Below are 71,098 nucleotides of genomic sequence, written 5' to 3'. Positions count from 1 at the left end.
GGCTGCCTCATGCTCGACTTGCCGGCTCAAAACAGCTCTAAATGCTAAAACAGAATGAGGTCTATCTTGGCTGGAGCCAGGTGATGCCAAAGAGACTTTACAACATATTTAAGCTTCATCCTAATTTGCCTGTGATAAGTCTTTCAAATAAACTAGAAAATCCCAGAATTAGCTTTCCTCTGGCCCTCAAGCACCAGCGTTTACAGTAGCTATCTGCTTGGATTCTCATAACAATTTCTCAGTGTGCCTATCAGTCCCCTACCCATGCCTGGTAGCATCATTTTTTTTAAGTACATAGCAATGTAATATATAAATTGAAAAAAGGACAGCATAAGAGAGCTGGTCACCTTGGGGGACTTTCTTTAGCTGCCTGCTAAGGTTAGGGGAAGATGAATTTTTCAATGTGTTAACGGTGACTTTTTTCCCCCCGTGATTCAATACAGATTTTTTTTCTTTTTAATGTAAGCCTTATCTTCAGAAGAAAAAAAAATCCATCCAAAGCTTTCAAAACACTGAGAAATCACGCATTAGGTTATCGGATATAACAAAAAAAAAGTGCCATATATTCTATAAAAATTATTCCCAGGATTTGCCTTCTAAAACGTGCTGTGTGCCAAGCAAAGTTAACATCTCTGCTTTTCCAGTTAACGAAATGATGGGCTCTAATGCTCAGCCTAGTATTAGCGTCTTCAACATGCTCCAAGACAGTTTTCGGAATGCTTAATTTACTATGTGAGACTAAGGAGCGGGGTTTATTTAGTTTCAGAATGCTCCCTTGCGGCATACGACTCATAAAAGTGCGGTGAAAGTGCGGTGAAGTCAAGCTAAAGACTGTGGCCTGGCCAAGGAAGAGAGAGCAGAACGGAAGCATGCACTTTAAAGCTCAGAGGTCCATTCTTCATGTCAAATAAAACTTTCAATAATCCCTCTCAAGTTTCCTAAACAGTGTGAAATCTATATAATAAAAATAACTGGAGGGGCTGGAAAGATGGCTCAGCCGTTAGGAGCACAGCCTGCTGCTCTTCCAGAGGACCCCTGATCTATTTCTGGCAGCCATGACTGGTGGCTCAGTTCCAGGGGATCCTGTGCCTCCACACGCACTTAGATGAGCCTGCACAATGATCGAGACACATGCTTACCTACAGGTCATTTAAATACCTCTTTTTCGAACAACGACGCTGTATAAACTGCATAACGCTAGATGCTTTCAAAGACAAAACCGAAAATCTCAGTAGGTAATCACAATGTTTATTATTTGTTTTAAGTTCAGAGAGAGAGCGACCGGGCCATTCAGAGGCCAGGATGGTGACAGGTTTGTCATCTTCAGCTCCTGGCATTTAAAGTCACCTTCAGCCAGAAACTGGAGTTGGAGGGAGAGTGTTCTGTCAGCTTTCTGGCTCCGAGGAGGCCGGTGTAATGTGTACTATCATCTCCACAGATGAGGCATTGTCTGGAACTTAGCCCCATAGTGGTATGCAGATAAAGGGGAAGCGGGAAAATATAAGCGGAAACAGGAACTGTCTTGGCCAAACTGCAACAGCACTCTTGGACTTCCGGTTGAGAAACCGGGAACCGTCTTGGCCAAACTGTAAGGGAACTCTTGAACTTCCGGGAGGTTCGGAGGGTATACGCACTTGCTGAGCAAGCTGAACCACCTGAGTATGAGTCCCAGGGCTCACACAAAGGAGGAAGAAGAGACCCCTTCAGGAGCAAGCGAGACATATTTGAAGCCCATTCAACCAGGAAGGAAAGGGAGGGGGAGAGGAAAGACAAAGGGAAGAAAGACAAGTAAAGGAAAGACAAGTAAAGGAAAGACAAAAGTAAAGACAAGTAAAGGAAAGACAAAGGGAAGAAAGCCAGTAAAGATAGGAGGGGAAGAGAGGGAGGGATGAAGGGAGGGAGGGAGGGAGGGAGGGAGGGAGGGAGGGAGGGAGGGAGGGAGGGAGGGAGGGAGGAAGGAAGGAAGGAAAGGATGTTCTCTTCTGCTGACAGAATAATTTAGTCTGACTTTTCCAGAAGCTTCCAAGTCTTTCAAGTCCCAGCTCTTGCTCTTGCTCATATGGAACTCAGTTTAAATAAGTAAATAAGTAAATAAATAAATAATCATAAAATATGGAAATAAAGGATGAAGCAGACAAGTTGTGCGATTTAGTGCTTGGAAGTTTGGGGGCCAGCTCGATTTGCTAATCTGCATCCCGAGCTCCTGAAGCAGAGAGGAGAAAAGGGGAGTGCACAATCCACAAACCAATCTGCATTGTTTCTGCAACACTGCAAAAGTGCCACTCATGAATATGCTAATGAAATTGCACTGAGAGTTTTGGCACTATCTCATCACCTCAGCTAGATTAGGACAGAGTCACACCGCGGGCTTACACACCTTCAGAAACTGCTGTGGTAGGAGGAAAAAATGGATATGTGGTATTTATAATACAACAAAAATTACAACCATGCCACAATAAAATAATTATTATTTCATACATCAGTGAGAGTTTGCACCACACACATACACACACACACACACACACACACACACACACACACACACACACACACACTTTGCTGTTCCACTCTTTCACCATTTCCCACGTATCTGTTTACTGGAGCAGAAGGAAGTATGTATTTGTGAAAGGACTCACCTCTGTGCCCACTACAAAGACAGAAAACTAATTTTTTTATGGAAATGGAAATATTCAGGCAAAGCAGTAATCGTTACTTTTTGGATTCAGAAAACAGAACTGGGGGGGGGGGGCGGTGTTTACTTTCATCCCAGTTACGATTGTGATGGCCAAAATGTCCCAGTGCTCTAAGCCTGTCCAGTGGGTTAAAGGCAGTGGAAAAGTTTACGACTGCATTGTTTCAAGGAAGGAGCTGTCCGACAGGTAAACCGCTGTTCAGAGAACAAAGGGTGGGAGACTTCTGTCCTTCCAAGGCGTGAGTAAGTAGGCCCAGCCACAGAGAAGAGACTGCAATGTCTCTTCAAATGAGACCCAGCAGCACGCCTACCTAGGTATACTAACTATCCTTTTCAGCTGAGCCTACGGAGAGTCCTATAATCAGAACTAGGCTCCCCCTCCAACTGCCAAGGGGAGGCTCTCATTTGGAGTTACAAGAAGTGAAGGCAAAAGAGAATACGAACCCATAGGTTCAATAAAATTTAGAATCTCTGCTTCCCAAGGAGGGGATGATACTGCTTCCGTGCACTAGGAAGAGGATGCTGGCTCCATGCATTGGGAGGACTCAACTGGTTTCCTCACTATGTTCATGGCACAGTACAAGGAAAGACACTGTGGATTATTTTAATTTGTTTAATCAAAAGAAAATTATCTTTCCAATTAGTAATTACCCCCCCATGGTTATTAAGAGATATGTAAATAATAAAATTTTCCACGTGTTATCTCAAATAATGCCATCTATTTACTGGAACCAGGCTGGACGCCCATTCATTTAAGAGGAGGATATCTCCAGATGGTGAAATCGTCAAGTAAGAGGCAGGGGAGGAAAGAGAGGGTATAAAGAGAAAGAAAGGCCATCTATTCCTGCGCATTGTCCAGTAAGTTTACGGTTTTAACAAAACAAAAACTGCTTTTTACCATGTCTAGTTAAAATCTAATTCCCATGGTGTGACCGACCCAAAACGTCCTCATTTTGAGAATAATTTGGTAATATAAAATCAAGAGGATTTTACTTACTTTGAAAAAAAAAGTTGTTTGCAGGACTGGAGAGATAACCCAGGGGTTAAAGGCACTGTGTTCAATTTCCAGCACCCACAACCACCTGGACTTCCAGCTCCAGGGGATCAAGTGCTCTCTTCAGGCCTCTAAAGGAACCAGATATGCACATGGTATGCAGACATCCTTGCAGGTAAAACATCCATACACATAAAATAGTAATTTAAAAAATAAGTCGGTTAATTCTAAGAAAAGAAAATAATTCATTCCAACTACGTCAAGCAGAACTTTATGTAATTTAGTTTCTATATTCTCATTTATAGACTAGTGTCTGGGTAGGTACATGTATGTGGGTACATGGTGTGGTTGAAATCGGGTTGCTGGAGGAGAGGTAAATAAATGGAGGCTTAGACAGGGTTCCTATGGCTGCAACAAAACACATGACCAAAAAGAAAGTTAAGGAAGAAAGGCTTTCCTTGGCTTGCATGTCCACACTGCTGCTCATCATCAAAAGAATTGAGGACAGGGACTCAAACAGGGTGGGAACCTGGAGGCAGGAGCTGAGAGAGGCCATGGAGGATGCTGCTTACTGGATTGCTCCTCATAGCTTGTTCAGCCCGCTTTCTTGTAGAACCCAGGACCACCAGGGATGAAATTACCCACAACGGGCTGAGCCTTTCCCTCCATCAATAACTAATTAAGAAGATGCCTTACAGCAGGATCTCAGGGAGGCATTGTCTCAATTAAGGCTCCCTCCCTTCAAATAGCTAGTTTATGTGTCAAGTTGACAGAAGACTAGCTGTGAAGATGATGACGGATAATGGGCAGATAATAGGTAGACAGTTGAAAGATAGATAGATAGATAGATAGATAGATAGATAGATAGATAGATAGATAGATGATAGATAAGTGGATAGATAATAGGTGATAGATAGATAGATAGATAGATAGATAGATAGATAGATAGATAGATGATAGATAAGTGGATAGATAATAGGTGATAGATAGATAGATAGATAGATAGATAGATAGATAGATAGATGATAGCTAGGTAACAGAGAAATCAACCACCCAAATTGAACATTGTCCTGAATGTTGTGTGTTCTATGCTTATTTTTATCACAAATACTCACCCAGTGGCCTTGAGAGACACTGTGTCATAAGTAAGGTGACATCTCAGAGACTTGAGTCCTAGCTCAACACTCTCTCTTTTAGCTCGGCAAAGTGCTGCAGCAAAGTCAAAGGTCCTGCCCAGCTCTAAATTCTCTGGTGACCCCGCTATGCTGCTGCAGACCCAAAACGAACAGAGCTGCTAACCTGCCCTGCAAGCCATACAGAGGCAGGTGAATCTCTAGGTTTGACGCCAGTCTGATCTACAGAGCAAGCTCCAGGACAGCCAGGACTACTCAGAGAAACCCCGTCTGGAGAAAGGAACATGACTAGGATTTAGCCCATGGGCAGAGCACTCAGACGGCTTTGGAGCAGGGCCGGAAGAAGGCTCAGCAATAAAGAGTGCTTGCGCTGTAACAGCATCTGAGTTCAGTACCTGTCCCCCACATGTGGATGGCCCATAACCACACATAGCTCCAGTTCCAGGGGATCTAATGCACACGAGCGTACATACACACGAGTGAATATAAATAAATCAATTGTGAAAAGTCTCCCAAGGGTGCAAGACTGATCTGAGGAGGAAAGGGATGTAACTGCTGGGCTCATACCTGAAGGACTCTAGGTCTGATAGATGCTTGCACCTCTGTGTTTACGGCCGCACTGTTTGCAGAGGCCAAGACAGGAACCAGCCTAGGTGCCCATCAACGGATGAACAAAATAAGAGATGTGGTGCGTGTATCCCCCAGGGGATTCACCCTAAGGAAGACTGACACTATGTCATCTGCAGGGAAATACCTAGCCCTGGGGGCCATCCAATTAAACAAAGTTACTCCAAGAAAGAAACATGCATTTGCTTTATAGTCATAATCCAGATTTAAGTGTGTGGGGGGGGGAGGGAGGGAGAGAGAGGAAGAGAGAGGGAGAGAGAGGGTAACGGAGAGGGAGAGGGAGAGGGAGAGAGAGAGAGAGAGGGAAAGTGTGTTTTCTTTCTTAGGCTGAATTCAGACAACCGGTCTTTACGTGTGTGTGTGTGTGTGTGTGTGTGTGTGTGTGTGTGTGTGTGTGTGTGTGGTGTAAACACAGAAAACCAGGGTGATGTTTGTGGGGAGGCAGCAGGGCACTGAGGGGAGAAAGAAGAACAGAGAGTAGAGGAGGAGAGATGAGCAAGGTACAGCATGGATGTGTTTTATGCACTAAAAAATACCTTAATGCTAAAAAAGAAAAATTCGATGTATAAAACATATACAATGGAAGCACAAAGACTGTCAAAACTTACTGTTTGAATCAAATCATAAATGAGGTGTTTTATCCTAATAAAGTACTACCTTGCGTAAAATGGGCATACCTGCTATGTGCATACCTGCTATGGGCATACCTGCTATGTGCATACCTGCTATGTGCATACCTGCTATGTTATGGGCATACCTGCTATGAGCATACCTGCTATGTGCATACCTGCTATGTGCATACCTGCTATGTGCATACCTGCTGTGTGTCTGACATGGCCAGTTCTGGACTAGTACATGTTTGGTGCAGCATTTCTTAGGCTCTTTCAGCAGTGAACGCCTTTGAGAATCTATTGAGTGCTAGGAACTCTCTCCAGAAAAACACATACATACGATTTTGCACATAAATCCAAGACCCTACAAGGTGGTTGGCCAACAACTAATAACTCCTGATTTACAATGCTACCGCCCTGTTTATAAAGTACCAAGGTTCTTGGATCAGAAGAGTTTGAATTTGTGGGGGCTATTTGCATAAATTTGCATACTCTATTCAATCTGCTCTACCTCTATGTTTATAAATAAATTATTTAGTCTACCCTAGTACAATAGTTTTCGAATTCAATATAAGTCAGATGATATATATATATATATAATTCTTCAGCAAATTTTAAGCCAATCAACTTAATCACATCTCACAACCAAGATACAGCAAAGAAAACCTAACCAGAATGAGGACCATTGCATCATGGGCTTTCAAACATATCGAAGCAAGCTGTACCCTGTTTTGCCTTGAGCACACACACGTGCACACATGCACGCACACACACATACACACAAACAGCCACACACACACATGCACGCACACACAAGCCCTCCCTCTGTCCCCTGTACCTGATTACAGCCATAGACTGTGATGAGACTGGCTTTGGCAGTTTATTTACTAACCATCAAAGCTATTCTTTCATTACCTTCAGAATGCGATAGTTGTTTTATGAAGGCTCATTAAATTTAATGAGATACAGCCATGTTTATTGCTACCCTATAAAATAAATGTGTACATTGTCGGGGCAGAGGGGGAGGTTAGGGGATTAGCAACCCATCTTCAAACTGATTCTCGTGTCTGTGGAGTACCAAAATTAAGTGGCCAGCCCCTCCACTGTCCTTGGAGTAAGACACATCAGAATTCAAAGTCCTTCCCGGGATGAAACTCTACTGAATCATCATTTCCGTTGCCTTTGCCACCATTAAAACACCACATTATTGCCAACCATGGAAAAGCCCCAGGACCACTGATCAGCGCGCAAGTTACTGTTTGCCAGGCATTAAGGTGGGCATGGCGATCCAGTTGTGCCATAAACCGTAAGGACCAAGGGTGCTCCATTTTCACACGATGTAGAGCTTGGTAGCAGTCAATATAGTGCTTCATTAGAGCCCACGCAAATACCAAGGGAGGGGTCCTAGACCCTCGATCCAGACCCAGCATAAAATCCAGGAGGGAATCCCTTTAGCAGCCACTTGTAATCCTCAGTCAGGACACTGGGAGCTCACCCCCACCAGGCTGTCAAAGTCGGCCACGTGTCCTGGAGCTGAAAGGCAATGGGCAAAGAACCAGCTTAGACAGTCTAAACGCATGGACCTTAGAAAAGAAACTGCTGCCTCGCTACGCTCTTGCATTCCCAGAAGGGGGAGGAGGCTGTGCATTCTGCACGGGAGCCCTACAGTGGGCTTTAGGAGTTTGTCCTAGCTGATGACTGAGAACCAAGCTGTATGTTGGAAACCATGACAGTCCAAGAATATGAGATTCATTCTATTAATTTTGTGTTTTCAAAAGAGGAAGTGATCCATGGGTAGAGTGCCTGCTACTGTGAGTAAGGCCCCAGGCTCCATCCCAAACAGCCCCAGGCCCTGACTTTGTTGCTCCTGAGTGACCCTGCCTGTTTCCTCTTCAGTGTTCCTTGTAGCCCTGTCCCAGATAGTGTCCAGCACTGAAGTTATTTGGAAGGGAGGAGAAAGAACTTCCCACGTTTATTTCACTGAAAAGTATCCTGTAATATCTGATGGATACTTGGCATCCTGAACATAGAAAAATGAATCTATGAGGATTGCTCTTGGAGTCTCTGACCTGCAAGGATTCCAAAAAAAAAAAATTACATTTCAGAAGCAAACTGAAAATACGAAGGTAAATATCTCTCTCTCTCTCTCTCTCTCTCTCTCTCTCTCTCTCTCTCTCTCACGCACACACACACACACACACACACACACACAAAGGAAGAAAGGAAAGAGGGAAGGAATAAAGAAAGAAAAAAGGAAGAAAGCAAGAAGGCGCAAGTTAGAGCATAACACAAGTACACGGCTTGTCTACCGTTCTTCAAACCTTGTGCCCCTTCCAAAGCACATAAGCTGGTGTGCGGTAGTGTTGGGCATGCACACACATGTACGCAGAAAGAGGAGAGAGAGAAACAGAGATACAGAAACAGAGATGACAGAGAGAGAAACAGAGACAGACAGAATATTCGCTCAGCCTATGCAGGGAAAAGACGTGCCGTGTATATGCAGAGAGATGCAAACATAAAACAGTACACCACTGAGGCAAGAAACCTGTATAATGAACTCTCCGAGTCCCAGGAAAAATAACTCTACCGCAGGATACTTAGCTGAAAATTTCTGGTTCCAAAGCCATATGAGGAGTTTATGCTACCAAAGGGACATCTTGAATCCACCCATGAGAGCTGATCAGCTATCCTCGGTGGCCATCAGACCCTTTAGCAAGGAGGGGGATTCCTTCTAGAGATGGCAGTGCGTGGTGAGAAACCATCCCTCGAAGAGTCCAAATGTTATGTTCAGGAGCCCCTCGGGATTATTTACTAAATGTCTTCTCTGGGTGCTAAGAGACATCCAGGGATCAATTCTCAGGCTCCCCGGTTGCTAAAAGGAATCTCTTGATTTAGCCATGGAGACTGGTTACTGTGTTTGCTACCACACACAGCACAGGACAGTTGTCCTTAATGGGGCTCCGTACTTAAGTCTAGAATCAGGTGACTGCAGCCTTCATTGTTTTTAGGACTGAAATCGCAGCAATATCTCCCCGGCCTCCTCTTTCTGTCATACTAAACGGTGGGAGGCCTGGACGTATAGTTTAATGGGAAAATGTTTATCTAGCGTGCACTAGGTCCCTCCCACACAAATAACAACGCCACGCCAAATATCTGTGGAGAACAACAGCTCAGAAACGAAGATAGAAGGGAGGCTATGATTGTTAGCACCATGTGTGCTGTTTCAAGAAGGCAGCCCAATGCAACAGCCTGTGCTTGAGCTAAAGTTTGGAACTGGATTTGCATCTAGATCGATGCCTCTGTTGACCTTGGTTACTTTCTGAGTCTCTGTAGCCTCTGTGTGTGGGATCATGATTACCTCGTAGTGCTGCTGAGAAGTCCCTTGAGGTGACGTGGTGTGCTGCACAGCACGGAAGACGTAAGTGACCGATAGATGACACCTAATACTGAAATAGAGGAGAGAAACTGGAAGTTTATACAGGCAAGGCTTCGGGTTTTGAAGACATGGAGTCAAGTGAGAAAGCTCAGAAAGTTTGTCTCTGCTTATTTAGAAGAACAGAGCAAAAAAAAAAATCTCTTCCTGTTTCAACGCAGTGAACTAATTAACCTCTTGCCAGTATTAAGGTGACCTTGAATTGGTCTTGTGACCTCAGATGCTTAATGATGTTGACTTTAAATGGGCTTTTTGGGATGGTCAAGAAACAGCATCTGGAGAAATGGACAAAAGGTCAAATTCATTTACTTTGTAATAAATAGCCAACCCATTTGGCATTGGCTGCTCATAAGTAGGAATAAACGCATATAATTCATTTGCCAAAACAAGAAGGTAAGAGACTACACAAATGTAATAAAAATTTCTGAACAACAAAACGAAACCCAACAACAACAAAACAAAACAGGATCTCACATTGATCTCTGGTCTCCCACCACACTCAAATTATAATTGGAAGAGATTTAATTACTCGCCTTTATAAACTAAAGAAATACATTTCCAGCTCATGTGAAAATGAAGTAAAAGACGGATCTAATTAAAGAACCCTGATTTGTCATCATGCACATCCCCGTCCCAGGCAGAGACTCACTGAACCAGGGGAATGAGAAGATGGATGCAGTGCATAGAAATGTCAGTGCTGAGCGACTGTCTGATTTCTAAAACTCTGTCTCGTTTTACAAATGTTCCCACTTCAAAAACCAAAACCCTAGGGACAATCTTTCATGTTGTTCAAACTTTAGGATGAATGGCCAAGCCTATTTTATCAACAGAACCACGTTTGGGAGATTAGTTTCGAAACAGAGTCACGGCCGTAAAGAACACTGCATCACTTTCACACACAGCCCGTCTGATTTCTGGGCCTCACACGGAAGTCTTGGCAGATGGTGGGCTGGTTGGTTTGTTCTGTGATTATTGCTGTAAGACTTGCTTTCTGTACACCGAACTCTGTTCTGTACCTCACTGGCATGCTAGGATCTAACTGTTCCCGGTACAGACGTAGCCATACGTTTTTGTTTACAAGTTGCACTCATCAGCCCAATGTTTATTCCTGGTTGGAAGGCACATGGGAAGGAGGGCACCAATGTGTTCAACTGCACTGTTCGTATCTGTGCAGGCTGAAGTCTTCCCTTGCAAGGAAGTCAGGCTCGAATGCTTGCCTGTCTGGTATTAGTAAGAGATGTGCGAGGCATCTCTTTCCTGGAGGTGTCTGCAGCTCTCCCCCTGCCCTGTGATAATCGCTAAGCTACTTACTGAATCAATAGCCAGCTTTTGTGCCTGTGTGGAGAACACCGGTACTCGTGTACTTCCTCTCCACCTCATGTTTCCCCAAGTACAAAGGTTTGTCTCCACTGCCAACTCATGCCGTTAGCATTTATAACACTGACTGCTTACAGGCTGAGGGCACCGGCCACTCTGTTAGTAATTCCTGATCACCCTGGACCATGACCCATTCTTCCACCTCTGTCTCAGATCCTCGGCCACTTCCTCCAGTAGAAATGAAGACGCCTAGAGGCCGGTGATTTGGAGCGTCTGGCCGTTTGTAACGTCCTAATTCTACATAATCAATAACATCAAGGGCTTTTTTTCTTTCCCTTTCTTGGAGACATTTGGTTTATTTACATTTTATTCCGCCCATGTCAGTTTCCATCAAGAGCAAAACCGATTTTCCTGGCTTATGTCTGCTCTCGGGGACAACCTTAATTCACCACAAATGTATGTGTGTTTGCTCCCTAGTGAGGCCCAGTGGGTGCTGTTGATATCATCCCGGGGCCACGCGTGTCTCGCTCTGCAATAACAAGGCTTTAGTGTAACTCAGAAGGCTACCCAGATGGAGAGCAAGAGACTGCAGATGGGGGCTCCGTCTCATTGTTGTTTCTTTTGCAGAGGCCTCTGTTTATGATGTGATACATTTGGGCCTAAGCACATTAGCTGCGTTATTCATTGGGTACATTTGTCAGAACATGCATGTGTATAAAGAACTAATGATCCATATTAAATTAATGGCACTATAAAGAAGAAAAATCCTCCACGCACACAGCTAAGTCAGGAAGTACAGACTCCGATAAGCCACAGAAGGGGCCTAATTGGAGAAAGCATTGGGCTGCTCCATCTCCAAAATTACATTTCTAGAAATGCGCTTGTACACAATGTTGGTTTTATTAAAACAAATTAATTCAGTCATTAAGGAATCATAAGGCAAGTGTCTCATAAGTCAGGACCTCCAGTGTAACAAATTGATTAAATGACTGTGTAATAGTCTCTTTAAACAAATCTAGTGTAACAAGTTAATAGAGGCGCTCAATTACCATGCTGGGGTGAGGAGGGTGTGGGCGACGCTCATTAAATCTGGGAGATTGTTCTTCCGAGTTTCTCCCACTCTCCCTCTGTGTATTTTCCGGGTGTGCTCTGTTTTGAATTTGAGGGGTACTTGGGGATGGCGGGCTCTGAAACGTGATTGCTGTAATCACAATTTAAATTTTTAAAACTGAAACTTGTAGTGGATCTCTTCCTCTCCCTCCGCCTCCCTCTCCCTCTTCTGCCCCGCCTCACCTCTCCCTCACAGTCTTCCTCCCCCCCCCCTCCCATCCTTGCAGCAGGCTAAAACAGGCTGAACGCTATGGCCGCCTTTCCTCTGACCTTAGTACATTAAAGAAGCTGGACCAGGTGTTTTCTCTGTGCTGTTCGAAAATTCTGAACAAGGTAAAAGGCAGCCTTATTTTTTTTTCAGCTCTGGTTGATTCCCGTGGGACCCCCACCCCCACCCCTTCAACACTGGAGAGGGAAATTTACGTGCCCAGAGCCACTCTTAGCCTCAATTTGCCCTTGACGCAGGTGGGCAGGTGGGGAGAGGGATCCCAAAGCAACCTGCTCCGTGAGGTTGGCCTTAGAGGAGTGCCCTTGAAGAGGACTGAGGGATGCTTAGAGAGCAAAGGTGCCCACTGCAGAGTGGACAACAAAATCTGGAGGTTCGGTTTTTTGTTTGTTTGGTTGGTTTTTGCTTTAAGAAACAAAGTATTTAAGTATTCTCTGGTGGGTGCTGAACTCTCCGGCAGAAAAGAAAGTGATGACAGAGAGACTCTGGGAGTTAATGCTCTCCTCTCTCGCTCACCCACAAGATTCTGATTCCTGACAGGCTCTAGGATCCGAACAGGAAAAGAAAAAAGAAAGACTTGAAGTCTGCGTTTTCAGAGGTGTCTGCGCCCAAGACACCCTCTCACCGAAGGCCCTGGAGGAAACAAAATCTATTACCTATTGTCATTTTGTTAAGTGTTTGCTCTGCAGTGTGACCCTGCCACTTTATCTGTTGCCTTTTTATTTTCTGAGTGCATGTTGCCCATATGTTACTCTAATAGTTGCTATAATTCTTGAGCAATGGGGCTCGTATTTTACGGGGCTGAATTAAAAAGAATGCACTTTAATAAAATCCTGAGCAATACACTAATGGCCTGACATTGATGTATTTGCATAGAGATGAATTATACGGGCCTGCCCGACAGACTTTTAATAAATGATAGAGGTTATTATAGGGATGCACTTGGGTGCGTGTCAACAGGTTATTTTAGTGCATCCAAGGCTAAAACCCGGAGCGATTCAGTCCGGCACACGATCATAAGGTACTTTTTTGTCTTGCATATTATGACATTTATTGGGACCACGCTGGACCCACATTACGATCGCAAACCACGTTTTATTAACCATTAGCAACGTTAACTGTAAGTGGAATGGAGAATTGAGAAAGAAAAATGAGCCCGGACTCTATCCCTCACCCTCATTAAATTTGACATCCGGCATCCTCTCCTTGGAACTCACAAACCCCTGAGCTGGCTACAGGCGCCTTGAAGTGGACAAGGCCACCTCTCCCCAGAGGAACCGCGTGCCAAACTGCTGAGCGATGATGGTGAGAAGCCACCAATTTAGACTTTGTCGCTGAATGCGATGACTTTGGGCTCCATCCGCTGTGTATACCCAGCCCCGAAGGTGAGACTCTAGGTAGAGCCCCTGCCTGCTTGGTGTGTGCATCCTATTCTCGCTACCTAAAATAAACAAAAATAAACGACATTTAATTGATTAAAAATTGAAGGCCGCCCAGACTCCTCCGGCTCTCGGACTGAGCTCGTGGGTTTCCCAGGTGGGGACGCAGACTGTCACTGCTCGGTGCCCTTCCTCCCGCGCCAGCCTGCTGCGTCCGCTACAGCCACAGGGGCAAATGGTCACCTCGCTTGCGGAAAACGAGACTGGAGAGCCAAGTCCTCCTCCTGAATCCAGAAGAAAGGGTGAGGCTGAGGACCGAAGGTCGGTACTGCGGGGCTTGCTGCTGGCAACTGCGACCCTGGCGCCCAAGGTGTGGCGCTGGAGTCCCAGCCCCTCAGAGCAGATGTTTTTGTCCCTTGTGGAGATTTGTAACTTATGTTCGCGACAGCTGGTGGACGGCGCCCGCGACACGCATCTGTTCTAGAACAAACCTGGTGGGAGCTGCGGAGGAGAGGAAAGGACCCGGCAGGGGACGAATTAACACGTGTGCTGTGTGTACACACTCCTGTGACTGTGTCGCGTACGGCGTGAGAAACCGTGGGACGCAGTTTAGCTAAGCTCGCCTGCACTGCTCAGCATAGAACCAGGCGCGCCAGAGAAAAGGCTAGAAACTCCTCGAGGAAAGGGCCGCGGTCACGTGCGTGTCTTGTGTCGCAGCAGCTCAGAGAACACCGGCTGGGGTCTGCGTACGGGAAGATCCGCAGCCGGGGGTCGCCAAGCCACAGCTGCGCGACCTTGAGAAGCTCCAGGACACTAAACCTTCCCGGAGACGGGCAGCGGGGATGGCATGGGCACTGACCGTGTCGTGGGTGCGAAATAGCCCTAGGTTTAGAGGAAACAGCACGGACACCCGCGGCCTCGGTGTGCACAGCAGGGACTGGAGGGCTGCAGATCCAGGTGACTGCGCTGTCCTCCAGGCCTGCAGGGGGCGCACTCCAAATCCGAAATGAGCGTGCGCGGCGCTGATGGTGGGGGGGATTGGGGTGGTAAGGCTAAACCAGGGAAGGTAATTTACTGTACCCAGCTCTACTCTGGCCATCCCAATCCCCTCTTCTCTGTGAAGCCATGCAGCCAGATAGATGAGGCTCTGTATTGAGCAACACTTAGGATAGATAGGGCCAAGACTGGGGGTGGCGGGCGGGAGCAGTCGCTTCTTGAGCCTTCTTCGTTGTCCTGGGGCAGGAAGCCCAGATTGGGTGTGGCCTATTGGCAACAGTCCATGCAGCGGACTTCAGACAACCCTGTCATCACACTGACCAACGGTCTGGGATAGAGGACACCCTAGGCACCAGGGAACTAGTTCCAGGAGTGGCCACCAACGCCCTGAATCCCAGACTTGGTTGGGTCAGGCTCAATAGAGGATGTGCCAAAAAGTGTACTGGGGCCAGAGAAGGAAACATGAGTTGACACCCACCACTTGGGGACTGAAAACCGTCTCTGGGAGGTAGGGACTGCTAACAACAGTATAGTGATAGCAGAAAACGGCCTTGACCCAGGGAGGGTCAGTTCAAATGAGAGGCTATCCAAAGAAAGTACTACTAGTAAGAGACCAGGGAAGGCAGACGCCATTGCTGAGTTTTCTGGCCCATTCTCTGCAAGACCTGTAACTCTGATAGCTTCTCCTGCTTCCTCTGCTAGCAGGTGCTGCCTTCCTCTAGGTAAGGGCACCGCCCTAAATGAGGTGTCCTGAAGGTACTTACCATCCTGTGGATCCCACCTACTCAGTCCACGGATCCCTTAGAGGGAGTCCAGCTACCAAACCCACCCTACACAGGAGTGCTTGGCCTGCCATTGGCTTTGCAGAGTTGGACTCCCTGGCCCACGATGAGCATGAGGAAGGGCAGATGCTGAAAGGGCTTGACACTACGGGAGATGCCAGGTCCCCTTTCTGGGCAGATGAGGGTACCAGGAACAGCTCCGTGACATTTTTTTAACCTTTTCTTTCCATGTATTTCAGGTTAATTCTGACTACATGTGTTTCTTTTGTCTGAAAGTCAAAGGGGGCCAACAGCCCCCAACTTTGGTACCTTTTCTTTCCCAGTCCTCTACCAAAAGAATCTTCTAGAGCTGTGGCCTCCCACTGAATGCCATAGAGCCTCCTCAGCTCTCCGTTTCCTTGGAGGAAGAGTCTCCAAGAGACGCAGCATCTGTCCCCAGTCCAGAGAGAATATGTTACTATTCCCTGTCCTTGGGACCTCAAGGGATATTCCAGATTTTTGAGAGCAATAGTGGAGGAAGTCTTCCCACATCGGATATGCCTGCCCCTCCCCTGGTTTCCTTTGCTCTGTTCAATTATTACTCTTGGCTTTATTTGTGACAGTATCTCACCAGAGAAGCAGGATCCCAGAAACAACTTCTTTAAAGGGAGGTGGCCAGGTTAACTATGACATCCCTGATTGTGAGTAAGCCGTGAAGACACACACACACACACACACACACACACACAGAGAGAGAGAGAGAGAGAGAGAGAGAGAGAGAGAGAGAGAGAGAGAAGGTGCGTTCCCATATCCTTTATGGTCTCTTATAGGTGCAGGCTATTTCTAGATAGCTTTCTCACTATTACAGGGCCTTTTCTCACTACCTTGCAGAGCAATGTGACCGTTACCATAAGCTAGCAAGACAGAGAGGTACCTGAGGAAAACACCTGAGGGCAGATCCATCACCTGTGGGAAAACACCTCCCCCAGTGTGCGCACAGTGACTCTTAAGTATCTGAAGGACCTGGAAATGGTGCTTTTGGTGTAGCAACAAGGACTCGGCTGACCACCCTGACCACCTCTCCCTGCAAGAATCCTTCAACACAAGGGCGGCTGTGCTCCCATGGAGCTGCCTGCTGCTTCCTGGCAGTTTGGGCACAGAGAACAGCATTCTGCAGACACGGAGGGGGCTTAGCAACTCCAGTGAGGATTCTGCAGGAGTTGAGGGATGTAATTAAAACATGTAGAGATCAGTTTGGTGTGCTAGTGTGTACTGTTTCCAATTTTTTGTTCCAAAAGAAATTGTTATTGAAAAGTAAAAGTTTTCCCTTCCAAATGCTTTTCTGGGTCAGTGAGTGAGGCACGAATCTCACAGCAGTGGGCACTGGGAATGGCCAGTGAGCCTCCTTCTTATCCCTTGCTGTCTTTTGTATAATCATAACCCACAAGACCGGAAGAATATCAAGTGTATTACACACTGGCCCTGCTGAAACTTTAAAGGAACTCTTAATGAATGAACTAAAATCTCATTTCCCCATCTTCCGTCTCTCCCAGGGGAAATCTTGACACTGAGCTCATTCATTTCTTACTTTGATTTTGTTTTTACAACAACTTGACTACTATTTTTTTAAAAGATTTATTTATCTGTTTTATATATGTGAGTACACTGTCAATGTTTTCAGACACACCAGAAGAGGGCACCAGATCCCAGTACAGATGGTTGTGAGCCACCACATGGTGGCTGGGAATTGAACTCAGGACCTCTGGAAGAGCAGTCAGTGCTCCTAACCACTGAGCCATCTCTTCAGCCCCTTGACTGTTATTTATAAATAAAACACGCAGTAGAAAAGATTCCAATAGCCTGAAAATTACTTCCTCTCCAGGGTGGGAGGAATGAGAGCTACATTAAAGTTTATTTCACTTTCTATAAAACCCTCGATAGAATTCAACATTCCTTGTGGCTTCTTTTCACCTCAGTGTGTGTGTGTGTGTGTGTGTGTGTGTGTGTGTGTGTGTGTGTGTGTGTGTGTATGGTGTGGTGTGTGTGTGTGTGAGAGAGAGAGAGAGAGAGAGAGAGTGTGTGTGTGTGTGTGTGTGTGTGTGTGTGTGTGTGTGATCAACATATGCTCTTTGAGTTGAGGATATAGTTTAGTTAGTAAGGTACTTGTGTAGTGTACAAAAGGTCCTAGATTCATTCTCTAGTATCACATAAAACTGGAGGTGGAGGCAGGGGGATGAAAGGTCAAGGTTATCTGTTCCCATAGCAAGTTTGAGACCAAACTGAGTTACATGAGACCTGCACAACAGTGAACAAACACATATAAAGTTTCTGTTTTCCAAGGGGTACTTGATATCACAATGTCATCCAAGATGCTATCCACAGTGGCCTTTCTAGTCTATCTGAGGCACACTCATGTCCCTGGTGAGATAACACACAGGCAATAATAAGTAAATAAATAATAATAAATAATAAGTAAATTAAAAACATGTCCACCTGGAAGCAATCAAACTCCTCTGACGGGGAACAAGAGTCCTTGGCTGTCAGTCACCGTTGCTGAATGCAAGGGCCCTGACTATGTCCACTTTTCTCTTGCAGTCTGTCCAGTGGAGGTTCACAATGTGCTGATCTCATCTTTACCTCTCTATACCCCTTTCTCATTGTAATCATCTTTGTCAGGCTCCCGGGGCAGGTACACCAACTACCTATCCCGGAGGAAGTGAGAAGGCAAGCCTTTGCCTATGGCTTGCCCGCATTGCACTTCTCCTGGTCCCTGACTGCTCTCTGCTTGCTCTGTTGGGAGAGGAGTGTAAACGGAGAGTATGTGAGCTAGGCATAATGGTACTTGCTGGCAATCTTGCCCTTTGGGAGGCTGAGGCAGGAGAATCCTGAGGTTCAGTCTTGCTTGGGCCACATTGAAAGAATGCGTCATGAATAAATGTATTGATTTGCTTTTTAATTTTACACTATTTTAAAAAGGCAAATCACGAAGTAGACCAGATCAGTAAAGGCCTTCTGCCAACTAACTTCAGTAGACCAGTTAATATTCATACAGAATGAAGACGTGTCTATAGGGCCTTCTGTTCTGAAGATTTGGTTCTGCTTACCTCCAGGTTTTCTGTGCTCCTAGGACTTCGTGGCTCCCTCTCCTGAGGGTTGGGGGTGGTGGTCACTGAACTTACTTGACTTTTCTGGATTAAGTTCCAGGGCTGGAGGGACAGTGCAGAAAGTAAGAACACTTGCACTTGCTGCTCTTGAAGAGGATCCGGTTTGGTTCCCAGCCCTCATGACCCACATCAGGTGGCCCACAACCAACTCCAGTTCCAGAGGATCTGATGCCATCTTCTGGCCTTCGTGCACCTACACATACATGCACTCAGGCTCACACACAAACCCATAAAAGAAATAAATCTTTTTTTCTCTTCTTTTCCCAAAAAGTGTAGAAACAGAAATAAATATCCCTGAGGCTTGGATGTTGGTGAAATTAAGCAACGCCTCCTTTGCACCCTGTCACATGTTCAGCCAGCTAGTCGTGATGCCCAGGGTCTTCTCTTAAAGGACAAAGACAAATCTGTTAGATATTTTGTTATCTGTGCCATATAACAAATTAGCCCCAAAGATAACGGATTAAAACAGTAAACTTTCATGATCCAGTGAACTGTCTGCAGCTCAGGAATCCAGGAAAACGGGTGAGTCTGACTCAGGAGCGCAGTGAAGGTTCCATCAAGATGTGGAGCGTCGCTGACCTGGGGGGTCAGCTGCCAAACTCCAACAGTCCTTGATAGTTAGGACTGAGAGGGGCTTAGCTCTGGGCTGAAGCTGTAACTCAGCTGGCACAGTCCTTGTCTGCCAAGCAGGAAGCCCTGGGTTTGATTCTCAGCATTGTGTAGACCAGTGTGTGGTGCTGGGTGATCCTTCCAGAGGAAGCTGAGGCAGAAGAATCAGTCCTGACATAAACCATCCTGCTTCTGCCCACGTGGACCTCTCTCTCAGTAGAGTTGCCTGATTAAGAACAAGAGACCACTGACTTCTCCAGGCCAGGGATCCAAGGAGGAGAAAGCGCTGTATTCTTCAGTCACCAGAAAACCCTCATCCAGAACCAGGGGAACTAGGCTCTGCTTTGTAAAGGAAGGACTATTCCAGAGGAATGCTTTTAGGACACCTCAACCAGCTGCCCTTCGAATTTCACGTGAGGGAAAACAGACCCTGCGCTCAAAACTGTCTTCTCTTCCATTTCATGATTTTTTTTTTCCTGGACCGAGTAACTAACTTGCCTTGGAGCTGAAGTAACCTTGGATGACTACAGCAGCTGCTTCTGATGGTGACGATGATGAAGTTGGTGACGACAAATGATTGGTCCTAACCTTGTGTCAAGCACTGTTCTGCAAGCCTCACATGAACTGGCCCGCTCCATTTTCCCAACAACTCTAAGAGGGCATTCTGCATCAGCATCCCCACTGTACAGCTAAGAACACTGAGGCACAGGGAAGGGACATACTATTTAAACAATACTGTACAGCCAGTCAGGGCTCAGATTCAGCCCAAGCCCAGCTTTCATACACTGTATGATCTCATGATAGTGGCCAAGATAAAAAAAAATTTCTCAGGCCCCCTCATTCTCTTGAGATCATTGGATTTGGAGAGAAAACTTGACAAGCCTTCATAAAGCAAGTGGATATTAGAGGGAGGGAAGAGGACGGTTCCCTGGGGCTCACAAAAATTATTTTCAAGAGCTTAACCATACTACCAAGTACAAAGGCCAATGCTGGAGTTAGCTGTTAGAGAGAAGACTGCCATTGCACCAGAGTGAGGCTCCATGAGAAGAATGGGACTCCTCACAGGCCTTTGTATGCTTGAAGATGACCGTGCCCTATGCACTGTGCACTGCGTCTACACACTGTGGTAATAATTAAGGGAATGAGTGCTCTTCCAGAGACCTTAATGTTCTGTGTGTAATGTTGAGAGAATTCGTCCGCTAAAACCTAACCCTTTTTTTTTCATAATTTATGGACCCCAACCAAGCAAAAAAAAATCTGTGCACAGAGAGGAAAGGAAGTTGTTCACTGACTTCCTTCCCAAATTTTCTGTATCTGCCAAAGAGTTAATCATGCCTCTACATTTCTTTTGGATGTCCCCAAGAGAGAGGAAAGTAGCCTTAGGAATCCCCTATATGATAGAGTCTCTAATAGTAGCAAGTAGCTTACATTGCATGGTACTGTAATATCCCCTCCAATGTAGAAGGGAACCTCTTTCAATGTCCCCATCTGAACTAGCCCTTGTTATTCAAAGCAAGCATTGTGGCTATCAGAGAGGTTCTACTTCACGTTGTCTTCAGTAGTTACCAAACACCATGAATGTTTGCTTCAGGAGCCTCAGACAGTTCATCTTCCAGGAACTGGGGTTGGATGGGAAAGGAGGACCAGAGAGTGAACTCAGGTACCAAGATCAATTCTCCAGTTTGTGAACTCCGAGCCAGTTTCAGGGAAATCCCCACCCCCTTCAGCCAGCCTCGGGAAGGGAGAGGGTCACACCTCCCTTCTCTCCATTAACTTTCCATTAATAAATGATGGGGGTTGTTGCACTGTGCTTTAAGAGGGTCTAGTTGGGTGTGGTGGCCTGGGGCCATAATCCCAGCACTCAAGAGGAGGGGCAGGAGATTCTCCAGTTGGAGGCCAATGGGAGAGGGTCTCAAAAGAAAGAAAGGGGTGGGGGAACTAGAAAGAGAGAAGAGGGGGAAATAGAGAGGAGAGCAAATGAAAGGGAAGAGAAGGGGGTACAGACACAGGAAGGCAAGTACTGAAGATCTGGCTTTAAAAAGAAAATGTGGTGGGGAGGAGAATTCTTTGCCAGTCTGTCTATGTGTGTGGTAAAGGGGGAGGGGGTGTTGGAAGCAGATAACACTCTTCAAATTAGCCTAAAATAGAGTTTATAGATGGAATCAACACTTACCTCTCTTGTTGTTACACCATCCCATTGTTGCTGAGTAACAAAGGAGTCACTGTCCCTTTAAACTATTCAGTGCTAGGAGTTCTCAAATGGAATTTCTCTCCTCTCCTCTCCTCTCCTCTCCTCTCCTCTCCTCTCCTCTCCTCTCCTCTCCTCTTCTCTCTCTCTCTCTCTCTCTCTCCTCCATTCTCCACCCCTCCGTGTGTGCGTGTGTGTGTGTGTGTGTGTGTCTGTGTGTGTGTCTGTGTGTGTGTGTCTGTGTGTCTGTGTGTGTGTGTGTCTGTGTGTGTGTCTGTGTGTGTGTGTGTGTGTGTTCAAGTGTACACCGATTTAAAGGAAGGGACAACTCCCCAAGTCAGTGCTGGCTTAATGCTATTCTCATGACTCTAGACTGCACCCTTAGTCTCAGTGACATGGAACATACACTGTGTCCAAAAGAGCAGGGCCTCCAGAACAAGCTGCCCACTCTGAGTCCTCTCCCTTCCAACTGTCCTCAAGAACGGAAAAGTAGATTAAAATGTTCACAAACTTGGAAATGTCCAACAGGCCACCCCCCAGCTTCTGGAAGCAAGGTGTATGGCCTTGGCTTCAGAATCCTGAATGTGTAGCAAAGGGAAATTTAATCACTACGTAGGAAAGTTGAGTTAGTGCACAAGAGAATTGAGCAAGACTGGTTAAGTCTAGGAGTATGGCTTGTTCCTTCCACTCCATGTCCCCATCCCTCAAGAAGCCTTCAAAGTGACTTCCTTTTTAGGGAAAGAAACACACACAACAAACATCAAAACTCTGTGTCCTGCATTCCATGTACAGCACACACACACACACACACACACACACACACACACACACACACACACGATACTCTTTTTTTTTTTACACTAATAAAAGCAGCAATCTGTCAAGTGGCTTGTGACTTCTCTTTTTTAAACGTTTAATCATGAACCTATAGCTTTATCAGATCTTTATGGTTGTTAAGACCATAAAAAGTTTAGCCAAGATGAAACAAAACAAAACAAGACCCCAGATGATTCTTCCCCTCCGCTGCTGCTTCGCAGAAACCAGCTTCCTTGGCTTCCCCACCACACTAACTCTTAGAAAGAACCGATCTTTTTGCTTAGAGAGAAACCAAACCAAGCAGGACAAAGGGAGATAGAGGAGGTGCCCTCCCACCCACGCCTCCCTTCCTACCAGCTGTAAGGGGCCCGCGGTAACTGGTGGCCAGCTGGAGTTTGGGATGGAAGTAAATTAGCTGGAAATCTCAAGTCACTGCCGCAGTCAACTGGAAAAAAAGAGTGGATGCCTGTGGGGCCCGGCCAGCCCCAGAGCCTGGGCTGCCTGCTCCGCTCCCTGCAGAACCTTCTGCCACCACAGTTAACTTGGAGGGTGGGGCACAATGGAGGTCACTGCACCCCCCCCAAGTACTCCCCTTCCCCATGTTCTCATCTTAAGGGCCCTGAGCCTAGAGAGAATGCTTTCTAAAGGGTGTGTGGCAAGCTCCTCTCCACACATCTAACCTGAAATAAACACTGTCAGCCCCCAGATGATTTACTCACACACCCCGTCTTACTCAGAAGTTTTCTCTGACTCCTGTCACTGCGGCTGTCATCTTCCGGCAATTGGCGGTTGTTATTATCCTTATCCAGAAACAATGTTTTTCATTGTAGTGTGAATTTTTCTTCCTTTTGTTTCCTGGCTTTCTCAAAGGGCAGCAGAGAGGTTAAAAGTTGAGGAGGGTAAAGGGGGAAAGGAGTTTTATTTGTTGCAATAAAGTGTCTTTGCCGAGATAGCAAGCTTGTTCCCTTTCTCAAAAAAAGAAAGAAAAGAAAGGAAGGAAGAAAGAAAGAAAGGAGGAAAGGAAGGAAGAAAGAAAGAAGGAAAGAAGGAAAGAGAGGAGAGAGAGAGAGAAAAAAAAAATAGTGGTGGGGAGAAGGAAGGGAGAAAGAGAAATGGACCGGGAGGAGGGAAAGAATTTGATAGGCAGGAGGGAGAGGATGCTGAAAAGAGAGGGGAAGAAGGAAGAGGAGAAAGAAATACTGAAAATGGGGGAGGGGTGTCCTTCCTTGTTCACAGTTAGGATTAAGCTTCTGTCCCAGCAGAGTAAACTGTTCTTAACAATCCTCTGCCTCCCTATAGGACAAACGCCCGTCTTGCTAAGAACACAGAAACTAAAATGGAGTGAAAACTTCTGGAGAACTTTGCAAACTGGAGACAATGACAGGGAGTGATTTCCTCCTTTCCCAATGAACTAAGCTATCTGGAATATGCACCAGGAGATTCCATTAGCTGCTCCAACTAATGGGGGGGGGACTTTGTAAAATACGAATTCTTTAGGAAACGAAACAGTTCCCATACAGGTTCCACTGATCTCATTAACCTGCACCACAGAGGGGGAAAAATGCTTATCCTTGGACCTATAATTGAGTGTCTGAAAATAAAACAAAAATTGATTATACTGTCTCCCCCCACCAAACCACCACCAAAAACAAAACAAAACAAAAACAAAAACAAAAACAAAACAAAAACAAAACAAAAAAACAAGCCACTAACCCCCACACACCCCACCACACGTTCTCTTTGGAAAAGCTCAGGTCACCATGCCCATAACAGAAAAGTCTGCCAGGCCACTTAAAAGACACTTTCTTTCCATTCTTTGTAGTGCTTGGCATATCCGGGGCTCCCGCCTGGTCTGCAATCCCCTAGGTGACTGTAGAAAACACCTCAAACGCAGAAGGGCTGCTCCCAGCTCCCTGTTTCCCCTAAGCTAATCAAATTAGAGGTTGCCCGAGGAACTGCCTCCATTCCAGACGAAGTCTTCCTAGATTCCTCAGGGGTTTCCTGGCAAAGCGGACAAAATCAGGAAAAATTTGGCAGAGACATTAAATTTCCACTAGACAGTCCCAGTAGGTACTGAGAAGGCGACCGTCGCTTCATCCTGCAAATAGATGACGGAGGAGATGATGATGATGACGACGACGACGACGATGATGATGATGATGGCGGCGGCGACGACGGAGGGGAGGAGGAGGAGGAGGAGGAGGAGGAGGAGGAGGAGGAGGAGGAGGAGGAGGAGGAGGAGGAGGAGGAGGAGGAGGAGGAAAGGGTAGGAGAAGGAGCAGGGAAGCTGCAGCAACAGCTCTTTCACTCAGGAAGCCGATCTAACACTTTTTTTTAAATGTGCTCTTGACTTTATTTGAGATCTCTGATGAGGCCAGGTAACCTGTACATGTTCCCTTAAGGCAACAGACGTCTTCAAACTATTTTTTGTTGCTGTTTTTAATTCGATTTATCCTTTGAAACAGAAAGTGCATTACATTTCATGGTTCTCGCAAAGGGGCTGCCTTTTCTTTACAAACCGAATTCCTCATATAAATTAATAAGTGTTAAAGAGGCTGATATATCACCGTTATTAGCTTAAAAGAAAACAATTTACATAGTCTATAGTATTCTTATGATACAAAAACACTTCGAATTCAATTACAGCAATTAAATGGAACGTTTATGTTCTGACCCAGAGCGCTTGTAACAATTCCCACCATCTACTTTTAACACGCATTTTTATCAGAAAGGAGTTAAATTAAATACAAGGTACTGTAGTCCTTCCCTCCCCAATATCTTTTTTTAATCACTAATAAATAGCAACAAACGACTGTGCAAATTCGGAAGGGAACCCAAAGGCTGGTGTGAGAAGCTCGTGGGTCCCGGGATCTCAGACTGCAAGTCTTGGAGCTGGACCGGGGTGGGGGCCTGGGGCTGCCTGGGGCCCTGCCGGAATTGGTGAAGGAGAAAAGCGGTTAGGAAAGAAGCAGAGCCGAAAGAGGAGTGAGTCGGGAGGCGTCTGAGTAGGGCGATGACGTCGTTTTTCTAAGCTTTTCAAGTTAATATGAAAGGCGGCCAAGTGGTGTGAATACCTTAAATCAACGAGAGTACAGTTCATCTCTTTATACCAAATTCCAAAAAGCCTTTTACATTTTAAATATTCACAATAAAGTAACTTCTAGTCAGTGTGACTCACGATTTATTTACATAGAGAGCCGTCAACAGGTTACTTGGTCGGCAGAGCAGTTGGGGGGAGGGGTAGCGTCCCTTTCTCCCTTGGTGGCAGCTGCCCTCGGTGGCTCTGAGATTCCCACCAGGCGGTGGCCGACGACCTTTCGGAAACACGGCCCGGTGCTCAGGGAACGCAAAGCAAAGGACCGAGCCTGGACCGGGGACGCCTGACGTCGCGGGTGGGAAGGGTCCTGGGAAGCCGCGGGGATGCGGGTTCGGCTGCGGGGTTTTTTGAGCAGTGCACTTGGCGGGCTCCTTTCCTCGCCATCACCGCGCCGTCCTACCGACGACCCCCACCCTCCCCGCCAAAATTTCTAGGTTAAAAAAATAGATATGTACATCTTAGAAAATAGTAAAGGCCGGGCGAGCAGCCGGGGTGCGGGGGGGGACCGCGGGACCGGCTGTGGGGCGCGGTCGGGATCCCCGCGGTGCGGGCCGCGCTCAGGACGAGCCCTCGGCCTCCGACGCGTGCAGCAGGAGGCTGCCTCCGCTGGATTTGTGCTTTTTCAGCAGCTGAGTGATTTTCTCGTCGTCAGAGTTCGGGTCCAGGGGCTTGTTGTAATCGTCGTCGTCCTCCTCGTTCTCCGAAGTCCCCTTGAGCCGCTCAGTCTCCGAGTCCTGCTTCTTCTTGGCCGTGGCCATCTCGGCTGCGTGCTTCTTTCTCCACTTGGTCCGCCGATTCTGGAACCAGACCTGAGAGCCAAGAGGAAAGGGGAGGGGAGAGGCAGGGCCGGGAGGAGTTGAGCGCCGGAAGACCTGGGCCCCTTGCTCGCCACTGTCCCTCGCGGGCCTCCCGGGTCCAGGCGTCAAAGTCAGTCTAAAGGCCTCAGGAACCCACCGCCGTTGCCATAGCGATAGTAACACAAGCTCGCTGAGGCCATCAGTAAACCATTTCTCAGAAAGAGTGAAAGCAAGACTTGGCACAAGTTTCCCTAAAAATAAACTCGCTTTTCCTTTGCTTTTCCTACATCTCAACTGGAGAGGAAGCCTTGCTCGGTTTTCCCGTGCTGGTGATTTTTAGTCCGTAGTTGTATTCGTAGATTAAGAAGCTGTAAACAACTACAGTGGGTTGCGATTTGTACGGAAAAGAACTGCATTAAAGCCAATTCTCTCTGCCCTGTTTCTCACTTTCGGACACTTGACTGTTTACTTCTTTCAGGCTCCAATCAGCGCTAACTTCGGTGGCGAATTCCCCTCTCCTCTCCACGAAACTTAAGGTGTGTGTGGTCTGAAGTTTTCGGCATATCATGAAAACTTCAGTTCACCCATAGCAACGAATGCAGAGGCATGAAAATATTTAACAGCTCAGCCAGAATTATCATCATGGTGGGACAGAAGGCTTTGTCCGTCTTTCTCCACCCTCAAGGTTGCTCACAAAACCAAAGCTGAAATATCACTATTTGCTGTTTTTAAATAGAAAAGTTGCCGAGCTGTGTTATTTTCTATTAGAACATTGCCTCCCCCCCCCCAAACATTAGCAGCATGTTGCTGCTGCCTAAGATATTCATTTAAAATACAGATATGTTCAACTTGTTCATGGTGTTTGACACGGGTCTGACACATGTGTTTTAATCTGAAGAATTGCCGTAAAACAACCATTTTTCTGAAGGTGTGAATTGCCCTCCTTTTATGCCTCTCATCTGTTTTGTATTTTATCCGGAGAATCAGAATTGTTAAGAAAGTGATTTTCTTTATATTGCTATAATAATTCACTTCTGGCCACACGGACATATTTATGGTGACAAATGAAAACCCTTGGATTAAGGTGGTAGGCTCTCTAGTCACCCGCTGCAAAAAATAATTTCAAATGTGATGGTTTTCTAATGGCCACGGGGAAAAAAATCTTGGCTGAAATATATTGTGTGAGTCTTGGCTAGCAGGAAAGTAAACCCTAAATGGAAGATTTAATGATATTACTCCTTAATGAACAACAATATAACTAAAGAAAGCAGACCCCTGCGCGCACACACACACACACACACACACACACACACACACACACAGGAAGCCTAAAGAAAGAAATGCAACAACTGAAATGGACAAAAGAGAATGGAGAAAAACTAGGAAACCAACACACTGAATTTACCCAGCTGGCTCAATCTTATTTTCAGGGACAGATTTCTAAACTCTGGTTCCCTAGAAATGCAGTATACAAGTCAATTACAAGCAAAGTGACATCTCAATTACTAATTGTTGCCAGAAGCTGCAGTATCTTAATTTTGCGGATAAACTTGCTTTAAACAGGATTCAATCTTATTCAATACACCAGTAATCTTGTCGGCTCATTTGGAAAAATTGTTCTTCCAAAATAATCATTGTTATCTAAGCCAAAAGCAAGTTTTATTGGTGTTAAGTTCCGCTGGATTCATTTTTTTTTTAATCTACGAATTAGTACAGAAGCGCTGTACTGCTGATCCTGGTTAGATTTTATATCTATTAGGGCCTGAATTGACAAACAATAGCTTGAGTGTCTTTACAAATCAAGCAAAACACGCTTTCTAATCGTCTCGATCTGTTCTCGGGGATATTTCCTTAATGCTTTTATTCTCTGGTAAAGGCGTGTCTCCCCAGCACAGGCTGCTGTCTAGATTAGCTTAATTTCTAAGGCGGGGACTTGATATCTTTTGTTCACCAATGGTTTGCCTCCAAAAGACCCCAGGGCTTGTGCTACCCCCAACTCTCTCCCCGCTCCTCACTTCTCCCCAGGCTCACTTCACCCCCACCTCCGCCCAGTTTGTTAGTTTGGTGAGGGAGAGAATAGGGGCTCAGACGCGTGCGCATGACCGCGCGCGAGCACACGTGCGAAGGAAGCCATCCCTGGAGGTGTCAAAGGTCCACTCACCTTGACCTGACTCTCCGTCATCCCCAGAGAATAGGCCAAGCGTGCTCTCTCTGGTCCTGCCAAGTACTTCGTTTGTTCGAAAGTCTTCTCCAGGGCGAAGATCTGCTGGCCGGAGAATGTGGGTCTGGTGTGTTTTCTCTTCCCATCTTTGTCCAACAAAATGGATCCTTGATCTGCGAGGACCACAAGAGAAAGGAAGAAACAAACCGTTACAGTGCTCCACCAGAGACAGGCGAGCGCGAATTAGCAAAATTGTACTTTGATAGCAAAAGAACAGGGATCCTTGATCTGTGGCCTGCGCCATCCCACCCTACCTTTTGCTATCTACTTTTCTCCGACCGAGGTGCGGTGGGGATAATAGTAAATACTGTGTGCTTAACCACAGTGCAAATTAGCTAGCCGTGCCACTGCTAAGCAGTACAGGGAAGAAACCAGACACCCTCTTAAGCTAAAGCAGGAGGGCATGAGAAAGGCCACCCTCACCTCCCGTGTCAGTCCCTGAGCAGATGGAAGATAAGTGGTTTGGTATGAAGGTAAACTAACTTTTGAAATTTTATATTTTGTTTTCCTTGGCTACTTATCTAACCTGTGTTAGGCAACAAAGGGCTCCTTGTGTTTTGTGCACTTAAGAGCTAAACTCGTCCCTAGTTTGAGGCTGTTATGGGCTGCAGGAAGAGACCAGGGGAGACACAGGTCTGGCGATACCTACAATCAACACCGATACAGTAGTGTCTCTCCAACATCTCGATAGCTCTGTGGAATTGCCTTGCCACAAGAGCCCGACTTAGTTTCCTGTTAGTTAAGTTACTGCCTCTAAGTCTCAGGCAAGGAGCTTCGGCGCCCTGGACTGACTTCAGGGACTTGGTCATCAGCAAGGAACAGAGAGAGAACAGGAGTTGAGCCGGGCCCTGGAAGCCATCTGGGGGTTAAGAGTCTTCTAGGAGGTATGGCCCAGTAGCCAGGATTGTCCAGACCTTGGACCTGAATTGACCCAGAGTCTTTGGGGCCTACATTTTACTAGTCTGTGTCCTGTCACATGTCATATGTCTCCCCTTCTCCTCTCTTGAGTTAGTCTATTGAGTGCCAAAATGCCTCTTCAGAACCCAGGAGCCTGGGATTCAGGAGTAGGGAAAACCCAGGTCCATCAGCCGCGGCGACAGCGGCCCAAAGCATCTCACCCAGTTCTGGGAGCCTCTGGCACAGCTCGTTTAGGTCTGGACAAGTGCACTGGGAGCTGGTGAGGGAGTTGGCAAAAAAGGTGAGCTGGAGAGGACTGAGGAAGATGTGTGCGAGCAAATGTTTGCTTTTCCCCGAGGAAGTAAGAATCAAGCTGCCTTGCCTACCCTCGCGGGTTTGCGGAAAACACGGGTCACGCTACTGAAGGAACGGGCAGGAAAGAGCCCGAAAGGAAGGGGTGTGGAGGCCTTTCCCCGCTTTCCCCCGTTTGACCCAAAGCGGGTCAGTTTCAGAAACAGCCCAGACAGAAGCTCGACCACTCCGCGGTGTTCTGTCCAGAAACATGCTCGCTGGCCCAGCCCAGGCCTGCATGAGCCTCGGCGAGCCCAGGAAATCCTGAATCCCTCGACCGACTGCCGGACCCAACCAACGACATGCTGTCCCGGCACTTCCAAACTAGTGTGGCAGCCAGGAGGACTGACCGGCCCGCGGGCGCTGTGGGCTTCACGACCCGAGAGCAGACTTAGAAGGCAGGGACCCGCCCCCCACCATAATACTCACGGGGGGTACAGGCAAGGCGCGCGTCCCTCCAAGGCGGGCTCTGCATCACCCCAGGCCAGAAGATGGGCGTCCGACCGGGCAGCTCGGCCAGGGGCTTGGGGTACCGGCCCACGGCGGCCACGGCCGCGGCGCTGGGGCTAAAGTAGAGCCCGGGCGGCGGTGGCGGAGGGCTCAGGCTGCTGAAGCGGGGCAGGCCGGCCAACAGCCCGGCGGGCGATGAGGCGGCAGCGGCGGCGGCAGCGGCAGCAGCAGCGGCGGCCGCAGAGGCCGAGGTGGCGGAGGCGGACGAGGAGGAGGAGGAAGAAGACCCCGAGGGCGAGGCGGAGGGCAGGGCGGCCCCCGAGGCCACCGGCATGGAGGGCCGGCTCAGGATGTCGTTGATGCCGTGCGGAGTGGCCGCCGAAAGCTGCTGCGGGGGGCTGCCCAGGGACGAGAGGCCCCCCGCGGCCGGGGGCTTCAAACCGCCCGGGTTGTGTGCGCCCAAAGGTGGGGAGGGCGACGAGGACGAGGAGGACGAGGACGAGGAGGAGGGGGGCCCGGTGGGCAGCGGGGGATAGGCGGCAGGGTAGAGCGGGGTCTTCATCTCGGCCATGCTGTGCAGGGCGGCCAAGGGCGGGCTGCTGAGCAGGAACGCGCTCTGCCGGGGGCCCTCCATCGCCCCCACAGCTAACATCCCACAGCCAGACCCGAACCCGCAGCCAAGCAGGCCGGTGGCCCCGCCGGGGCTCAGGAGAGCCCGAGGCGCAGGAGAGCCGGAGGCGCTGGGGAAGCGCTCGCGCGCAAGCGAAGTGTGACTCTGCGGCGGGCTCCGAGAGCTGGGGTGCGAGCTGCGCAGCAGAAAATGTCCAAATGCCCCGCGGGAGGCGGCGGCGGGCGAGGGCGGCAGGGGCGCGGGCCCGCTTGGCGCTTTCTCGACTCCGGGAGTCCGGGATTCGATCCCGGGCGCTGGTCCCTCGCTCCCGACTCAGAGAGCTCTGCTTCTCATCTCTCCACCCCCGCGGGAAATCAGGAAGACGTACCCGGGGCTGGCCCAGAGAGTTTGCAACAAGGTTGGGAGGCGCGGAGCGATCGCTTTGATGTAAGAGGGTGGGGGCCGGCTCGCCCGCCTAGGGGAGCTTCAAAGCGGGCCGCGTTCCGCCCGGTGCGCGCCTCTGTTCTCGCTCGGACGCTCCGCGCTCCCGGCGGCCGCGCAGCTGAGTCGCACTCGCCGCTCGCCCAGGGGATGGAGCGCAAACGGCTCTCGCGGAGATCGCGCCCGCTACCGCCGTGGGACCGGCGTTACTGCGCCAGAAAGGGCAGTGGCGGCACCGCTCCGGCGGCTGGGCACTTGGCGCGCCCACGCGCCTGCTTCCCCTCCGGGCCACGCGGCGCCGGAGTAGCGGGACCGAAAAAGGAAGAAAGAGAAAATAAACCTAAGTGGGAAAAGTCTGACGGGCCGGTTCCGATCGTCCGTCCGCTTGTGCAAGCCGGCCCCGAGTCCCCCGCCCCACCCCCCCGGCGCCCTCGCTTCCTCTCACTCTCCGCCTTTCTCTCGCCTCTCTGGCCTTTCTCCTTGGCTTTCCAGGCTTGGCTCTTCCGAGCCCTGTCCTCTGGCCAAACTGACCCTCTCGGCGGCTCTTCCCTTCTCTCCTCTCTCCCTCCGGGCCTGACAGTTCGGATGAAGCTCTCAAAGGTAATAAAACATTTGCACCCCTCCCTGTCGCTCTTTAGCTGGGGGACGCGAGGGAGGGGAGGCGGGGGGCCAAAATGAGAACTTTCGAGGACGTCACTCAGGGGCGGCTCCGAGAGGCGGGACTGAGGGTCGGAGTGCAGAGCCTGGGCGTAGCCACCGCATCCAATAGCGCTCAGCCTCAGCGAGGCGTCGCTCCTGGGACACGCCCACCGGGGAGCGCCATGCCTTTTGATTGGCTGAGACTAGGGAGCCGCAAGGGCGCGCCCGCCTAATCCCCGCCCCAGCTTTCTTTGGGCGGAGCCAAGAGGGGAGGGGCCTGGCCAAAAGAGTGGTTCCAGCCTAGGGACAGCGGCCGGCTCAATTAATTGTGCAAAATAAAATGGAAAAGAGAAGGAGGGAGCAGGGACGAAGAGGGCATTACTTTTTAAAGAGAGGAATAATGAAAAGACCGCCCTTTTATGGAAAAGCAGTTTAAGTTCATCTCTTCCGTCCTCCCACATTTCCCCCACTAGCTCGCAGCACCTTACCTCGACTGGTGTCTGGACCCTTGCGGAAAGGGAGCTAATGGAGCAGGCAGGAGGCACGTCCCAGGCAGGGTTCCTTCTTTTGAAGGGATTAATTAAAGGCCATCTGGGCTCTTCCAGAATTGTGTAAATTGATTTGTTGCTCCTTAAGCCCATAGATGTTTTTAAATCCCCTCGCAGGCCTAAGGGCCATCCTCGCCCATCTTTCCATCTCCTGCTCTTTTCTATTCTTCCTCCGTTCTTGTTTTCACTCTCCCTCCCCCTAGATCATTATCACTCACGAGGGGGCTCACTACTCCGGGGATGAAATCAACTTAACGAGACTATGTATCTCCTGCGTGGTGTCTAACCCTAAGAAAAATGAGATGATTTTTTAAAATTCCTCCTATTATTATTAGTTGGATCACACGAGGCAGGATCACTAAAATTCACGCGACAACTTTAGACAGAGGAATACCTCGGGGGAGACAGGAAGCTGCTGGAAAGTCCGGTCAAGCCCACAACTCTGGGGATTTGAGTGAGCAAGAGACTACTGACTTCTGGGCTAGGATTGGGAGCGATGGTCAAAATGGCTTTGCTCCCTCTGCTTGATCTTTAAGGTCTGGTCAGGGTTGACCTAAACTGAGGAGAAAAAAGAAACCTCTTTGGTCGATCCTGAGAAATCAGGCGGTTGATACACCAGTGTGGGGGCGGGAAGTGTCACAGTAGAGATTTACATCATATCATTGAGTCCAAATTTAAGGTTCAGGAAACAGAAATAGATGCAATAAATGACCCAAGAATAAAAACCGAGCAGCGCCCCGGGGAGTTTGACTCTGAATGTCAAGGTGCTTCCAGTAGGAGGCCTTGATCCTGTCCTCTTACCTCCGCCAAAGCTTGGGTCTTTCACGGGTGTCAACCTGAGGTTGGATTAGAGGTGTGAGCGGAAAGTCTAGGGGTTAATCATCGTTAGCCCCTTTCTTTCACTCGGAGTCGGGTCGGGGGTGGGGGAAGATGATATCTGTCTTCCTCCAGCTCTCCCACCTTTATTAGCCTCAAGACTTGGTTAATGCTATCAACCCGGTAGAATTTAGGATCTGACCCTAGGAGAGGTGGGGTTCTGAATGAATGGGAGATACGCTAAGGGGCCTGCCAGCCTCTAGGCTCGGGAGAGAGCTGGAGTGGGTTCTGTCTGCACTTCCAAGCCAGGAAAGGCTTCTGCAGCTTAAACCAGAGAAGAGCAGGCGGCCAATTTCATGGAGCCGCTTCATAGGCGACAGTGGCGGGTCAGCCCCGGCTCGGTTTCTGCCGCTGGAATTTCAATGCCTCTGGCTTCCTCACAAACTACTCCCACTCGGACCCAGCATTTCCTCCGTGGCACAGGATCAGCCAGCACTCGAATGCTGGGCCTCCTGCGATCTGCTCAGGTCCTCGGGGAAGAGCATTCTCAGGAACTGGGTAGGAACAGAAAACCGCAGCTACATGTATTAGAAGTTCTCTGCTCAAAAAGTATCTATCCTGGTAGTTACTGGAATCGTAAAAGGGTTGGTAGTTTTAGAATTGATCGTTTTTTGAATTGAGAATTTAGTATCTAGTATTGGGGAGGGGTGTCAAGAAAGACACACAAGGGACACAGAGAGGCAGAGACACAGAGAGATAGACAAAAAGAAAGACAGAGAAAGTGAGGTACAGAGAGGGGAAGGGAAGGGAGGACGAGAGAGACAGACAGAGACAGACAGACAGACAGCTCCCACTTAACTGCGCTCCGTAGTTACAAAGCTGGGTTCGAAATGAAGAAGTCTTATCCGTTGAGTCTCTGTCATTTATAATTTATAATTAAAATAGTATGATTCTCAATCCTAACAATAAGAAATTCTGGGGACCGTGTACCTCGATCCTTGAGAGGCAAAACGGGGTGTCTGGATTGTTCTTCAGCTGAAGGGCTGCCTGTTTTCCCGACTGTTTGCGCCCGCCTCTGAGGAAAGGTGCCTCTAGCCTGGTGCTGTCCGGAATCTGCCCCCAGGATCCCAGGAGGGTGAGCTGTTGGCTCCACCGGGTGGAGAGGCCAACCTGCCCTCTACTCTTCGGCCCCAGATTCCGGGCGAGCTGCAACGGGTTTGCCAAGGCCTGCCTTGAGGGCTCAGTGGTTTCTGCTTTCAAATGCTCTTGGGGCTCCTGACTGTTTTTCCTTGGGGAATCTCCTAACTCTTACGCACACTTCCTAATGAAGCCGGGCCTTTCCAAACAAGTAGCAACTGTCCGGCTCACCTCGACCCTCCACTTCTATATGTTAGAGAGGCAAGGCTGTGCTTGAAAGTGAATGATTTGCATTTTAATTAAAAATAAATGAAAGCTATTTGGCAAATCCGAGGTTGCAGCAGGAGTTCCCAGGGCAGCGGTGAAGAAGGTGGTGCGCCCCTTGGATTTTCAGCCTAAGGGAGAGCGAGCTAGTGTGCTCAGGCTCCTGTTGCAGCCTGCTCCAGGAATCAGCAGCTTGCGGAATCCACTGGGCTCCATACTCTCCCTTGACCTTTGACGCAGCAGCGCGCCTCCCGCAATAGATATTTCTGCTTTAAGAGAAAGGAACCATCATTAAATCCAGAGTGACAACACGGCATGAATGCGAATGAAACCTTAGCTAACTGTACTTAGTCTCTGCAAAGGTGCCCGTGCTCTGCTCCGAATATGTGAGTGCCAAATGCTGAGGTGCTGGGGGGGGGGGGGGTAGAAAAGTCATTGCTACAAAAAGGGAGAGAGGGGTATGTGTGTTTATAGCAAATCAAACAACAACAACAAAAACAAAAACAAAAACCAAACATACTAAACAAAAACTCTTCTGAACTTGTTTTGTCGAACCCTCTAGAAGTCTTTAACCACTCCATTTCACCTAGCATTGGGACCTATTCGGGCTGAATACGAGAAAGATTAGTTTTAAGCCAGTGTTAACAAAGTGGGTCCAGCTAGTTGCTGCACAGAAATACAAGGAAGATACAAAAACGTCCCTCAAGATGGCCTAGCCTGGTCTCCGGAGCAGACAGGGGAAGAGATATCATGCGTGGATCTCTTTGCTGAGGTTATGTGTTGTGAGGTGAAAACCGGACCTAGACAGTTCTGCCAAAGGTAAAGAAGACAATTAAGAAAAGAAGACCTAGACTGGGGTCAGCCCACGTCCCGCGGGGCAGCGAAACGCCCTTAGGGGCTTTGCACTTCGTGATCCTCTGCAAGAACGCGCTGGCGATGCACGGTGGGTTCTTCTACCCAAAAATCCCAGTATTTGCCTCAGTTTCCCTGGGGACAACTCTCCTGGCAACCTGCAGTCCAGCACCCCTGCAAAACAGCTACAGTACTCGCCAAGAACTGGAGGGCCCCAACAGAGGAGGACTTCAAAAGGCTCTAGAAGGTTGCGGAAGGGCAAACACAAAATATCTAAAAGGACCTGCGACAATGTAGATTCTCATAGGACTGCAAATACATGGCTTTTCCAACGAAAGTCACCCCTCTCTCTGCCCCCTGACCTATTTGCAAGCCTTGGTTTGCCATCTTGATTTGAAATATATATTCTGGAATATGGGAGCAGGTTGAGAATCACATGCTTGAAAAAAATAATAAATGTCTGTTGGTTTCCAGAGTTAACTCACAGAAGAAAATGCTAGGCCAGTCTGACGCCTCAGATTTGATCTGGAGTGATGCTGTGAGAGACAAGCTTACATACACGAGGATGGGCAAACCAGAGTGCTTTTTTGATAGACTCCATAAGCCGGTTTCTCCCGCGGGAGTGCGCGCCTGAGTGGGTGGGTGGTGGTCCTTGCCGCCGGCTCCCGGTGCAGCTTCTTATTCTTTCGTACAGAAGGGGAAAAAAGTTATTTATTCCCGAAGCCTTTCGGCCTACGCGCCCTTGTGAAACCCTGTGCACTTATCGCCCTCTTGTGGAAAAAAAATTCTTAGCATTTCTCTAACGCGAAGGAAGAACCGGAGGACTTTCCTTTGGGGTTTCAATGGCACAGGTCGCCCATGTGGGTAACCCTCGTGGTACTCGGTACTCATTGGCGTTTGCTTAATTTCTATCTGTTCCACCAAATTTATGGCGTGAAGGATGACTCCGTTAGCTCTTCCTTTAATTCAGGTACCAATCGAAAATGAACTATGTTAGTGTTTCCAGATTAAGAGTTTCTTTGTGTAACACTAGCTGTCCTGGAACAACCAGGAATGAACATACATGTATGTATGTATGTATGTATGTATGTATGTATGTATGTATGTATGTATGTATGTGGGCTTTTGAGACAGGATTTCTCTGTGTAGTCCCGGCTGCCCTGAAACTCACTCAGAGATCTGCCTGCCTCTGCCTCCCCAGTACTGGAGTTAAAGGCATGCACTGCGGAGAGAATATCTTATAAATACCATCTGTCAATATAAAAGCTGATGACCAATGAGCTGAGGCAGGAAATAGGGGGGCGGGACACTGGCAGGAAGGAGAGGATTCTGGGAAATAGTAAGAGATAAAAGAGAGACACAGTCTAGAGTTAGACCTAGAAGACTGAATAAACCAACAGGGGGGATGCTAAGGAAGAAGCTGGCCAGGACGGAAAGAGAGGGGACTAACTACATGGTAGACATAGACTAGTTAAGACGGCTTAAATAAGTTAGGAGCTAGTCAGGGAATGAACAACAACAACAAAAAAACAACAAATAAAAACAAACAAGAAACCAACAACAGAAAAAAATCAGGAGAGACCAAAAGTTTAGTCCACACAGGAGCAGATATAAGACAGTGATGCTTAATAAACAAAAACAACCTTGTCTGGAGACTACTTGAGTGTCAAGGTCCGGTCCTTGATTTTCCCCTTCACCATCAACCCCTGCCAGAAGTCACTTCTCCTTAACATGCCGTGATGTGGTGACAGGAATAGCAGCTAACAAGTGCTCAGTTTTCTAAGTAATTTACTGCACTCATTCAACAGCTCTGCAGGTTTGGCATCACAAACATCCCACTGCGGGGTCAGGCTGTGGAACAGAAAATTTAAGAATTCTGCTCAAGATTGATAAATACAAAGTTAGGAATTTACCTATACACACACCTCTCAATCTGGCTCCAGGGCCACCCATGCTTTTAATCGGTATATTACCACTCTTCTGTAATATAATAAGAAGGGGGAGGGGGAGGGGGAGGAAGAGGACGAGGAAGAGGAGAGGTTGAAATGTGTGTAAAAGACATGGAGCTGGGAATGTAGCTTAAAGGTAGAACATTTACCCAGCATGCCACTCAAAGGCCTGGGTTGCATGCACAGCTCTGGGGAAAAAAGAAAATAAGGAAATAAAAAGCACATGAGAGTAACTTGGATAATGCAAATTGTCAGGTGACCCTACATTTTCTTTATAGCAAAAATATAATTCTCCATATCTTGGGCAGGAAAAATATTTTGGACCGTATCAAATAAGGAATTACTCTCTGAAACAAGTAACCTTGACTTATGCACAAGTCATATACGTAAGTTTCAAATTAATTTTATTTGTTGTTATTCATTCAAGTCAGAACACTTTTTGTTTCTGTTTCTGCTCTTGTGGCCTTGGGTGTCTTACCCTGGGCTTTACATGCACACCCTCAGCCCAGGCTTTTGAGAGATCTATTTTTAATTTTTAATATTTGGAAAACAGAGTCTCACTCTGCAACTCAGGCTGGCCTTGAACCCTTGGCCATTCTCTGCAGTCCTCCCACCCCACCCTCTCCATTTCTAGGCCATGATAGGAACTACCACTTCTGGCCCTTTTATAACTTTTTCATTCGAAATACACGAAAGCCAGATTCACATCACTATTCTCTCAATCTATCAGGACAGCTGATCATACAGTTGCTTAAGGAATCTAGATCGATGCTCTAAAATGCCACTTCATTTTGAAGGTCAGTTATCTTCAAAACAAACTAATCAACCTTAAAAAAAAATCACCACACAGTAACCCATTGGCTACCAAGAAAAGTATGTTACCTGGTGTACTTCAGGCGATGGACTTATGATTACTGAGTAGGCACAACTGTCTTTGGTCAGTTTTGCAAAGACATCAACCAATAAGAAGAAAGGCTGCACCGGCATCAACCAATCAGAAGGAGGGCGACACAGGCCTCAGCAAATCAGGAGTGCTGCACAGGTGTCAACTCACCGGAAGGGATGCCCTATCTGTTGGAAAAGATGTGCTGTTACTTTGTTTTTGCCGAAGGCTTGGTTTGAGATGGAGTCTTTTGACTTAGCCCAGGCCGGTCTCGAACTCAGTGTCAAACTTGTCTTAGAGACAAGACTTGTTCCAAATTTGTGATCCTTCTGTCTCAGCCTCCTAAGTACTAAGATCACAGACACACACCATGCCCCACTATTTATCTGCCTGAGGTTTTACAAAGAAAGCAATCTTTCAACTTCTTATTGCTTGTGGACATCTTCCCAGCTGTGACCTCGTATAGGTTAATCACTCTGTTTAAACTTGGCACATTGTCGGGCTACTAACTCAGTTGCTCTTTTGCCAATGTTCTTGCTTTAGGTGTCTTTCCCTGGACCTGTTTTACGGAGATAACTGCTAGAAGCTATGGAAATTAAAGGAACCAGGACTTCCTGATGTCTGTGATGTGGTAGAAGAGTGGTCCTTGGGGAGGAAGAAGATACTTCAAAGGCAGAGCTTAGATGACTCAGAAAGAGCAAATGATTCTCTCTCCAGGATTATCCTTTCTTTTGGTTGGGACCTCAAGTTGCCCAGGTGCTTTGCACCAGCAGAACCTAATCTAGGAAGAACAGTACTCTCCCATAATGGTGAAGCCCTTGTAGAAACAAGTTCATCCCTACCCCTGACACTCATTTTCCATGGTGTTTCTCCAGGCTGTCAGTATGACTTAATGGCATGTTCTAACATGGTCGAGTGAGTGCTTCTGGAGAGCAAGAAAAGAACCAGTTGTCCACATCTGGGCTAGGATGCTGTGGGGAAAACTTTTTAGACCATTTGGGCTGGCTGTTAAGCTCAGTGACTTCTCTCTCTCTCCCATAGAAGTGTCACCTCACCTTAGGAAAGAGCAGCAGTAGGCAGTATGAAGTCACCATTTGTGGTTTTTACAGAGAGTGTATTGATGGAGTTCAGAGATTGCTACGAATAATGATGACAAGGACCAAGCCAGCCTAGGAAAGTTGTCCTAAACCCCAATAGAACTAGACTGCCTTTCTATAATGACCATGTGCTAAGGATCATTCAGGATCCTGAGATGGCATTTATAGTAATGTGATCTAACATCGTACAAAATGGAGAGAGCTGGGGTTGGGGATTTAGCTCAGTGGTAGAGCGCTTGCCTAGGAAGCGCAAGGCCCTGGGTTCGGTCCCCAGCTCCGAAAAAAAAAAAAAAGAACCAAAATGGAGAGAGCTGCAGAGAGCCTGGACTGCGAGAGAGAGAGAGAGAGAGAGAGAGAGAGAGAGAGAGAGAGAGAGAGAGGGGGGGGGAGAGGCAGAGAGAGACAGAGAGAGAGTAGCAGAAAGACAAGCTGCAATTACATGCAGTTCTACATGTAGGTATGCAGTGGCCACGCTCACCTGTGGCATCACCACAAACACAATAGCACTGGTTGGGTATAGAGATTTACATGTGGACACCGTTAGCACGGACGAGCCATCTAGAAATAATGAATTGTGTAATTTATGTTCTAAATGTATATGGAGGTTACCGTCCTGGGTAATTCAATGTTTACAGAAACTATGTAGCTTTGGTTTTTATATAAAATAGTAAACTTGAGGCTCAAAAAATAAGGTTTGCTCCATATATGAATGTCCGTTGGGAAATTTGAAAGTTTATTTATTTATTTATTTTTAGGATATGTACTGCAGACATCTGGTCTCCTGGCTGTCACTGTTAACTGCTGATACCACCTCTAACCAGGCTGAGCAGGGAAATATGCCCTCAGATTGCTGTATGCGCTCACCGAGAATCACGTTATATCATAGGACTTTAAGTTCTTCCCATATGTGAAGATCCACAGCAACGACACACATAGCATCCTATGTCATTCCCCAAACACAGGATAAGAACATTATTACTGTCTGTTTCATTGACCCAGAGACTTAGCTCCAACCACTGATGTGAGAGGTCAAAGTCACTCCCAGAACCATTGGTCTCAAACGTGGGGACGAAGGTAGAATAAGTCACATGACTGCCAATAACCAGTAGACAGCTGCCTCTCACTTGTCTATCTAACCCTGGGCTGTGAGATACAGTAACCATTCATATTACTGTAACCCTCAGCTGGTGATACACTAACCATTCATATTACTCTAACCCTCAGCTGGTGATACACTAACCATTCACAGGACTCTGCTCCTTAAGGATACACTCAGTTGCCTCCCACTTGCTGGTCTAATCCTGCGCTGTGAGACACAGTAACCACTGTCATTTGCTCTCTCCCTGAGAATCTGCCTACATCTCACACACCAAAAGGGGACTCAAACAGAACTGAAGCAGGTAAGGTGGGGACTGAGAAGGAACCAGAAGCATTGTTTGAGTTTAAATTAATTTAAACTAAAAGGCATGTTTTGTGTTTTGGTGGTGGTGGTTGTGGTGGTGGTGGTTTTGTTTTGTTTTGTTTTTCTTTTTAAGACAAAGTTTCTCTGTATAGGCCTGGCTGTCCTGGAGCTCACTCTGTAGACCAGACTGGCCTCAAACTTCAGAGATCTGCCTTCCTTTGCCTTCCAAGTGCTGGGATTAAAGGCATGACAAAGGTCAGATGCTCAAGAGATGCATGAAATTGGTGCAGTGCCAGCACCAGGAAGTGGACATAGGAAAAAAGAGTGTGTGTGGTGGGGGGTATTGTACAACATGAGAGAAAGAGGGAGCTGGGTGTAGAGAGAGTGGAACCCTGGACAGCGGCAGAGACAGACCCTGCCAGTCAGCAGTGTACCAATGCTATCCAACTGATTACTAAACTTCCAGGGCTCCTCCATGTGATTCACCTCCCCCGCCCCCGCCCTGTCTTCTCTCTCTCTCTCTCTCTCTCTCTCTCTCTCTCTCTCTCTCTCTCTCTCTCTCTCTCTCTCTCAATCTTTTTTTAAAATTTATTTATTTATTTTATGTATGTGAGTACACCATCACTCTCTTCAGACATACCAGAAGAGGGCATTGGATCCCCAGCAACCATGTGGTTGCTGAGATTTGAACTCAGGACCTCTGGAAGAGCAGTCAGTGCTCTTAACCATGGAGCCATTTTTCCATCCCGATCCCTCTCTCTTGTAAACTGCTCTCAGTACAGACAGGCTATGCTCAGCCTCTGCCTGCCCTCTATGCCTTCCTGAGCTTATCATGCCATTCTTCGTCACTACTGCATCTATGTAACCCCAGACACACTCTTCCCAGACCTATGCTTCTGTATGCCAGGCCTGCGTCATCCCATTTTGCAGGCCTGGTACTTCACTCAGGACCAAGCTCACAGTGCCCAACACTCATCAGTCCACACAACCTCACCTACCATGTCTTCTTGACCCTAATTAGGCACCAGTGGGAAAAATGCATGTGCCCCCACCCACCCCCAGAGAGAACACATATATAATTAACTTTCAACTTATTACAAATCAGGTGACATTAAAGTCTGGGTGTTTGCTATCATGCTGAGTACCCAGTGCCACTGTGAGAACTGATAAAACACAGATCTTGTGTGTGCGTGTGTGTGTGTGTGTGTGTGTGTGTGTGTGTGTGTGTGCGTGCCTGTGCATGTGTGTATGTGAGACAGAGTCTCATTATAAACCTCTGGCTCTTCTGGAACTCACCATGTAGACCAGGCTGGCCTTGAACTCACAGAGATCTGCCTGATTCTGCCTTCCCAGTGCTGGGATTAAAGATGCGCACCACTATACCCAGCTAGATCACGACTCTTGCCTGAGACCCTGTTTCATCATCTTTGAAGAAAGGGGTGCAATATACAGAATTCCAGGGTGTCATTCTGCAGCATTTTTCAGTGTGTTTGAAAAAAAATGTAAGCTAAGTGTTACAGGAGGTGAGGTTTGCAGTGTCACTGCAAGGTGGAGACTTCGGGGAGAAGTCCTCTTGAAGGAATGGCAGGGTTTGCATGAAGAGAGGGAAGAGGATTCTTGCTCTGGACAGAAAAAGGAAAGGGTTCAAGTTGCCAAGAGAAAAACCAATGTGACATGACAAGGGGGAAGTCACCGGGAAGGCACTTAGTTCTTACCAAGTGCTGTATCTGTGTGGGAGAGGAGCATCTGTGTGGGAGAGGAGCATCTGTGTGGGAGAGGAGCATCTGTGTGGGAAGAGGAGCATCTGTGTGGGAGAGGAGCATCTGTGTGGGAGAGGAGCATCTGTGTGGGAGAGGAGCCTCTTTGTGGAGGCTGAAACTGAGCTTTGCCCCAGAGTATCTGCTTTCTCAAAATGCCCTTAGATCATGGAAGTCACTGGGTTCTTCCCTAGGTGTCCGCCCACAATTCCCTGGATTTACTTGTGAATTACTCCACTGCCCGCACCTCCAACAGGACAGGAAACAGACAGACAGACAGGAAGGATGGAACTCAAGGAGAATCCAAAGCATCTACCCAGTGCTTGGAGGGTTCAGTCTAACGCCCATCAAAATGAGCAGGTGAGAAGGGCAGCCCAGTCGGTAAAGCACTCCACACAGCATCAGGAATGGAGGAGGAATGGTGTCTGTGGTGGCCACCTCTCTGTAAATGTCCTGCAGGAGGACCTGATTGAGGACTGCCTGAGAGATTAAGGATTGATGGTGCAGACAGTGCCAGCCAATCAGGAACTGCTGTTTAGAAGAGAGGCTTTCTTGGGCTGGGGCGTGGGTGGAGGGTGTTAAAGGAGCTTGCCGTGTGGTTCTTGCCTGCTCCTGTAGTCTGTGTCATTGACTCTGCTCCACCTCACCTCCAACCTCCAAGGAAGGGTAGGGTCAGGCAGCCAGAAGTCCAGGGCACAGGCATTACAGCATCAGGACCTGCTTTGGATCTCTACCACTCACGTTAAATACCTGCACAGCACATCAGTAATGCCAGAGGTCAGGGGACAGGAATGCACAGGCGGATAGATGTCTTAGGGCTCACAGTGACAGACCTCACCTCACAAAATAAAATGGATATTGATAGAGGAAAACACCAGCATCGGCATCCACAGACACATCATCCTACACAGGTATGTTCACACAAACATGTACACTTGCATACAACATACACAGACACACACACACAGACACACACACACACACACACACACCACATACATACACACCACACCACACACACACACATACCACAGACACACACACATACACATACAACACACTACACATACCACACACACCACACACACACACACTACACACACCTCACACACACACACATACACACACACCACATACATACACACCACACCACACACATACCACATACACACACCACACACACTATACATACACACCACATACACCACATACACACACACATACCACAGACACACACACACACATACACACACACCACACACACACACACCACATACACCACATACACACACACACACATACCACAGACACACCACACACACACACACCCCCACACACACACACCACATACACCACATACACACACACACATACCACAGACACACACACACACACACATACACATATCACACACACACTACACACACACCGTATCTCACACACACACATACCACACACACTATACATACACCACACACACACATACCACACACACTATACATACACCACACACACACATACCACACACACTATACACACACACACACAGACACACACACAGACACACACACACACACTACACATAAAAGAAATCAGTTGGAGGGGACATTAACTACTAAAAACAGAGACTGGTAGTTGCCCAAGCCAGTCTTGAGAATCTCACCTCAAGAGTCAAAGCCAAACATCGACCCATTCAGATGGCTCAGAGAATAATTGTCAGTGTTTGTAACCATCGGTGTGAGACTGTCTTGCCCTGGGACTAGCATGGACTAGGATTTAGAAGGCCTGAAATCCTGCAGCCAGCAGGGTTCCAAACTTGGGTGGACCCAGTTTTACTCTTCAGCATAGTAAGAGTAAGGAGATCGCTGCTGAGGCTGTGTTTATGCCACTTTCTGATGTTCGTATTCTTTGGTCTCATTAGCCAAGTACTCAGGTGCACACAAAAGGAAGACATGAGGCAGGTCTGAAGCTTATGACAGAAGAAGGCAGCCTGGAAGCCCAGAGCACGCTAAGGAAGGACGTACTGAAACCCTGCAAACCAGCGCTGAAGTCTGACTTCCAAAGAACTTGCCTTCTGGGCCTCCTCCCGGGGGCTGTGGGCGGTGACCCACGTGAGCGCAGCTCACTCAGGTTTAATTCGACATAGTTTGCATTATGTTGATTTCTTACAGCCAAATCATTTGCACAGCACGGATCTCCTCAGTGTTCTGAACCTGTTACAAGGGCTGGTTCGCTCCCTATGAACCCTCAATAGAATTCCTTCAAACGTATATATTATGTCAAGGGGTTGAATTGCAGCCAGTAGATGCAAAGGATGGCACAGGTACCTGTTGCCACTTGGGTTATGAAGGCATGCCTGGACAAACACAAAGGTGTCTGAAAGTCGGATCAAATCTAGGACCTAGGCAATGTTCAGCGCTGGAGCCTGTCGATTTGTGGTTTGTGCCAGGGATCCATCCCAGGGCTGCACAGATATGCTCAGCATCTACTTCACCACTGTTTCATGCCCTCAGCCTGGACATTGGAATTTTAAAACTAACGTGCGCTTTTAACATTTCTGGAGTATAGTGAACTGGTAGGGTGAGGTATTAAGAGTCAGCAAGCATTGATTCTAGCACTTTCCATCTTTAATTTTCATCCTGAAATGAGTATATGTAAATACACGCCTGGGTAGAAAGTTTCACCTAGGAAGCAGAACATATACTAAACAGTCGGGAGCCACCCAAGTATTCATCAGCTGATCCATGAGGAGATACAATGGGATAGAGTTGCACAGTGGAATATTACTCGGCAATCAAAAAGAACGGAAGTCTGGAAGTCTGAGGAAATGCTCAGTGTTTGAAGCATTCGCTGTGCAAATGTGAAGACCAGAGTTCAAATCTGGAGAACCCACACAAGTACTGAGTGGGTGCAGTGATCCATCTGTATTTCCAGTGCTCGGAGGGTGACAGGGTGAGCCTTGCCAACTGATAGAGTCCACCTCAATGCAGAGGGGGAGAGGGGCTGAGGGAAACTCCTGATGTCAACCAGCTCGTGGCTCCTGGGAGGTATGGTGAGGGCTGTGGGTGGCTTTATTGGGGGTACAGGACAATCAGGCTATAATTTCACAACTGCGAATTTATTACAAACTGCTGGACTCTGTGCTTAGTAATTGGAGAATTTTATGGTACATGAAAACAAAGTTTATTGAAACTGTTAAAAATTATGGGAAGAGGGTTGGGGATTTAGCTCAGTGGTAGAGCGCTTGCCTAGGAAGCGCAAGGCCCTGGGTTCTGTCCCCAGCTCCGGAAAAAAAAAAAAAATTATGGGAAGAAATGGGATTGCGGAGAGGACCGAGTATAGAGATTCAAGAGGAAGATGTGCTGGGTGGGCAGAACACAGTACAGTCTTCACCTGAAGAAGCAGTTAACAAGAAGGAAGATAAAACGCAAGTTAACGTAGCTGTGCCGGACTGGAGCTGCCATACTTGCCACAGTGCACAGTCCCATCTACGTCTTTAAGACCCCAAAGGTTCCTTGCAGAGCAGGGACCTGAGTGTACCCCTAAGTGTACACACCGCACTCATCCTGGGTTTAGTCTACGCCAGTCTTTGATGTGAGACAGGGTCTCGATGTGTACCCCTGGCTGGCCTGACATTCACTGTTCTAATTAGGATGACCTCAAATATAGGGATCCTCCAGCTTCCGTCTCCAAAGTGCTGGGGTTTCATGTACGTGCCACCAAACCTGGCTTTTAATTTTTAAAATCACAAAAAAAAAAAAAGGAAAAGATTTCCCTATGTGGTGCCCTTGGAGCAGCCCAGTGGGAACTGAGACTGGCACCCCTCCCCCAAGCCCTACCCCCGACCCATCTCAGAGTCCTGAATGAAGCAACTCTTGCCAGAGGCACTCATTCTAAGGACATAAGGGCATGTCTCCCTGTCTGTTGACTCAAAAGCCCACACAAAGAAACACAGCCACCCAAAAATGACCACACCAAGGCACAGACGTGATCACATTCTGACTGAAGCGAGATACCGTTCAGACAGGAAGTATACACAGCCTAGTCCGCGTCTGTGAATAAGTGGGGGACCGTGGCTGGAATTTCAGCCGAAGAACTTCCCAATGCCGCTGAGCAGAGGATACCATGAGGGGCAGCACTGGCCTGACTTAGGCGATAGCTGCTCAAACTGTGAAACGCCTCTACGCTGCGCTACATCTGTAACTCACATTTTCTGCGCTACATCTGTAACTCATATTTTCTGCGCTACATCTGTAACTCACATTTTCTCTTAACGAAGATAAGATATCGTTCACACTGAGGAACTGGGTTGAAGGTCACGAAGGTAGGCTTGGAATGAGTTGGTTCTGCAAATGGAATTTTAAGTCAGAGTCAGAGCATGGGGGTGAGGCGGGGCGCAAAACAGGTTTTGAACCAACAGGATACTATTTGATAAAAGCGAGTGTTTACAACACACAGGGGGAGGAAATCAAGCAGTACCAGGAGTGGTGTGTATCAGGAAGGCATAAACGCAGCCAATACAGATTCCGTGCTATGAGTTACCAAGACGACTGGGGACCCAGTCTGTGAACAGAGGTGGGGAGCAAGGGTAACCCGAGGTTGTCGCTTTATCTTTCCTGAGTGAGCAGAAACACTGCTCAGAAAGCCTTTGTAGGTAGAGGAAGGTGGATCTCTGGGTTTGTCTGTACAGTGAGCTCCAGGACAGCCAGGTACACAGAAACCCTGCCTCGAAGGACAAACAAACAAGGAAGAGCTCTGTAGTTCTCCTGATGCGAAGCATTGGGGTTCTAACTGGGTTCTGCGCTCTATGCTCGCTTTATCCTGTCTCCATGCCCCTGTATGCACTGACTCACACCGCCAAGACCTTAGTAAGTCTGTTGTGTCCTTCTCTGCATCTTTGTCTCCACACCCAAATCTTCCATTCAGTGGCTGATCTCACGGGATAGGCTCCCTCAGCTGCACATATCCAAAATGGAGTCATGCTGATCGATTCTAGCAGTCACTGCTAAGAGGACAATGGGCGTTGTCTCTGTTCTTCTCCTACAGCCAACCATTCGCAAGAGTCATGGATTCTGCCTTCTTCGTATCAGCCAAGTTTGCTTCTCCTGCTTCTGCCTGGATCCAAACGCTCACCGCTTCTCTTCTGTTCCTGTGTTAGATATTCCATCTCGCTCGATGCTTCCCTACTCCATGCAATCCACCTCTCCCTGACACTGTGGTGACCCTTGCAAGCTCTCAAGTTATATGCCTTTCCTAGCCGTCACGATCCATCCAAGAAACAAATCACTCTAGGAATGCATGTGACTTACATTTAATAACATGAATGAAAGAAAAACTTGGGAGCTGAGAAAAGAAACAGACAAAAAGAAACATCTTGGATATGTGCAGCTGGGGGAGCCTGTTCCGTGAGATCAGCCATCGGACAGCCGGGTGTGGAACTCTTGCTTGTTTGTAGCTCAGGGTAGCATCACCTCATAAAACTGGAAACTACATCTAGCCTGTCCAAATCCCAGTCAGTCATGAGGGAGATACAGCAGCTGGTATTGTTTGCCTGAAGCAGAAAACCATGGCGGAAACCTTGATTTCTGCCTTCCCCAGTCGTCTCCCTTTGAGCAAATGCATCAGAAGCCAGCAGGCCTTAGAACCTGACCTTGCCTACTGGAGTAGACACCCCAGGGAAAGGACTAGAAATGTATGTGTGGGCGAGCAGGCACAGGTCTCAGTGATCTCCCTTCTAAGAATTCTGCCATGTTTCCAAGAGCCTTCAGCAGGGTCCAGCTCCTCGGTCTAGAAGACAAGAGTGTGCTTCTCAGCCTGCCATCTACTTGTCTCTCCTGCACTCTCTTCTACCCAGGTCACAGACTCTGCCTTAATGTTGTGCAAAACAAAGAGTTTGTGGGGCTACAGTGGTGCAGAAGTATAATCTTGGAGTTGAAAGGGTAAGAGAGGAGAGTTAACAGTCAGGGCGACACAGTAAGAATGTGTCTCAAATGAGTTAAAAATAAGTAAGAATAATGAGAAGTCTTGCCCCTTGTGCTGTCTCCCTGCTGTGACAAGATGTCTACTGAAGGAACTTCAATGCATTTTAACTCACAATTCCAGGATCCAGTCCATCATGCCGGAATGTCACAGCAGCAGGAACTCTGAGGTGGTGTCATACCGTGTCCACAGCTTCTCTGCTTGTTTGTCATCATCATCATCATCATCATCTTCTTCTTCTTCTTCTTCTTCTTCTTCTTCTTCTTCTTCTTCCTCCTCCTCCTCCTCCTCCTCCTCCTCCTCCTCTTCTTCTTCTTCCTCTTCTTCTTCTTCTTCCTCTTCTTCTTCTTCTTCTTCCTCTTCTTCTTCTTCTTCCTCTTCTTCTTCTTCCTCTTCTTCTTCTTTTTCTTCTTCTTCTTCTTCTTCTTCTTCTTCTTCTTCTTCTTCTTCTTCTTCTTCCTCTTCTTCTTCTCCCCCTCCTCCTCTTTCACCTCCTTTTTCTCCTCCTTTTTCTCCTCCTCCTTCTCCTCCTCCTTCTCCTTCTCCTCCTCCTTCTCTCCTCCTCCTTCTCTCCTCCTCCTTCTCCTCCTCTTCCTCTCCTCCTCTTCTCCTCTTCCTCCTGCTCATCTCTTTCTTCTCCTCCTCCTTCTTTTTCAGTCCAGGTCTCTAGCACATGGGGTAATGGTCCCCATAGTCTTCTTCTCTGTGGAGGTTTGAGTAAGAAGGTCCCTCATAGGCTCTGGAGTTTGAACACTGGGTCTCCAGTGGGTGGCGCTGTTTTGGGAGACTTGCTGGAGGAAGCGCGTCACTGAGGGGGTGGGCTTTGAGGCTTTCAAAGCCACAAGCCAGTCCCAATTTGCTTTCTGTGTCCTGCAGCCCTCGGGTTCCAGCTCAGCCACCGACTCTGCCATCTTGAGCCTTGACGCCCCTGCTGTTATGGATCCTGACCCTATGGAACCATAACTCCCAATAAACACTTCCTTCTGTAGGTGACCCTGGCCCTGGTGCTCAGAAAGGTAACTAACACACCTCGGGTAAAACTCCCTGCAAACCCCAACCCCACAGCCAGAGCTTTGCCTCTCAGATGATGCCAAAACCAGTCAAATTGACAGTCACAGTCAGGGTGGTCTTCAGGGCTTCCATTTGAGGTTTTACCAGTGATTTTTCTGAATGTGCTGATCTCTCCACCTTTGTGCATGCTAAAACTAGTTCTCTACACAGCCAGAGGAAGCCTCAAAGCTCCCGCTTCCCACTATGGTACTGTCCTCTGGTTACAGAAACCATCATGTTAGGGTTTTTGTTTTGTTTCATTTGTTTCCCAAGCAATCACTGAATTCCCAAGAAGTGATATAAGCAGGTGGAGAAAGAGGAAGCCCCCCCACCCTGGGGAATAAAGCAGAGGTGTGAAGTGGAACGGACTATCCACAGAGAACTCTAACCAAAAGGAAACAGAAGGAACTGGCATGCCTCCTGTCTCCACAAAGCAGTAGCCTAGGAATCCACTTCAAGGTCAAGCTCACTACTCTACCTTCTTCTTTCTTCTCAGCGTTCTGAGCACAAAATAGGCCATTAAAGGTGCTTTCTCTGGCTGGACTTCTGGGACCCCACAAAGCCATGCCTGTAAAAGACCAGAGGGAAAGCTGTTTAAACCGCTTTCCTCAGAACTGCATTTTGCTGAATCCCCCGTGTCCAGGAAATTAGGAAAGTGCTACTGTGTTTCTCTCCTTCCGCTGACAGGAGACCAAACACAGCGTTCAACCTCGTGGCAGATCATTGGGGAGGCCTGAGGAGTTGCCTCAGTACAGAGGACTTTGAACTCTTTCCTCCTCTGTGTTGCCCAGGTCTGCAACCCGACCCCCTGCCGCCCCACGCCCCCTCCCCTCCCCCCACCCTGCACCCTCCCGCATCCAGCCCTCACGCACAGTGGGGGATCCTTCATTATTGCTACTCCTTTTTATTTTTGCCTGTAATAAAAGAAAAGATGGAACTCAGGGCTGAGTCATTTTCTCCTTCTGCTTCCTCCTCCCAGTTTCAAATACATCTTTTAAAGGTTAGCTACATATTTAGTTTGGAGCCTGCCTGTAGTGCCTGAGACCCTGTCTCAAAGAAAGTTTAAGAGAAATTAAGTCTATGGTATATGTGTGCACTGTGTATGACACTCTGAAATGCGCTTTTCCCTGAATGGTGTGCTTTGGAACGGTTTTGTGTTGGGTTACAGATACTCATCCTTCCAATCACTGTCCGCACAGTGGGATCGAAACTCATTTAACCTTTCCTCTGTTGGTGGACACATAGGGCTCGCTCCACTCTCACCATTGTTAAAGTTATACTGTACGTAATTATAATATAAGTCTGCTGTTCATGCTTGACAATAAGCCCACAAGAGAAGTGTGACTTTATAAATACATAGGCAGGGACGGACAAAGTCAAAACCATACACTACCATACCAGACTGTCCTCCAAGCCAGACTGCTACCATCTTCAGGAGTTCGGCTGGCTGTTCACCGAAGTTCATCCTGGCCAGGCTTGTTGATTCCCTTCTTTGGAAAGAGGGACTAAGAAGAGTCACGGCACCCTCACATGAGGAACCGCCACCCATCACAACTTGTATGGAATTCTGCCATGATTGCTTGTAGCCCCCGGAACACTGAGAAAAGGGAGAGGCTGAAGGTGGGGATGGATTAGGGGAAGGGACCGCCCCAGAGGTGTCACTGTGCATATATGCATGCTGTGTACAGACCTTCCCCAGTGGCAGCTTTAAAGTCATCACTGTTCCTGTGTGACCCACAGACTGCTCTGTAAGGAGCCTAAGAAATGCATGGGCTTCCCAGAGTGCACGGCAGCGGAATCACACCCCTGTTTGTCTTTGGGACAGAGGAGAGGGTCCTGGATGTCCGCCATGTTTAATGCCCTCCCCACCCCACAAGAAAAAGAATTTTAGCAACACGTGCTTTTAATACATTGACAGGTTCTGTAAGATTTCCCTACCAAACAATTGTGCCAGTTTTATGGTTTGGTTTTTTTTTTTTTTTTTTCGGTAATTCTGAGGATGGTGAGGGATGGAGGTAGACGTGGGCAGGATGTGCCATTGACTTATCTGCTGGATACGTGGCCTTTTCCTTTCTCCAAATGAAGCACTGTCTTAGTCAGGGTTTCTACTCCTGCACAAACATCACGACCAAGAAGCAAGTCGGGGAGGAAAGGGTTTATTCAGCTTACACTTCCACACTGCTGTTCATCACCAAAGGAAGTCAGGACTGGAACTCAAGCAGGTCAGGAAGCAGGAGCTGATGCAGAGGCCATGGAGGGATGCTGCTTACTGGCTTGCTCCCCTGGCTTGCTCAGCTTGCTTTCTTATAGAACCAGGATCACCAGCCCAAGGACGGCACCACCCACAATGGGCTGGGTCCTCCCCCCTTGATCACTAATTGAGAAAATGCCTTATAGCTGGGTCTCATGGAGGTATTTCCTCAAAGGAGGCTCCTTTTTCTGTGGTAACTCCAGCTTGTGTCAAACTGACACACAAAACCAGAAAGTACAACTGGCCCCTTGTCAACTTGACACACAAACACATCACTATTCAGCCTCAAGCCTTACTTTCTTTCTTATTCATCCCCAAGAACTAAAAAAATGTAAAAGTCCCACAGTCTTTACATATTAAAATTTCAACCCCTTTAAAATAATCCAATATCTTTTAAAACTCAAAGTCTTTTTACAATTCAAAGTCTCTTAACTGTCGGCTCTGCTAAAATACTTTCTTACTTCAAGAGGGGAGATATCAGGGCACAATCAAAAGCAAAGTCAAATTCAATGTCTGGGATCCACTCACAATCTTCTGGGTGACTCCAAAGGGCTGCTGTCACTTCTCCAGGACTGCCCTCTGTTGCACTCTAGGCTCTGGTTGACTCATTTCCACTGCTGCTGCTGCTGGTCTTGGTTATCATCTCATGGTATTGGCATCTCCAATACACTGGGGTCTTCTGTTGCAACTAGGCTTCACTACCAGTCACTCATAGACTCTCTCCATGGTGCCGAGCCTTAAATCCTTTGCATGACCCCTTCAGTCCTGGGCTGTCAACTGGAACTGAGGGTGCATCTTAGTTAGGGTTTTACTGCTGTGAACAGGCACCATGACCAAGGCAACTCTTATAAGGAAAACATTTAATTGGGGCTGGCTTAAAAGTTCAGAGGTTCGGTCCAGTATGATCAAGACAGGAACATGGCAGCACTCAGGCCGGCATGGTGCAGGAGGAGCTGAGAGTTCTACATCTTCATCTGAGGGCTGCTAGTGGAAGACCGACTTCCAGGAAGCTGGGATAAGTGTCTTAAGCCCACAGTGACACACCTACTCCAACAAGGCCACACCTCCTAATAGTGCCGCTCCTTGAGCCAAGCATATACAAACCATCACAATGAGTTTTGCTAAAAAAGGAAACAAGGTATCTTAGTTAGGGTTTTACTGCTGTGAACAGACACCATGACCAAGGCAACTCTTACAAGGACAACATTTAATTGGGGCTGGCTTATGGGTTCAGAGGTTCAGTCCATCATCAAGGCGGGAGCATGGCAGCATCTAGGCAGGCAGGAGGAGCTGAGAGAGCCCTATATCTTCATCTGAATGAAGGCGGCTAGTGGAAGACTGGCTTCCAGGACACTAGGATGAGGGTCTTTTAGCCCACACCCACTATGACACACCCACTCCAACAGGGCCACACCTTCTGTTAGTGCCACTCCCTGGGCCGAGCTTATACAAACAAGGGTAGGGAGGGAGATGGCACTACAGAGCCAAGAGCTCCCGATCTAGGGGAAACAGACATGTCTGTGAACATTGAATAACTTCATAATTCTTTATCTGCAGACATCCCAGGTCAAGGCTGGGTCTCCACATGACTGGTGATTTCTCCTTTCATGAACACAGTTAGCAACTAGGAAGGAAGGAAAAGAGGGAGGGAGGAGAGAAAGGAGAAAGGAGAAAGGGAAGAGAGGGAGGAAGGGATGGAGGGAGGAAGAGAAGGGAGGGAGGGATGAAACGAAGGAGAGAGAAGGAGGAAGAGAGGAGCCCAGCCTCACTGGGAACCTGATGACTTCTCCCAGGCAGAGCTGAAGGGCAGGCCGTAATTAGCTTCAGACTTTGAGCACAAATGAACCCAAATTGATCCAACTTTCCTGAACGATGTATCGTTTATTTTGTTACTGAAATGGGAGTCTCAGGCAACTGGGAATCAATGCATTGATTTAAATATTATGCAAAAGATGGAGCTATTACTATGATCACTTTTTATGACTTAAAAATCACATTTCAGCGTTTTCTTATGTCAGGGGCTATGACAGGGCAGCATTGATTAACACGTTCAGACCCGATCATCAAGAAAAAGACTTGAAACTGCAAGTTTTTTTCCTCGTGAAAGATGGCTTCTTAGGTCCACATTAAGTTCAAAGTTATTAAATAATGACAGTTACATTTGGGAGTTTTTGGCACGTGATTTGTTTTTAACTTTTTATTACGGAAAATTTCGAACTGGTGCAGAAGTACAGTAGAATCCGTAATTACTGTATCTCAGCATCCTGAGGACCCGGCTTCGATAACTGTCCAGTCGTGCACCCGCGTCCAGCGGGTTCCATCCCTGCCAGCACTGGGCCATTGGAAGCAATTATTCTGAAGTGAATTACAGACATCTGAAACTATTCCACAGCCTGCGTCGGAAAGAGACTATTTTTTTTTAAAAAATTGAAACATCACACTGTCATTTTCCCACTTAAACTCAGAGCAGGTCATCAATTCTAGCAAACACTCCCCAGATCCCGTTTCCGTAAGATGCCTTCATGTATATCTGTTTAAATCGGGATCCTACGCATAGGTCATCTTTGAAAGGGAAAGAGGAGTTCAGTTGCGAGGTTTGGCTTTACAAGCATTTTATCGAGATAAAGGATAAGGATAAGGAGTTTGTGACGTGAAGTAGAAAGAATCTGATTGAAATAGGAGCAGTGTGTTTGTAATTTTTTAGTTTCTCCATGACGACTTCATGGGTATGCGCCATTACACTGCTCACCGGTTTCTTCCCGCGCCCTCTCCGAGCCTCTGCCCCTCCCGCCTGGTTCCTTTCTTTCCCCAGTCAGCTCACCTGCCCTTGTCACGTGTTTTCCTTAGCTCCTCCACTTCTCGCCGCTTTAAGCCTTCCTCCTCCTGTCATAGTCCCTTCAGTAGCCTCGTGACCTATAACTCACTTGCAAACGTCCGTCTATATCTTCGATTCTAAGTTTAGGTGCCGGGTTGGACTGCCTTGCGTTTCTCTCACCGGTTTACCGACACACAGGCAGGCTCTGGAGACAAGCCCCAAGATGGCTGCAGTGGTAGGGAAGACGGAAGGCGGAGGGTAGAGCTTGTGCCAACTGTAGGTGTGGAGTTGCGAGGACAGAAGAGTACCTTGTGCAAGTAAGAGTGGGGAAGCCAGGCTGCTGTGGGAAGCAAGTGTAGGTCAAGGTCAAAGACTCTGCAACCTCAGCCCCAAATCCTAATATTCCCCTTCCTCTCCCCCTCTCCTACCTCCTCCTCCCCCTCCCCCTCCCTCCTCTCCCGCTCTTCCCTCCCCCTTCCCTCCCACTCCCTCCTCTCTCTCTATGTGTATAGGTGTTTTGCTTGCATGTGTAATGTGTGTCTATGAACCACATGTATGTAGTACACATGGAAGACACAAGAGGGCGCTAGACTCCCAGGGACTGACATCACAGCGGGTTATAAGTCTCTTTGTGAGTGCGAGGAATTGAACCAGGGCCCTCTGGAATAGCAGCCAGTGCTCTTAACCTCTGCAGCCTCTAAGCCCCTCTTTCTGGTTGTCTCCTAACTCCAGGCCAGGGCTGGTAGTCCTCAGGGTAATACCGCCTATAAAAAAAAAAAAATTAAAAAAAAAAAAAAAACAACAACAAGCAAATACAAAGTGTTGCTGCTCTCTTACGGTAAACTTTAGATGGCCTCCAGTACCGTACTCTTCCTTCATCCCTGGGTTGGGTAGGGCCACACTACAGAGCAACAGGCTCTGTGCCCTAGTTCATTAATTTTCCATGGTCCCAGCCCACCAGTGCCACAGTACAGCCTAAAGAAAGAACTACAAGTCTCAGTGGCTTAATGGATGAGTTGACGGGGAGGATGGGAGAGGGACTAAAGGAGGGACTCCAGGAGGTTGACACCGCACAGACACTTCACTCATTATGTTGGTGAAGTCAGAGCCTGGATACCATAGCACCCGGTCTGCACAAAAACTATGCCTCTCTCCTCCCCGTCTTCCTACTCCCCCTCCTCCTCCTCCCCTCTCCCTTCTCCTTCCTTCTCTTCTGCCTCCTTCCCTTCCTCTCCCTCCTTCTCTTTCTCCTCCTCCCCGTTTCCCTCTTCTCCCCTCCCTCCTCCCCTGCTCGGCCTCCCCCCTCCTCCTTCTCTGACCTAGAAAACAGCGACCTTCACAGACTTCATAGTCATTTGCTTAGGTGCTGCCTCTACAGGGCCTTGGCAACAGCCAACATTGCCTTCTTTGATGCTGCTTGGCCTTTCTGCCTCCTCGCGGGTGTGATAGCCTGCTCTCCACGAGCTTTCCTAACCTGGAGCTTCTGAATCCGATCGGCCATCACACCCGCAAGAGACGCACCAGTGACGGCCGGCTGGCGTTTGCCTGCCTGGTGGGTTCTTCTCCTTAGAATTCCCTGTGGCTGCCCTGTTTTCTGTCTTCTGTAGAGACAGTCTAGTTTATCTGCCAAGGGTTCCTCCTCCGGCAGGCCTGGTGCAGCATGGCCCGTGTCCGGGTGGATCTTGTACCTGCTGAAACTGCACGGTTCTGTCTTCACCGCAAGGGCTGTGACAGAAAGACGGAAGAGAAAGAAAGGATCATGGGAAAACACCTTCTAGGGCAACCTAGTGTCTTCTAGGCTGTGGAAGGTTATGGAAGCTGCATACACGAAATCTCAACACTATGGTGGGCCCTGGTTTTCTTATTGATAGCCACTCTGACCCGGGTGACTTGGACTCTCAAAGAAATTTTAATTTGTGTTCTCCCTGGGGGTAAGGTTGTTGAACGCCTTTTCAAGTATCGGTTGACCATGTGTGGGGTGTTTTTTTTGTTGTTGTTGTTCTGTTTTGTTTTTTTCTTTTAAGCATTGTCTGTGGGACTTGGTAGCTCTCTCCTTCAATCCCAGCACTTGGGAAGCAGAGGCAGATAGAGCTCTGTGAGTTCAAATCCAGCCAGGACACCTAGTGCTACATAGAGAGATCCTATTGCAGAGAGAGTGGGGGGGGGGGGAGGAAGAAGAGGAAGAAGAAGAAGAAGAAGAAGAAGAAGAAGAAGAAGAAGAAGAAGAAGAAGAAGAAGAAGAAGAAGAAGAAGAAGAAGAAGAAGAAAAAGAAGAAGAAGAAAAAGAAGAAGAAGAAGAAGAAGAAGAAGAAGAAGAAGAAGAAGAAGAAGAAAGAAAGAAAGAAAGAAAGAAAGAAAGAAAGAATTGTTTATTTAGTCCATTAGCCCATTTTATTGAACAGACAATTTGATTTTCTGGTATTTAACTTTGCATTTCCTGTGCAATCTAAATTGTAACGCCATCTGACATGCAACCAGGGGACTTTGTTCTAGTCTACGCTTGTTTCTCCAGATAATTCTTGTCTTTTCTGTGCCAACGATTTTAAATTTTATGCAAATGTATTTGACAGCTCTTGGGATTATTTCCCATGATGTTTAGGCTTTTAAGGAAAAACTTTGTGTCCACACAGGCTAGATTTAGGTCAGCCTAACACACGCTAGACTCATTTTGGAAGAGGAACCCCAACAGGGAAAATGCTTCCAACAGAGTGTCCTGTGGTGCGTTTTTCATGATTTGTAATTGATAAGGGAGGACTAGCTCACTGTGGGCAGGGCTACCCTTGAGTTGGTGGCCCTGGATTCTGTAAGAAAGTAGGCAGAGCAAGCTATGAAGAGCATGACTATCACTGAGTGGCTTTATTTTCTGGTCCTGTTTTACTTCACTGGTCTCCCTGTCTGTTTATGTGACAGCCACACCCTGCTCTTACCCTGTGGCTCTGTGACAGAATGTGTGTTACTTCCCACAGTGCCCTTTCTGCTAAGGAGTACTTAGCTCTCTTGGGGGGTGGGGGGTGTCTCTTGTGGCCACATGTGAATTTAGGATTCTTCTTTATAGTTCTTCGAAGGATGCCGTTGGGGTTTCCATGGAGATGATGCCGAACCCGTGGTGCTTCAGGCAACACAGACATTTTCACAATGTTAACTGTCGGCACTGTGAGCACCGAGGGTCTCTCCATTTTCTAGTGTCTCCTTCCAACTCTTCAGCAAGCAAAAGTTAGCTGAAGAGGTAGAGGCCTTTCTGCTCCTTGTTTAAGTATCTTTCCAGGTGTTTTTTTATTATTATTATTTGTTTTTAAAGCTAATTCTTTCTCATCAAATTCATGGAGCCGTGTATTTTAAACACGATTTAGTGGGAGCGAGGAGCGCTTTCTCAAACCAACCCCCCTCTGGCCCTGTGATTTGGGACAGCAGCTCACAGAGGCATCCACAGTTGCAGATAAAGGCTCTCAGCTGCCAAGGACAAAATCTGCTTAACCCCGTTTACCTGGTCCTGTCTGTGGTTGCCTTGGATTCCAGCAACCGAGCTGCAGTCTCTCTGTTCTCTGTTCTTCCAGGAGTGCTGATACGGCAGGGTTCAAAGCCCTTCAAAAAAAGAACTCGGGGGTGGGGTGAGAGAAAGAGAAAGAGAGACAGAGACAGAGACAGAGACAGAGACAGAGACAGAGAGAGAGAGAGAGAGAGAGAGAGAGAGAGAGAGAGAGAGAGAGATTAATTACACGTTGGAAAATTCTGCATAGCTCAGTGATGCTCTGCCTCAGGTGTGAGGGAAGCTCTCCCTGATGCTGCAGACTATGGAGCATCCAACGGAGACACAGAAGGAACACACAACCAGTTAGGACACAGAAGACGCGAAGAGATTAGTAAATCCGTATCATCTGGGACTCAGAACAACTTTGAGCCTCGCCCCTCCTCGCAGAGGGTGTCAATAAAGGCAGAATGGACAGTCAGGGAGCCAAGGAAGAGGAAAGAGGACCCAAAATCCAGATTCTACCATCGCCGTGCCTTCTTTCTCTACTGAAAAATCGCAGTGAGTTCCAAACTGTGAGCTGATGTCTAATTCAAAAGCCCCGCTTCTTCACTGAAAACGCTTAGAGGAGGTCCCTTTAAGCTTCCTTTGTTTTTATGCGACCGCGCATGCGTATTGTCATTTCAGAGGTTATTAACAAGTGTTATAAATGGCCCGCTCTTATCTCACCACTCAATGTGTTAAATACACTTTATTCAACTACATACATCTGCTGATCATTTCCTCTCTGCTGGGACCGAATGGGAGACATTAGGGCTGCCCAGGGCTCAGTAAATATTTGTTCGTTTCAAATTATAGTAATGTTTCTCTTTGAGACGGCCAGCTGTCGTATTTATGGTAGGATGAAAGGGCACCATCATACTTATCAGTTCTCGCTTCCCAGGAAAGGCACTATCAATAAACTAAGACGCTTGCATAAATGTTTTTAAAAGGAGCGAGGAGCAGCACAGAATTTGTTGTCGTGGCGCCCCCTAGTGACCATTTCCATTACTGCGCTTTGAACACCTTTCAGGTTTGTTCATTGATGGTTGGTTTGTTGGAAATTTTGTTTCTAGAGCTAGGCATGGTGGCACATACTCCTAATCCGAGCATTTAGAGGCTGAGACAGGATTGCCTCAAGCTCTGGTCCAACCTGAGCTACATATCCAGAGCCTGTTTCAAAGGCACTAAGAGAAATTTATTTTCCTGCCTAGTCACAAAGTGGTCTCCCAATGAAACTTTCACACGTAGTCAGAAAACTAAATGATAGAAGCCGAATTGAAACGAACAGCGTCTACGTTTTCATTCGCTTGAAACCAGAAAAATGAACAGAGCAGTGAAGAGTCCAGCAGGTAGAGCTGACGGTAAGAACCAAGATGTGTGGCGATATTCCCTGGGGACTCTTCCTCAGCACTTAAAAGTTTATTTACGCAATCTTTGTCTTACTTTATGCTGTACTAGTGCTAATCACCCTTTGCAGATGGGAAGACCATACAGCCAGCAACTGGAAGCTAAGATTTGGCCTGAGCCAGGTTTCAAGCCTCAGAGTTATAACTTGTCAGAGCCACTGGATTGCTTACGGCTCAAACCAGGTTTTTCTCCTCATAACAAAGCTGTTTGTCAGACAGTGGCTTTGAGTATCCATTGTCTTCTGCTTACCTCACAGAAAGGCTCAGCGCTGTCCTGTTCCAGGACTTCAGCTCCCCTCGCTGCCACATTTGGTAGCTGGCACTCAGCTAGAAAGAACTGCTCACTAAGCCCAGGGCCACAGCAGAACAAAGCCACAAACAGCACAGGCAGCCACAAGAAAATGTAAACAAAACAAAAGGACAACAAATACCAACAACAACAACAAAAAAAAAAAAAAAAAAAAAACCCGAAAGTTAAGAACAAAGGACACAAATGCCAACGTCTCCTGTCAGGTTGGACACAATGAGAGCAGCAGCACAACCAACTGCGAAACACAGGAAAGTGAAGAATTTGTGAGGTCGTGCATTACGTAGAAAGACCGATGAGAGAGCTGAAGAGATGAGGAGATGGTAGGCTTTATACATGTTCTCTCTGGTGGTTTGAGCGAGGAGCCTCCTCCTTGTCCTCCTTGGGTATTTGAATGCTTGCCCCCATGCTGGTGGCACCTGTTTGGGGAGGTTATGAAACCTTCAGATGAAGCCTTGCTGGAGGGAGTGTCTCAGTGGGGGTGAGTGGGTCTTGAGGGTTTAAACCCTTACCTTACTGTCTTATCCCTGACCCCCTCTTCTATCTCTGCCTCTCTGCTTCCCTGCCTCTCTCTTCTCTCTCCTCTCTCTATTTTTCTCTGTTTCTCCCTCCTCTCTCCCTCCCTCTCTCTCTTCCTTCCTTTCTCTTCTTCTCCCGCCCCCCACACCCCCCATGTGTGGATAGAAAGTGCAGCTTTCCTCTTCATCCTCTTGGACTCTCCTCTGGAGCCATAAGGCACATCAAAGCTCTCCTCCTTTTTTCTTTTTTTCTTTTTCCCCCGGAGCTGGGAACCGAACCCAGGGCCTTGCGCTCGCTAGGCAAGTGCTCTACCACTGAGCTAAATCCCCGACCCCCGACGCTCTCCTCCTAAATTAGCCTTTGGTCCAGCTATTTACCACAGCGATAGAAAAGCGACTAGTCTAGGCTCTCACTGACAGGAGACTGTTAGGGGCACATTAGTAAGAACAAGAATACTGGCATTCTCAAGGAGCACTTCACAATTTTATCATAGCGAGACCAGGTCAGGCAAAGCACACTGATGACTGCAAATCTATAGAGAACGCTTTTGATCAAGTGTCTTCCCTCCTCCCACGTCATAGCTTCAAGGGAAGCAAACGTAATAATCCCACAGGGAGAAGCTGGGTGAGTTCTTGATCTGCTGAGCTCAGGTAACTCGGCCAAGAAGCAGAGGGCTGCGGCATGACTCCAGGTGCAGCTTTCAGAAGGGTCTCCACGTGTGAAGTGTCCCTGCTCGTAATGCAAACTGACCACAAGGACAACCAGAAACGCCGGGATGACGAATGCCATGCCTCGTTGAAAGAGAAGACAGTTATCTTCGACATAATCAAATCAGGGTCAGAGATGAAGTTAGAATTCAAGCTCCAGCCATACAAAAACATAGTAAAACCAAAAAACCTGTCCAAATCACAAAAGATTCGCAAATTAAATGTGTAAGCATTTGAGAACTAAATACAATACACATTTCTCTCTCCCGATTCTGTCGTGGAAGGTTTTTTTTAGGAGAAATGACAAAACTGAAATCTGAATGAACAATTTCACAGAGTACAGCACTGTAAATTTGCAAAAGAAGAGGTCATTTTCCTTTAAATGGCTCAGTAAGTGCGTGCGTGGGCATGTGCGCATGCGTGCGTGGGGTCTGAGGAAAGGAGCAGTCAGCAGTGGCGGTGGAGTGGAAATCCTTAACGTCACTAAACACTGCACCTGAACTGGTTAAGATGGTACCTGTTAAAGTCTGAAAGAAAATAAAATTATAAACAGGTCACAGAATTACAGGGTCCACAAATAATAAAGCTATAGGATAAAGCAAGGTGTGAGTCCGTTTGTCGTCACCGCGACAAAATACCTGAGGGAAAGTGGAAAACCTTGTGCCGTCTCGTGCATCAGAGGCACCAGCCCAAGGCTTTGCCTCTGGACCTGTGGCGAGGTCCACATCATAGCAGAAGTCTGTGTTGCTTTTTCACAGCCAAGGATTTGAGATCCTCGATCCCTTCTGCTACCTAGAAACTCTGATCACCACTGAGGTCCCTCCTACCTCTGTGGTAAAATCACACTCTGTGTCTTTCCACCCCTCAGAACAGCCAGCGATGAAGCTGCAGGGAGCCGTCTGTGATGAGCTAGGCCACTGAGGAGAGGGTTCCTCCAGGAAACTCTTCCTCTTGCTCAGTCGCCATTGTTATTATGTAGCATTCCAAGGTACAAGAAGTGTGTTCCTGTGTGCGTATGCATGTGCATGTGTGTGCGTGCATGTGTGCAAGCATGAATGTGTGTGTGCATGCTTTCGTGTGTGTTTGAGTGTGCATGCGTGTGAGCACGTGTGTATGTTTGTGTACGTGTGTATAAATACTACTGCAATCCTAGGTCAGGGGCCTGACACTGGGTATTCCAACATATTGGGTCCAGCCACTCACCCCCAAAACCAGAGAAAATAACGGAAAAGCAGGAAAGGTTGTTTAGACAGTGAAACCACAGCAGGAAGGAAGGGCGGCTGCTGTCAGTGCTGTTCTGAGGTGCTGTCAGGAGCCCCCAGATTATCCGGGAATCAGAGGAAGCTCGTGCCTGCCATCAGTCTTGGTTAAACTGAGGTCTAGTTGATCATCGTCTAGAGACTAGTGAAGCGCAGTGAGAAAGTTGCAGTTGCCAGGGCACATTGTTACCTCTTGTACAAAGATGCTTGCCCATCTGTTCTAGAATTCTAGGTGACTGTAGGAGAAAATGGCTCAGAACAAGGGAGTCACAACCTATGACAACATTTCCGTCTGCCTTTTATTCTTCTTTTTTTTTTTTTTTTTTTTTTTTTTTTGGAGCTGGGAACCGAACCCAGGGCCTTGCGCTTGCTAGGCAAGTGCTCTACCACTGAGCCAAATCCCCAACCCCCTTTTATTCTTTTCATTATTGTTGCTACAGCATATCATCATTGTCATCATCACCACCACAGTCATCATCACCACCACCATCATCATCACCTGCACACTCCCTTCTGTAACTCCTCCTGCTGCTACCTTATGTTCCTAGCACAGCATCAGCCTCAGCTGTCCTTGGTGAGAAAGGTGAGAAGTTGCAGGGATGTTCCAAGCCCTTCCATAGCTTAGGTCTCATTAGAGGCAATGAGACCATGTAGAAAAGACAGACAGACACATTCGTCAGTGGACAGAAAAGCTGGGATTGTGTGGACTCAGCTCTCCAATGGAAAAGCTGAAGTACCCAGGAAGCACAACATGATCATTACTCACAGCTGAACAAGAGGGAGGGTTGCTATTATACACAGATAGACAGCAAGGACACAGCTGTATAACATACAGATAAACAAGGAGAAGGGGTTATCATATACAGATAAGCAAGGAGGAGGGGTTAGTGTATACTGATAAACAAGGAGGCAGTATAAAAATAATTTTTATTCTCCTGATGTAATTGTAGCCTCTGAGGCCTACTGCCTCCGTCTGATAACCTAGGCCTAGTCCTGGAAGCTCCCAGCCTCCATACAATCGAATCTGGGCCTAGAATGTGTTCAGCCTCTGAGACTCACTGCTGAATAAGTTCACCCTTCCTAGTTCTGACCTATGGCTGGCTGGTTCAACTCAGCTGTTCTGGGTCAAACTCCTCTCCCAGCTGACTGATGGAATCTGGCTTCTCTCTTGGCCTCTGAATTGCTCTGCTTGGCCTCATGTTGTTAACTTTGGCGACCTGCTCTAATCTTCTGACTCCCCACTCTGCGCTCTGCGGCTCATTCTCTCTTTAACCCGTCTCTGTAACACTCTCCCCGTATACCTGCCTCCTCCTGTCTTTCTGCACTGATCTCTCTTAGCAGCTTCCCTTTCCTCTCTTCTTGTGAGAGCTGGGCAGATCCTATTCTGTCAAATCTTTTGCTGATTCGTCACTTTGTCTGCCAGTCGATTAGACATCACTTTCAAACATGGGTGCTTTCTTCTACGAACTAACCTTACCTTCATTGTTTGGGATGAAAGGTGTGTGTGCTAAGGGCGAGTCTGTATTCTAGTCAGAGTGATTAAAGGTGTGTGCTAAGGGCAGAGCCACACCACAACTAAAAACAGGATTTTTCAGTAATTAATACAATCTTGGGGTTCTCAGTGTGATCAAAGATCCTGCAACAAGGTGGGGTTATTATATACAGCAGAACAAGGAAGCAGGGTCAGTGTATACAGCTGAACAAGAAGGTGGGATTAGTGTATACAGCAGAACAAGGAGGTGGGATTAGTGTATACAGATAAACAAAGAGGCAGGGTTAGTGTATGCAGATAAACAAAGAGGCGGGGTTAGTGTATGCAGATAAACAAGGAGGCGGGGTGAGCTGATCCGGGGTGAGCATAGTTTCTATAAGAGAGCAGTTTTCAGGCCATAGTCATTCATGGGGAGAAAGCTACAGTGGAAATTGTGTGCACACTCTGTCAATAGGACCAGAGGGAGGCTTTGGCATCACTCTCTGCCTCACTGAGGGAGGGCTTTGTGCGAGGGATCCTAGAGGAGCAGCACACGTTCACTCTGGACTTTACCCTCTTCTCCCTGCAGAATTTCACTCTCTAAAACAAAAACTGATGTGTGTGCCTCTTAACACTAAAGTAAAGTTTCACACCAACTTTAAAGATCTATTTTAACATGGCGTGACTATTTTCAACACACACAAGGAAATTATTTAATCTATTTCCTGATGACTCTGGGAACTGTAGGTGCCAAATCCTGTTAAAAAAAAAAAAAAAACACGTATTAAACGGACAAATCTTTTAAATTCAGACTCCATTTTAGAGAACCTGACTTAAGTTTAACTCAGGTAAACACACCAGTACCCAGCATTAGTTTCCAAGTTACCCACTAACAAAACCCCAACCTAGTTGCAGTCTCCATATTACATCCCCAAGAAGGCCAGCGTCTCCAGGTTATTAGCCCAAAAGATCTGCACACCCAGGTTACAAGCCCACCCCCTGCCTAACCACCAATGCAGAGGGAAACAAATTAACTTTAGATTTGATTCCCAGCACCAGCCAATTATGCTAAAGGTCACAGTAGTTCTCCAATTAGATGCCTGCACACTTACCCCAGCCCCTGCTTGCTGCTTTCTATAAAGCAGCAATAGATATTTGGGGCTCCTCTCTCCACTAAAAACCATCCTATTTGTGGGTAGTGAACTGAGGGGCCTGAGCTAGCTCGAATAGAATAAAGACCCTGCTGGGCATCAGACCAGCTCCTGTCTGTGTTTTGGGGGTTTGCTAACGCTTCCCTGGCACTAAAACATAATTTACCTAAGAAGTTACCAAGACGCTTAAGGCAACGCATCCTTCCATCCTTCCAACACGCCTCCCTCCTACTACTCCCCTTGGACCCTGTGCCCAGTGGGAGGATCAACACAGCCGTTCAGAGAGCTACACAAGCAAGCTCTCCATGCAGGCTTCCAGAGACTGCTGTGGGCTGTGGCTACCGCTGCCAACCCAGCTCCTCTCGTCCATGCCTATCTTTCAAACCTCAAGGCTGGTTTTCATTTCAACAAAGCACTCGAAACAACCTTTCCTAGGGTCACCTACATTCTCCGGCTGACACACCCCACATATGCTTTTTCTGCGGTAACCGCCCGGTTTGTTTAGAAATCATCTCTTCAGGTTTCAAAGGGCTCTAAACCCTCAACGCTCATTCTGTCTCTGTATGCTTGGAGAAAGCGTGGGTTTCCTTTTCCTGTGTTTGGTTCTGAACTTTTAAAAACTTAAAAGGATTAACACACACGCACTCACGCACCCACGCACCCACGCACGCACTCGCGTGCACGCGCACCTCTACTCTCGCAGCTTCTCAAGATCATAATAGGCGAGATAAGCCGGCCAAGATGGCTCTGTGGGTAAAGGTGCTTGCCACCAAACCTGACAACCTGTGAGTTCGATCCCCAGGTCCTACAAGGTGGGAGGAAAAAACTGACTTCCACCATTGGCTTCCGATCTCCATACTTTGCAATGTGGCAAATGCTCTTCCATAACACCACAAAAAAAAAAAAAAAAAAAGGAAAGAAAGAAAGAAAGAAAATATAATTAAAAACATAATAGAGAAACAGAAAGAAAGTAAAGATTGAATTTAAAAGGCACAGCAGGACATAGTGTGGCCAGCTCCCTCCTCCTGTGCCTGGTATTTATTTAAGCAATGCTTGGAGCAGGCCTCTCTTTGTCAGGAAACTCATGTAGCCCCAGAGGAATGGATTATAGGTGTGCACCCCTAAACAATGCTGATCAGTGTGTATAAGGCTCCTGGTTCAATCCCTGATGCTGCATGCAGTACCATCGTAATGACAGCAGTAATAATCATCGTGGTGGTTTGAATGGCCCCCATTCTCATCTATTTGAATGCTTGGTCTCTTAGTGGGTGGAACTGTTTGGGAAGGATTAGAGGGTGTGGTCTTGCTGGAGGAGACATGTCACTCGGGGTGGGTTTTGAGGTTTCAAAAGGCTTCTGTCATGTCAGGCCCAGGCGTGTTCTCTCTTTTTCTCTCTTTCTCTCTCTCTCTTTCTCTCTCTATCTCTTTCTCTCTCTCTCTTTCTCCTTCTTCTTCTTCTTCTTCTTCTTCTTCTCCTTCTCCTTCTCCTTCTCCTTCTCCTTCTCCTCCTCCTCCTCCTTCCTCTTCCTCTTCTCTCTCTCTCTCTCTCTCTCTCTCTCTCTCTCTTCTCTGCCTTCAGCTTGAGAATCAGACATAACTGTAACTTCTCAGCTACTGCTTCAGTGTCATGCCTGCCCATCTGCTGCCATGCTTGCCCACTAGGATGGTTGTGGATTCCCCCTCTGAAACTGTAAGTGACACACACACACCCATTTAATGCTTTCTTTTATAAGTTTTATGGGTCTCTCATTTATGGCAAAGTAACAGTAAACAAGGTGATGATGACAACGACGAATACTTTAATCCACTTGGAATTCTCTTTTCTTTTGTGTGAGTGTGTGTGTGTGTGTGTGTGTGATGTGCACATCTATGTGTTCATCTATGTGTGTACATGTGGAGGCTAGAGGTTGATATTAGAATCTTCAAAGATTAGTTTTTGAGGCAGGGTCTCTCACTGAACCTGGAGCTTGCCTTTTCTGCTGAGCCCCAGGATCCACCTAGCTGTCCTTTTCCTGCTCACCCTCCACCCTGCTTGAGCTGGAGACAGGCACCACCGTGTCCAGGATTTATATGGATGCTAGAGATCTGAGCTCAGGTCCTCACTTTTGCATGGCAGCCACTTTACCCACCTCACTATCTGCCCATGCCCTTGATCCCCATTTTCAATTTAGGGGTGGGGCCTTGGTAACCTGGGCTGTTCTGGAACTCTGTATGTTGTTCAGGCTGGCCTTGAACTTATGGTGATCCTTCTATTTCAGCATCCTGAGTTCTGGAATTACAGCCATGAGGCTCCATACCTGGCATGGGGGTTTATTTAATTTAGTGTGCGGTATTATGCACACTATTTTTTTCCAAATTTGCAAAATTTTTCTGCTACATTCTGTCCTTTTCTCCTGTACTCAGTGGTGAATGCTTTAGTGCACACCAAGCCTGTTTACTTTACCTAGATTCCCTCTCTGGCCTATTTATTCGGTTGGAATTTGAGTTGTGATGACAAGTTGGGCAAAAGATCACTGTAAGTAGCAATAAAAGCTCTTCAGACCAGACACTGGCTCTACCAGACTTACACAGAAATGGACCCAAGACAGAACAGATAATCAGGCAAGGAGAATGTCTCAATTTGGGTGGCTCCAGGGCTCTGACTGGCCTGAACAGGCTACCTATGGATGCCAGGGTGTCACCTTATTTATCCCAAATTGCAGAGGAACCAATTCACTTGAGTCAATCTGTATCACAGGCTTCCCTAAATCCAGCTGATACCACTAAAAGAAGAGAAAAGAAACGTCAGAGCCCACCACTGAACACAGCCAGAGATGGTGACGGGCCAGGAAGAATAATCAAGGCCAGGTGCTCTGGACTTTTAAGCTGAAAGCATTCTTCTACCAAATCATTCTATTTATTCCATCACATGTTTTAACAATATTGCCTGGGCGACCAAGAGAGCTGTTGTTGTGTATCTGAATTTATCTGGCATGGGCTTCATTGCTACCCATAAGTCTTAGTATTAGCAGTTTCTCAGGTGGTTCTCTTGAGTTCTCATCGTTGCAAATAAATACGTGTGTTGCTTCTTCCCAGTCTTTTTTTTTTTTTTTTTTTTTTAACCAACCTGTCTTTGGCTTTTAGAACTGTGCTTAGTTTATTTAGTAGGTAAAACTTCTAAACCAGTTTTAATGAATTAAAGAACTACTTAAAATTCCTTCTGGTCTTTCTGACTCTCAATACTTGTATTATACACCATCACCATCACCATCACTGTCATCATCATTATCATCATCATCACCTTGTGTCCGGGTGTTTTTCCTGCATGTATGTCTGTGTACCACTTGCATGCCTGGTACCTGTGGAGGCCAGTAGAGGGCCCCAGGTGCCCTGGAACTGAAGTTAGAGATGGTAATGAGCTGCCCTGTAGATGCTGGAATTGGACTGGAGCTGACCATCTCTCCAGTCACTAAATGTGCCTATTACAAAACAAATCTGAGCAATGTAAGAGGCCCAGAAGGCTGACCCCTCCCTCCCTGACACACCCTTGACCTCGAACACTCCTCTTGTCACCAGTTCCTTTGGTGTACTCTCTACCCGTTTTGTTTTGGCTTGGGTTTGGTTGGGTTTTCTTGCTATTTTTCCTGGTTCACCTTTACCTCCTTTTACAAGACATAGACAGGACCAAACCAGTTCCTAATCTAAGGCTGAGCTGGGGACCCAGCTGGGTTATGGGTTGATGGCCTGGTAGGGCATGAAACTAGAATCAGTGATAATCATCATTGCTGCCCAGGAAAATCATTTGTCAGAGAATGGCATCTAAATAATGAGGTCAAATCCACGATACAGCGAGGGGTGGTTTTCTACCTGTGTGGTCCACCTGAGCACCTGCACGCTGAACTTGCAGAGTCTCTTGACCTCAGTTTGTCAAGAGTCTGTCATCCACGACAAAGGGTCACCCACACCAGCGGCTTTGTACAAATTCGACATTTGCTTCCAGGAGTGTTGCAGAAGAAAGAGACCTGACCTTAAGACAAGTTTAAACTTGATCCATGGTTTATTCTAGGTATACAGGTTGTGCTGGACAGTGATGTGGCCTCACTCACACACTCGTCCTTAAACTGGGACAAGATTGCATTTATTCTGTACTGTGACCACTTTTTTAAAAATGTCAATTAGAAAGCATTCTGGAAAAATAAACTAGCTTTGACTTATGTTTGCACTGGTATTAAGTGAATGTTTTTTTTTTTTTTCAAAATTCATTTTACCTTTCTAGCTTAAACTTTCGGTATGTCAATCCTGTGATTCTTGGGCCTGACAGGAGGCAGATGGGGATACAGGTACAGGAAACTGGGCATGGTTGGTCAGCACTTGTGGGCTGAATGGGAATGGTCTCCACAGGTTCATGGGATTGAGTGTTTGGCTTCTAGTAGGAAGAGCATTAGGAAGAATTAGGGGTGTGGCCTTGTTGAAGGAGGCGTGTCACTGGGAATAGGCTTTGAGGCTTCAAAAGCCCATGCCAGGACTAGTGTCTCTCGGTCTCTGCCTGTGGATCAGCATGTAAGCACTCAGGTACTGCTCCAGCGCCCACTGGCTTCCCACTGCAGTGATAATAGACACATAACAAGACCCCAGTGAAACACTTTCTTCTCTAAGACTTGTCTTGGTCATGATGTCTCTTCACCTACTAGAACGGCAACTGAGATTACGATTAAAGCAAGATAGCAGGGCTGGAGAGGTGGCTCACTGGGCAAAGGCACTTTCAGGGCCAAAAACCTGAGCTCCGTCTCTGGATCCATGTGATGGAAAACCCCTTACCCCCCACTCATAGGCTATGGCGTCTATACATGCTCTCTCTCTCTCTCTCTCTCTCTCTCTCTCTCTCTCTCTCTCACACACACACACACACACACACATGGGGGGGGTGGACACAACACAGGGACACATGGACACCCTCACATCACACACACACATACACACACACACACGGGGAGGGCAGGTACACAGGGACACCCTCACATCACACACACACACACACACACACACACACACACACTCTTTCACGGACACACACACAAGTAAGTAACAATAAAGCAGTAGCATGACTGTGGTAATGTTCAAATCATTGTCTCTACTTTGGACAGCTTGCAAACTTCCATAATGTGTTTAAAAGTTCCTGATGCTCTCTCTCACTCGGTTACACCCCCAGCCCTTAGATTCCCTGACATTCTCAGAGGGCAAATGCCTGACTGAAAAGACTGACCTGTGGCTTTCCAGTGTTAAGTCAAATCTAGGTTCATTACATTCATTTGCTTTGGTGGTGGTGGGGGGGGGGGGTTGTTGGATAGGTGTGCGCATGCCACGGCACACAGGTAGAAGTCAGAGGAGAGCTTTTAGGGAATCGGTTCTCTCCTACCATGTGGGCCCTGGGTATTGAACTCAGGCAACGGGGCTTAGCAGTAAGCACCTATATTTAATGAGCCACCTCACTAGCTGGAGGACAATTTGGGGGAACCAAATAGTCTCTCAGCGAGTAGAAACATCCTACATTCCTGACCTGAGTCGTAGATCTCCAGTGATTAATTTTTTTAAAAAAATGATCTGGAATGTACCCAAACTGGAGTTAATAAGAGAAAAGTAGACCTGCTCTGATGATCAAGAAGACTTAATAAAAAATATAGTCAACATCGCCACCATGTTGACTATGGGCAGAGTCCCAGCCCCATACTGGACTCTTCAATTATCACATGAGCCACACTGTACATATGTGTTTACTGGGAAACATAAAGCAAAAGAACATTCTTCAAGAGTGTCAGGACTTCTCTCAACAGAAGGGACATCGTCAGCCAGTGGCTGGCTGTCCAGACGGAGCGGCAGACTCCTTGCCCTGGAACCGGAACCGGAAACGCCCACGGGAACTTGAGTGACAAGTAATCGGCTGGAATCTCAGCTCGCTATTTACTGGCTCTTCCTGGGCAAATCGCTTAACCTCTTGAGCCTGAGTCACTTTTGAAAAGGAACACATCGAAGGTCTCCACCCAGAAGGATGTGGAACATCTCAGGAGGAGGCGAGGAGTTCAACAACCTGCCGTGGCCCCGTTTCCGTGCGCCGCCATTTCAAGTAGAACGTTTTCGTGGTAAATTGCTTCGAAGTATTAAATTCCTTATGTTCATGTTACTTTCCCCAAAGCTTACCTGTATTGCTGCTGCTAAAGTGAAAGTCCATTCTCTTAGTGAAAATAAATGGCTCCCCTCAACATCACTGACAGGGCTTCCCACTAACAGTCGTAAAAGTTAACGTGTGTGCCCTGAAATGGGTACAAGGGAGTCGAGCTCTAATATGTGGAGACCTATAAGGAAAGATTGTGTAGGAGTGAGAAACTGAGACCAAGCCTCAATCTCAGGATTCCAGGTCACAGCAGCCGATCGGGA

General features: G+C 47.4%; 1 protein-coding gene and 2 long non-coding RNA genes across 9 annotated transcripts in view; 1 reads left to right on the top strand and 2 right to left on the bottom strand.

Moving 5' to 3' along the window:
* Positions 1-24,384: 24,384 nt before the first annotated feature.
* Positions 24,385-31,318, bottom strand: Nkx6-1 (NK6 homeobox 1). The gene is made up of 3 exons (NM_031737.2): positions 29,849-31,318; positions 28,112-28,284; positions 24,385-25,962 (listed from the first exon to the last, which is right to left on the bottom strand). Exons 1-3 carry the CDS (start codon positions 30,519-30,521, stop codon positions 25,711-25,713), a joined length of 1,098 nt encoding a protein of 365 aa, NP_113925.1. The 5' UTR covers positions 30,522-31,318; the 3' UTR covers positions 24,385-25,710.
* A 19,955-nt stretch (positions 31,319-51,273) lies between these two features.
* LOC108352706 (uncharacterized) lies at positions 51,274-62,210 on the bottom strand. Of its 7 annotated transcripts, none has more exons than XR_010057438.1 (6): positions 62,010-62,210; positions 57,844-57,941; positions 56,048-56,084; positions 55,046-55,123; positions 54,366-54,696; positions 51,274-52,665 (listed from the first exon to the last, which is right to left on the bottom strand). It is a non-coding gene; the product is annotated as an uncharacterized LOC108352706 (long non-coding RNA). The 7 variants fall into 7 exon arrangements; XR_010057434.1 differs by having other exon boundaries at positions 51,276-52,665; positions 54,366-54,699; XR_005493134.2 differs by lacking the exon at positions 51,274-52,665 and adding an exon at positions 53,406-53,937 and having other exon boundaries at positions 54,366-54,699.
* An 8,372-nt stretch (positions 62,211-70,582) lies between these two features.
* Positions 70,583-71,098, top strand: part of LOC134481827 (uncharacterized) — a 6,198-nt gene continuing 5,682 nt past the window's right edge. The window contains exon 1 of the long non-coding RNA XR_010057673.1: positions 70,583-70,803. This is a non-coding gene — a long non-coding RNA (uncharacterized LOC134481827). The remainder of the gene's footprint in view (positions 70,804-71,098) is intronic.

The sequence above is a fragment of the Rattus norvegicus genome, chromosome 14 (assembly GCF_036323735.1).
Source record: "Rattus norvegicus strain BN/NHsdMcwi chromosome 14, GRCr8, whole genome shotgun sequence".
Lineage (NCBI taxonomy): Eukaryota > Metazoa > Chordata > Mammalia > Rodentia > Muridae > Rattus > Rattus norvegicus.
The sequence above is the reverse complement of the archived record's forward strand: the minus strand, read 5'-3'. Positions and strand labels throughout refer to the sequence as shown.

Coding starts and splice junctions, on each gene's coding strand:
- Nkx6-1 (NM_031737.2), bottom strand. CDS start 30,521: ATGTTAGCTGTGGGGGCGATGGAGGGCCCCCGGCAGAGCGCGTTCCTG. Junction 28,285..29,848: donor GCGCCTTGCCTGTACCCCCC/GTGAGTATTATG, acceptor TGGTCCTCGCAG/ATCAAGGATCCATTTTGTTG. Junction 25,963..28,111: donor TGACGGAGAGTCAGGTCAAG/GTGAGTGGACCT, acceptor CTTGGCTCTCAG/GTCTGGTTCCAGAATCGGCG.